Source organism: Archocentrus centrarchus, chromosome 16, assembly GCF_007364275.1.
Source record: "Archocentrus centrarchus isolate MPI-CPG fArcCen1 chromosome 16, fArcCen1, whole genome shotgun sequence".
Classification (NCBI taxonomy): domain Eukaryota; kingdom Metazoa; phylum Chordata; class Actinopteri; order Cichliformes; family Cichlidae; genus Archocentrus; species Archocentrus centrarchus.
The window spans coordinates 20,224,837-20,296,431 of record NC_044361.1 but is presented as its reverse complement, the minus strand read 5'-3'; the positions used below and the strand labels follow the sequence as shown (position 1 = coordinate 20,296,431).

At 41.1% G+C, this 71,595-nt stretch overlaps 5 protein-coding genes across 8 annotated transcripts; 2 read left to right on the top strand and 3 right to left on the bottom strand.

The window, feature by feature from the left end:
- Positions 1–4,356: 4,356 nt before the first annotated feature.
- On the bottom strand, positions 4,357–12,736 carry LOC115794349 (uncharacterized). Of its 4 annotated transcripts, XM_030749813.1 has the most exons (8): positions 12,577–12,732; positions 11,727–11,760; positions 10,294–10,370; positions 9,035–9,140; positions 7,943–8,926; positions 7,109–7,261; positions 6,227–6,319; positions 4,357–4,944 (listed from the first exon to the last, which is right to left on the bottom strand). In XM_030749813.1, the coding sequence occupies exons 5-8, from the start codon at positions 8,924–8,926 to the stop codon at positions 4,624–4,626; spliced, it is 1,551 nt and encodes a 516-aa protein (XP_030605673.1). In that variant the 5' UTR covers positions 9,035–9,140; positions 10,294–10,370; positions 11,727–11,760; positions 12,577–12,732; the 3' UTR covers positions 4,357–4,623. The 4 variants fall into 4 exon arrangements, with proteins under 4 accessions (XP_030605673.1, XP_030605670.1, XP_030605672.1 ...); XM_030749810.1 differs by lacking the exon at positions 9,035–9,140 and having other exon boundaries at positions 12,577–12,736; XM_030749812.1 differs by lacking the exons at positions 9,035–9,140; positions 12,577–12,732 and adding an exon at positions 12,256–12,555.
- Positions 12,737–20,784: 8,048 nt separating this feature from the next.
- LOC115794350 (chemokine-like receptor 1) lies at positions 20,785–27,073 on the bottom strand. Its single transcript, XM_030749814.1, has 2 exons — positions 27,001–27,073; positions 20,785–21,896 (listed from the first exon to the last, which is right to left on the bottom strand). Exon 2 carries the CDS (start codon positions 21,880–21,882, stop codon positions 20,785–20,787), a length of 1,098 nt encoding a protein of 365 aa, XP_030605674.1. The 5' UTR covers positions 21,883–21,896; positions 27,001–27,073.
- Positions 27,074–47,970: 20,897 nt separating this feature from the next.
- On the bottom strand, positions 47,971–51,292 carry LOC115794587 (chemokine-like receptor 1). The gene is made up of 2 exons (XM_030750175.1): positions 51,216–51,292; positions 47,971–50,571 (listed from the first exon to the last, which is right to left on the bottom strand). The coding sequence occupies exon 2, from the start codon at positions 50,558–50,560 to the stop codon at positions 49,424–49,426; it is 1,137 nt and encodes a 378-aa protein (XP_030606035.1). The 5' UTR covers positions 50,561–50,571; positions 51,216–51,292; the 3' UTR covers positions 47,971–49,423.
- A 6,114-nt stretch (positions 51,293–57,406) lies between these two features.
- Positions 57,407–58,738, top strand: LOC115794429 (trypsin-3-like). The gene is made up of 5 exons (XM_030749945.1): positions 57,407–57,469; positions 57,604–57,757; positions 57,904–58,166; positions 58,274–58,410; positions 58,489–58,738. Exons 1-5 carry the CDS (start codon positions 57,430–57,432, stop codon positions 58,636–58,638), a joined length of 744 nt encoding a protein of 247 aa, XP_030605805.1. The 5' UTR covers positions 57,407–57,429; the 3' UTR covers positions 58,639–58,738.
- A 3,291-nt stretch (positions 58,739–62,029) lies between these two features.
- has1 (hyaluronan synthase 1) lies at positions 62,030–64,291 on the top strand. Its single transcript, XM_030750471.1, has 4 exons — positions 62,030–62,725; positions 62,828–63,053; positions 63,159–63,291; positions 63,431–64,291. Exons 1-4 carry the CDS (start codon positions 62,030–62,032, stop codon positions 64,104–64,106), a joined length of 1,731 nt encoding a protein of 576 aa, XP_030606331.1. The 3' UTR covers positions 64,107–64,291.
- Positions 64,292–71,595: the final 7,304 nt, after the last annotated feature.

Below are 71,595 nucleotides of genomic sequence, written 5' to 3'. Positions count from 1 at the left end.
TGAGATGTTAAAAGCTTGGGAAATCTTTTTATAGCCTAAGCCTGCTTTAAACTTCTCCACAACCTTATTCCTGACCTGTCTGCTGTGTTCTTTGGACTTCATGATGCTGTTTACTCCCCAATATTCTCTTAACCAACCTCTGAGGCCGTCACGGAGCAGCTCTATTTTTACTGAGATTAGATTACACACAGGTGGACTCTTTTTAGTCATTAGCAGTCATCAGGCAACTTCTGAATGCAATTGGTTGCACTCAGAGAAAAGGGGGTGAATACTTTTGCACACCGCACTTTTCAGTTTTTTATTAGTAAAAAATGTTTTGGATCATGTATAATTTTCTTTCCACTTCACAATTGTATACCACTTTGTGTTGGTCTTTCACATTAAATTATGTTTGTGGTTGTAATGTGACAAAATATGGAAAAGTTCAAGGGGTATGAATACTTTTGCAAGCCACTGTACAGGACCCGCTGCACCAGGCAGGTCACAGCCATAATCAGGAACAACACACACCCCGGACACTGCCTCTTCACCCAACATCCAAATTCAGTAGAAGGCAATTCTTGTCATATTTATATATTTGCACAAAAGTTTGTGCTTTGAAATGAACTGGAGTTTTTGCTTGCTCATTCATTGCAATAATCGCACTGCATGTGATCACTGACTTCTCAGAAGTTATCTGTTCAAGTTAAACAAACGCACTTCCTTTCTCTTTTGCTGTGAAAAAAGTGTTTGAAAAAGTGTGATCTGTTTAAACTATATTTTTGCTGTGAACTATGCCACAGTCTTACAGTGACTTGCAAAAGTATGACTTAGGCCAATAATCGATGTTCTATAGTGAATTGTCATTGTTTTGGTATGCTTATGTCACCACTTCCAATCTAGTTTAACTTATATGCAAAAACAATAAAAATTGTATATGAATTTGATTTGACAGTGTTATCAATAGCATAAAAGCACATTTTTCTAATATTTTATTAAAGATTTGATACTTTATCAATATCATATGTCAGTCCTAATGCCAGAAGGATTTTTCACATGTCCTGCTTTATACAGAAGTTTATAATTTGGCCATGTATATTTGAACAGTAATAACTCAATAATAAAAGCATATAAACACTGTTATTATCCCAACATTCCCAACTATAATCACTTTATAAAACTGAATTTCTTTTCTCAAACATGCTGTTAATCACTGCTGCTGACCACATCTGAAAACAGTGGCAAAGCTGAGTTATTAAATTCAAACATGTGTATGTGCCTCACTCAGAGGAAGAGGACTCAAAGGACACACAGAGACGGGGTAAAAGTCAAAAACAGGCAGTGGTTACACACAGCGAGACAAGCAGTCCACAAAACAGTCTGCAAGGGTGACACAACACAGATCAAAATGAAACAGAAATTACATAAACAGAAATCAAAAACTTAAAGTCATATGGAACAAAGGGAAGCAGAAGAGGTTACACACTGAATCACAATCAGTTCCAAATCTCATACATCATACATGTACATAAACACGCTGTACAGGTACAATATGGTAAGTGTTAATATTCAAAGCTGGCTCTACTTGGACTACTTAAAGCTTTTATAAAGTCACTGAGTCATCAGTGATTAAAATTATTCTTTTCTTAATTGCAGTGAGTGTGGCCTGTAAAAATGAAATAATCTGAGTTGAATTTTGTTTTTAAAACAAGTGCAAAAGAGTCGTGGTCAGACTTTTACAGTCGTAGTTGCTCTCGCTGTCATCTTCATAATCGCTGTGATCGATACGTGACGTCAGTCCCTTCTCTCTGAAGACTCTGAGACGTCACCTTTGACCTTGAGGGGAATAAAGGAAGCAGAGGTTCAGGCCTGTTACCACATGGTTTCTAAAATGAGTGGCAGGCAGAAGCCAGGCAGTTAGAAAGTAGATGTTTTGAGTGACTGCTGCATGGATACTATGTTTAGGTTACTGTACTTATCAATACTACATTTATTAAAGCACACAGTCCGACAGAGAACATATGCTGATTGGTGCAGGAACACACTAACCTGTGGAGCCCACTGAAGCTGCTGATTTCTTTTGTTTTCTGTCTCAGTCTGCTGTTGAAGCTGGCACCTGTTTGGACATCTGATGCTGAGATCCTGCCCACCTGAGTCTGAAAACACACAGCAGTGATTAGTTTGTATTATGGTCAAAGTTGGATCTTCATTTTTGTCCTTCTTGTGAGGCTAAAATGGCTCAGACAGTCTCTCTCTAACAGGATCTCATTTGAAAGTGGTGACAGGGTTAACGAATGATCCACATCACTTTACCTGCATGTTTTCTTTGAAGCTGTAGGCAGACTGCCCTCTGCCTTGATTCACTTGTAACTCTGCAGACCAGCTGGCCTCTGAGGTCTCAGCATCTGTAGCAGGAAACAGGAAGTTCAGCTCAGATTCTTCCATCTTTTTCCTCCGTGTTTATAAGAATACTCCTTCTTAGTCTATTTATTACAAAAACAAAGCACCAATATTCAAAGATTCAGATGTTAGCAGCCTTTAAGTGCTGTGCTACACCTGCAGTGCAGAAGAACATCAGTCAGCAAGTCCAGACAGTGTGATGGACTCATCTCCTCTGTGACTCCTGCAGTTCTTCAGGAAGGACCACAGTCTCTCCATGCTTATGATTAAGAGAGATTAAGATAGTGTTTATTTGTAACATGCACAGTTATACACAGTACAATGCACAGTGAAATGTATTTTGTACCTGCAACCTTATATACACACACATATAAATAAGAAGAATAAAAATAAAGAAGTAATTCACACTATACACTATACTCTATATACTATACACTATACACACTTTTACGTGGAATTATAGATTATAAATTATAATATTTACATTGTGCAATAATGGTCCAGTTAGGGCTCAGAGTTGAGCAGACGGATGGCTTGTGGGTAAAAACTCTTCTTCAACCTTTCAGTTTAGCCCTCAGGCAGCGGTAACGCCGGCCTGATGGGAGCAGGGAGAAGAGAGAGTCCGGGGTGGCTGGGCTGTTTTAGGATCTTCATGGCCCTCAGCCTGCACTGCTTGGTGTAAATGTCCTGCAGGTTGGGGAGGGTGGTTCTGATGGTCCGTTCAGCTGAACGAACCACCCTTTTTAGGGCCATGAAGTCCTGCTTGGTGCTGTCACCATCTGTGGGCCCAAACCCCTCAAACTGTCTGCTGCTTCCTCTGCACTCTTAACCCAAATTAGTTGAGTTTACTAGAAAATCGCGTGGAAACTCGTTGCCTTAAACCATTCTAGTTTTTACACAAAGATGAAACTAAATATGTTTAGTAGTCTTTACTAAAATTGATTACCTCATATAAATTTCTTCCCATTTATGTGAGCTAATCAATTTTAGTAAATACTACTAAACATGTTTGATACATTGTACTAAGGTTCTAAGTTAACACAACTAAACATGTTTAGTAGTCTTAACTAAAATTGATTACCTCATATAAATTTCTTCCTATTTATGTGAGCTAATCAATTTTAGTAAATACTACTGAACATGTTTGATACATTGCACTAAGGTTCTAAGTTAACACAACTAAACATGTTTAGTTTCATCTTTGTGTAAAAACTAGAATGGTTTAAGGCAACGAGTTTCCACGCGATTTTCTAGTAAACTCAACTAATTTGGATTAAGAGTGAAAATTACTTTTAAGCTAAACTGTAAAGCAAATAAGCAATTTAACATTTAAAGCTATTTATATTTTGTTAATATAATTAATAACATTTCCTCTTACCCTCTTCCTATTACCCTTTTTATGTTCAAGTTGTATTGAATGTAACACTAAATTGTAAAGAGAATAAATCAAATACATTTCAACATTCCAATATTTTATTTTTTGCAGAATACTTACGCAAAAGACAATTTTAACTGTAGTTTGTCATGTTTTTCAGAAGTATAAAAAAGTATCAAAACAGTAGCCATTCAAAAAAAAGTTTGCCATACAAAAGGCAAGTAAAAATAGGCATATGTGCTTGAACTCAATTCTAACATGTTTAGAGAAGGAATACAAATGCAGCAGCATTCAACAAAAATATTTGCATCCTTTTGAAAAAACTGGACACCTTAAAATAGGACACAATCTCCAACTTGGAAAATGAACAGATCAACTATGTTTAAGGGAAGATTTTGCATGTTTTATGTAAATGTACAGTCTGTGTTGTTAGTAAATGTAATCAACTGAAGCAATAAATTCCTGTGCTGCTATTGACTGAAAAAACCTGTAAAATAAGCAGTAATGTTGCTGTTGAGGAAGAATTACATTATTTTGAATTTACTGCTTCAAATGACTACATTTACCATCAACACAAACTGGACGTTTACATGAAAGTGCTGAATTTTCCTTTAACTGTATCAACTAAATATTACTATGGAGCCCTGAGCATACACTTCTAAATCCTGTTTTTTAGAGTACAAGTGGCTGGACACTGATGTCTCTTATAACACTGTAAGCTGAACATTACAAACTTTCTTAAGAAATAAAAGTTGTGGCAGTACTGCTGCACTGAACTGCATTAGATAAGAGCAACTTTATCAACTCCATCTGCATTGAGTATATTTTCAACCCCCTGACTGTTCACTGACAACACACAAGACATTTCGTTACATCGCAAGCTGGTTTTTCAATGTTTGTAACTTTGGTTTTAGTTCAACGTGGCCCAGCTCAAGAAATACCTGTTGGATGAACTGGAACGTGAACTTCATAGAAATGGGGTAACTGAGATGCATTGCATATGCAAGTCCAAAGAGAAGACACATAGCTTTTGGCAGGTCTTGAATGTTGTCCATCACCACTTCTCCCTCAATGACAATTTTTAGTGAGGCTGGACTGAGATGCAGGGAGGATGAGGGCACAGCACCTTCAGGTTCAACAAGGAGGATCCCAATGTCAATGTTGCGGAAAGAGTCATCATCATCTGAGTCCTTTATAAATGACAAGAGCACAACAGTGATATTTCAGTGACCATCAATAATTGATAAAAAAAAATAACTTCCACAATCAAATTGAAATTTCTGTCATATCTGTTTTATCATGCTATGCAGCCCTAGTTTCCTAGTGTAAATGTTGAATGAGTTGGAGCTCCACAAAAGAACATCTATCCAGCATCTTCATGTGCTAGTGCTAAGTGGAACAATACCTTATCCTTTGAATTGTTTAAAACTATGCTCACAAGTTTTCTTCAATCACTGGAACTGCCATCTGTTTTCCCACGCCTGTCTGTCTATGCCCAAATCCTGACATGAACCCAACACAGCATAGCATAAGATATAAATTAAGATATATATATAAAAAAAAAAAAAAAAAAACTATCCCTTTAAAGTGGGTTGCATGAGGTGCTTACAGATGGTCAGCATACTTACCTACAGTAGATGGTGGTCAGCCTTTCCCCACTTTGGAGAAGCAGCAGGTGGATCAGTGTAGGTAGATAAGCAATGTACTGCTGCAACTTGTATTTTTAGATAAGTCAAAAAATTTATATCAGTTTTAGTGGACGCATACTATTTTCAGCATCTCAAACTGCTGTCCAACGGACCTATCTGACTAGAAAATTAAGTTACAGCACTCTCTTCATGCCAACCAAATGCCATAGGAAAAATTAGTAATTTTACCTCACAGAACACAAGAGTTGTTAGTCTAGCATGTCCTTGATCCTTAAATGTGTGCTACTGTGTGATTTTAGTGAATCCAAACCAATCAAATAATAACACAATCGAACAGACTGAGGCAGCAGTAGAAGAGCCGTTCCTCTGTTCAGCAAAGTAAACAGATTTTGTCTATGAAGTTTGGCAGGAGAAATCTATATACAACTTATATAAAAGTAATTTTATGTCAGAAGTCTGACTGACAGTAAGGTAATGCAGTGAAAATATTCTGTGTATAGTGTACATTTCACTGATCTAGATTTTTTAGGTGGCTAAAATAATGTTGTTATAAACACTGATCACAGCAGTATATTGCTTAGTTTCCTACACCAGTACCTCTGCTGCTTCTCCAAACCGGGGCCGTGTCAAATGGCACTTAATTCAAGTAATACACTGACTTTGGATAAATAGGTCATACAACACAGCTGCAAAACATTATTGCAAAGTAAATATTAAAGAATTTAAAGTATTTCAAAGACCCATGAGAACCGTGTATAAGAGTGAAAATTCAAGATTGAGTTGTTATTGTTCCTTTAGGTAGTCTTTAAGTAAAATTACTTACAAAGGCTGGTTTGTAGAAGTCTGTGGGGTTGTCACCAAGGATAACAGGAAGTCCTCTGAGCACCAGTGTTCGAATATCAGTTGGCTCTGCAGTCTTTTGGGCAGTAAAATGACAAAAATAAGCAAGTAACTAAGCACAATTGATTGTATCAAAAAATATAAAGTCCCCACATCTTCTTAAGCATCGTTATTACGAATGTACAATATATCGGCATTAACATCGGTATCAGCCAATATTAGTCATTTGTTAACATGTGAGTATTGGTCCGATAAACAAAACTGGGCCAATATTAACAACCCATATCTATTTCCATCTTCTTGTCATTTGATTCCGGACGGGCAGGGGAGGAGGTTGGTCATGTGGTATTTGTTTGGTCATGTGACAGCAATGCAGCGCAAGATTGTGAGGAGTTCATCTGAAGCAGAGAATCAATGTCAGCTGTGGGATTGTTTTGTTTTTTCCAAGGTGTCGAAAGGGTAGTGAAATATATATATTGTATACATTATCAGTTATCTGCCATAACAGCAATATTAATATCGGGTATCGATATCATCCCACATTTTAATATCAGTGCATCCCTAATGGTAATCAAGGACTTTTGAAGGCACATTCCCTAAAATTTAAGAAATACATGGCTCATGGTTAATTAACCCACTGAGACAGTAACACCCTTAACACTGAGAAGAACTAGCAGGTTTTACTGAAGTTCTCTGAAAGTTTAAGTGAAGTTCAGAAACTCAGCCTTGTTTTTCCATCCCTAAATTCAAAATCTTTTAATCATTTCAACAATCTATGTGAAGCATGAAAATAAATACAGTTGGACTTAAAGCCAAGTCATTACATGAGCTGTTGCACACAATGCAAGTGATTAATAGGACCAACCTTTGTTTGTTGGGAAAGCTGTGTCAACATTTGGCCAATGTTCCCTCTCTTGGATCGAAAAATCTCGATAAGACGAGGACTGTGCCGATCAATGCTCTCATAGAATTCCTGTTTGAGATTCTTGCCAACAATCCTGTTGAACTCCATGCATACCTGCAAAATACAGAAAATGCTCCAATATTACATCTTTACAGCTAATAACTGAAGGTGGAAGCACCAGAGTGAGGACAGCAATAAAAATTGCACAGGTGTGGACATGGTCAGCTGTAAAACACAAAGCCCCCTTCAACTCACTCACTTAACACTTTAAATTTGGGGATATTTCAGTTATTCTAGTCAAACTTCTTTAACAAAAACTTTGTACCGCACACAACACAGGAGTTGCTTTTCTACTGCCCTGATTGTTTGTAGTATTGTGTTACTTTTGTGTAGCAGACCATTGCTACATATAAACAGACTATTAATATTTTGTGTCAAATTATATATTTTTGTTGGCAAGTAACCTTTTAATAAGCAGGATAGCGTACCGTGAATAGGGAATTAATAGATGATAAACCTCTTCAGAATAATCTGAAATCAGAGTTCTGCATCAGGGTGTTGATTTCACAATAACGACCAACTCAATATACAATATTCCTTACCAAAAAAAGATAAAGGCAGCTGTAGATAGCAACTACCATGTCCTGCATGGTAAAATTACTTTTTTTTTTGCTGACAGTGGGAATGGCTAACAGATAAATATTTTTAGGTTTTATAAAGGCAGTTTCCTAAGAGAAACACAGACACATATTTAAAAAAAAAAGTTCTCATTATTTTATTCATGAATGAACTAACCTGATCTTCTGTGAAAAGAGCAGGCCAACGTTCCACCATCTCACATACGGCAGGTTCTGACTCCACCACCTCTTTTCTTCTCAATGCAAACGTCAGATCCATCTTCTCTTTTACAAGCTGTCCATTTGGTGTTCTCTTCTGCATTTCATTAACCAAGTCTTTGCGGGCACCCTCAAGGGCTACCTGATTAAATCCGTCTGGAAAGTTGGGTAAGAAGTTGATCTCGCCTTTCTTTGCCTTCTTGATGTTCTTGTTGGCTGGTTCTCCTTCAGTTGAATGCCCTCCTCGTTTCCCTGCATTTACTGCTACATCAAGGCACCCTGATCTTCTGCGCTTTGTTCTGTAATTAGCCATTTTAAATTTTAGACTATTTTTCCAGCCGCTACAGCGACTGGTTGAGCCTCGCTCCTGGAGAGAGGGGTGCTTGCTTATGAGGGCTTGTGCAACACTTTCGAACTGAGCATTATTTGGGTATGCTGTGTAACTATACATGCTCTCTGCCAATCTTTCAAGAATCTCATGTTTCAGCTCTTTTGTTACTTTCAGGTGCGTACCATCACGAAGAAACTGAAGATCTGCTTGCCTAAGTCTATATGCTACATCAACAGAAAAATCTGGGATATCAAAACAATCTGGCCACTGTTTCTGTCGCTCCTGCGAGGATGTAGAGAGGATCTCTGTATCTGCTACACTGGGTGTGCCACTCAAAATTTCTTCAGATGTTGAGACAGATACCAACTCAAGTAGAGGGATGACCTTGACTGTTGGTTTTTCAGGAAGATCTTCGATATCTGTCAGATTGCACACTTCATAATTGAATTCAGGATCTTGGTACTGGAGACTGAAGTTGAAATTAAGTCCCAGTGATTCTTTAAGCTTGCCTATCAAATCCTCCACTGTAGTAGGTCTTGTATTCAGAACAACCTTTCTTATATCTGTCTCTGTGAAAATTACTCTCAAGGTCATCTTCTGGTGTGCTGCCATCTTGGAAATAAAAAAAATAGCTTATTAGAAATATATACACAAAGACATAGATATTCAGTTTAACATATGGCTTATCAAAAAAGATACAAAATTACCAATTAGGCTTACATTTAGACTCTATCCAGAGCAATGCTAGTACTGACAACACTTGTGGTTTCTCAACACAGAATATAGCGAGTGAGTGTCACTGCTGAATTTTCTCCAAATCTGTATGCTGACAGAGGGAAAACATCATTCAGCTCTTTTAGTTCCACCACACACAAAGAGGGATTTGCGCTGCCACAGAGTTCAAATGATCTGAAATGTTCATGGTACCATGCCGTCATTGTATTGCACACAAACAAGATCTCTGTGTTTATTGCCACAATCTGCTTGATCTGTTTGAAATTTGGGAGGCCTGAACATGAACCGACAGAGAGTATCATATCAGCACAATATCTAATTCCATCTACAGAGACTGATGATGCAACCAGAACCTTTGTAAGCTGGGGTACTCTCTTGCAGAAAACTTGTTGGACATTCTCGGGGAAAGATGTGATCAGTGCTGTGGTAACTTTGTCCAGCTCAACTGAGGGCTTGAAAAACGAACTTGTGTCCAAACAGTAAGCCATCATTTTCTGATGCTTTACAGCCAGTGTAAGTGCCACATGTCTGAAGTTGTGTGCATTACGAATGACCCGCTTGAAGAATTTATGTTTTCCCTCGAAACGCATTGTCCAGACATCTGACAGTGGGCCAAATGCCTTAATCATCTCAGGATAATGCTCAATGAAGTGGTGTTTTGGACGCAATTTGAAATTTGGGAATGTAGTTTGCAACAGTTCTCTGTGTTCTGACACTTTGCAGTCAAAGAAATGTATAGACTCTTCAGTGTGCCTTGTTGCTACAGCCAATTCAACAATATCTTTAAGGAGCATCAGAACGTTCCAGGCATCGTCCCCTTCAGGCACTTTATGGCCAATGAGAAGTGGGAGCAACCTGATTAGAGCCCAGTTCTCATGGCCATTTCCACCTATGGTCCCTTTGGTAGAGAAGCCTTGGGCAATAGGCTGAGGCTGGTCAGTTTTGTCATGAAAAGCATATGCAAAAGATTTGATAGCATGGTTCAGTGTTTCTAATGTGAAATATTTCTTAGAAATCAGTTCTGAAATGCAGAGTGATAACTCAACAGGAACAACCCCTTCAAAAAGGTCGTGTAGGATGTCAGGGGGATAGCCACGAGCAACATGAAAGTGCTCCAGACTGTCAGTTAGTACACATCGTCCCTTTACACCATACTGTTTTGCCAAAGTGGGATCCTGCTGTACCTCCTGTACCTGTTTGTTGTGAATGTCTGCAGTTCGGGGTTCAAAAGAGCCCGAGCTTACCTCCTTGTCTTGGATCTCACTCCTCGTTGCCATGCAGAACCTGCAGAACTTGTCCACTCCAAAGCTCTCAAAGAATCCTGCAAAAGAATGAGCAGCCAAGTTATCAGCAGCCACATACAACACTGTGCCTTTGACACATGCTCCCAACTTCTCAACATATAGGCCATCTTGCTCCAAAGAAACCAGATCCTGGATCAGAGGATGAAGAAATTTAGCATAGCCATATTCTTTTACATCAGAGGCTTTACATAAAAGAGCAAGTTGAATGGACTGGAGTGTGGACCTATATTTTGATGGCACATTGGCAAGCACCCAATACACTGCACTCATTTTATGTTTCTTCTTAGATGTCCCTAATGGATTGGACACTTCAAAATCATCTGTGTAAAGTCCAACAGCGATTCTGAATTCCTCGCTGTTAAGGAGGCCATTTCCTTTACAGTACAAACCATCTCTGTATGTACTGTACTCATGTGGCACATGTTTTTGTACTGGAAGAGCTTTATCTAAAATGTCTGCCCTGTTCAACATTTTCTGTAACATGGCATTTATAGGAACATATACAGCACTAGATTTCTTTTCCCTGGCAATAAAGTACTCAACTGGCATAACCACATCAAAGTTTTTGTTTACATATGCTGCTCTCCTTTTAGAGGTTGATAAGGAGCCACCCTTGCCACAATACTTTAGTATGATATTGCTCTCTGAGGCAGCCCTGACTACCTGTTTCACAGTTGAATCATCTACATCTGTGTGTAGCTTCAAAATGTCCTTGACTGAATTGTGCAGCAGTGGTTGGGACAGTTCACTTAAATGTAGGAGCTGTTGTATAACTTCATCGATAGAACTTTGTGGAATGTGGAGGATGGTTTGCATCTTTAAAAAAAGAGCAGCTAGGTTGTGCTCCAACTGTTTCCCAAGATCATGATGCTCTTCATTGCTGGACTCTTCGCTGCCTTCTAAATCAACAGTGTTGTTTGGGGGCCCATGTTCCTCTTCTGCCACTTCATTGGTTTCACTACCAGACACTATTTCTGGTTTGAACATCTTCCAATTGCCTGTTCTGTGCTGTTTACTTCTGTGTGCATTGAATGTGGAGTACACAGTAGTATGAAAGTTACACCCATTATATGGACAGTGGACTCTGTGATTAACTTTTAAATGTGTACTCCGCAAGTGAGTGATAAAAACTGCCTCTGTGCAAGCAGCAGAAAAATCACAGGACTGACAGTGAAAGGTCAGTGTTTCACACAGTTGTGCATCTTGGTCTTTCTGGTGAATTTTGGATAAGTGGACCCTAAGTGCACTGATGGACTTAAATGTGCATAAACACTCTTGGTGTAAGCAAGGAAATGGTACAGTTCTGGTGTAGCTTCCATGTTTTAGCCTGTAATGTTTTAAGAGGTAACCCCTTTTCTCTGATGTAAACTCACAGTATTTGCACTTCCACTGCATCTTCACACGGACCTGTAAGAACAAAAAATAATAAAAATTTTAGCACACTTGTCCACAACCATGTCATCAGTGATCAAGGAAATATGGTACTTTGAAATACTGTCTCCCTTTGAAATTTCTGTTCTCAGCCTGAAAATTTTGTTTTCCCATTTCACATTAGAGTTAAAATATTGCCAAATGAGTTAGGCTTACCCTTCTGTCTGCAGACAATTGACAGGTTTAATAACGTTTCTAACTTGTTGTCAGTTCTGTATTTTAAGAGTCTGGAGATCAGAGGTGGAGAAGAAGAACTGGCGATAACCTCAGCTTCAGCTCTTTAGTCATACAAGATTTCAACCTTTGTGTCCGACCATTACATTTCAGTACATACGAAACCGTATAGAAAAAAAACGTGGACTAGGTTAACACAAGCACATGCTGTTACGAACGATGTGAAACGCTAAGCTAACGATAGCATTTAGCTGTCTTGACACTACTGGAGCGGCTTTTTCGATTAAAAAAAATTACCCTCAGAGACAGGATACACTCGGCTTAAACTTGGTGTAATAAAGGTTTATTTCAGCAAAGTACATCTCTCCTAAAGTAACTGTCCGTTATAAACTGAGACTCGTCAGTATGCTAACACTAAGCCAATGCTAACATTCGCGCTCGCCACTCCACTCGCGATATTTAACTTCGATTCCAAAACCCCTCACTTTACCAAAGTGTCGATAATGGTGGCGGTAGGCTGTAACTATAATTTTCAGTTATATCTGCACATGGAACTCAGCTATCTTTTAAGCAAAGAAATAGCTAGAATTATTTAAAATAGTTATTCTTCACACTTACCAGTCAGGAGTCGTTGAACTTGCCACGGTGCATGTTGCAGCAGGACTGAGTTTGAATATGCCCCGCCCCTTCACTTCAAAAACATAATATCTTTAGTAATCTCTGCTTAACAAGTTCATTACACTCTATATTTGTGTAGAAAAGTACAGTTAACTAATTTGATTTAGTAATGGGACAACATTTTTACCAAACACGAAAGAATAAGTAATGATTACTAAAACGTTTAATTACAATTAATATCTGGGTTAAGAGTGTACACTGTAAAAAATAAAATACGTATATAATATGATAATGAAGATGAGAGCATTGCACTTGGTGAATCAATTTTGGATATTGCACATTATTGGGGTGAGGACAGCCAACGATTCTTTGTGCTGTCTTAACGACCCTCTGAAGCCTCACCCTGTCTGCCTCAGTGCAGCTGCTGTACCATACTGTGATACAGTATGTCAGCTGGCTCTCAGTGGATGAGCCTTAGAAGGTCAGCAGCAGGTTTGTTATGCCCCAGCAATAAGTTGTTCAATCATTGTGATCAAATTGTTTCGTTACCATGACAATGAGGTAGAGATGCATTCTGGGTAATAGGATGTAGGCTTTCATTATGCAGATGTTACTGTCAGTCATGTGTTCATCCTGTCTGTAGCTGAAGCCTCTTCTCCCTCTTTGCTAAGGCATTGTCTGTAAGTACAATCTATACATTACTTGTATGCAGACCGGTTATATGTTATATTTTGCTAGCATCTTTATATTACTAGTTCAATCATGTTACCTTGTAAGCTACATAGCTAAGCTAGTTATGCTATGCTGTTTATCTATATGTCATGATTTCGACGTGTATGCTGATCTGAACGTTTCGTTGTAATTTTTACAGTTTCACAAGATTCTCACTAAACTTCATGGAAAAGAGCTACCCGTGTCCTGGAGTTTTTTGAGAGTGTTTAAACTGATTGGAATCCAGCCCATGACAGTGAAAAGACAGCAATACAGCTATGAGGGACGCGAGGATAGCCATAGCATCAGAGTCAGAATTAGCATCAGAGATACACAGCTAATCTTCAGCTTCCAGACAGCTCCGCATTAGCCTGCTCCTCTCAATAATGATTAGCGCAACGAATCAGAATGTCACAACGCAGCGGAAGTAACAGCCAAGATAGAGACGGTCGGTCTGAGTCAGCACGCTCAACGAGCAGCCGCCAGTCCACTAAGTCCTCCAGAACAACGGTTAGCATGGCTGTAGCAATGGCACAGGCCAAAGCCTAGGCAGCGCAGGCTAGAGCAGCCCACGCAGAAAAGGAAATCCAGCTTAAGGTGGAGCAAGCACGCATACAAGCTAACCTCGAAGCATTGAATGAGGAGAAAGAGAAAGATGCCGCTATAGCAGAAGCGAACACTTTGGTAGCTGGTTTGCAAGATATGGGGTTCGAAGTACGAAGCGAAACTAAAAACGCGGCCTTCCAAGCTGTTAAAGATCAACGCACTGCTGCATTTATAGCTGAACAAGCTAGCCCGCGTGGAAAAGATGCATTCGCAGCAGCAGAATGTGACGCCATTCCACCCTCTCCTCATTCCGCCTGCTAAAGAATAGCCAACGCTATACCTTCGCACGCGAGTGGAGCACCTCCACGGCAGAGTTCCAAACCATCTCTCTACCCTACTCCAGCGCCTCAGCTTCATGGAGCTTCTCCACAATGGTGTTTTGAGGAGGAGCCTTCAGTCCCATTCGATCCACTTGCGCAAAGGACGCATTATGGAGCTAGCCACGACCGTTCTACGACTACTGCAGACCTCATCAAGTATCTCGCCCGCAACTAGTTGGTGACTTCGGGTCTCACCATGTACGATGACCAGCCCGTGAACTACTGGGCCTGGAAGGCATCATTCCAAAACGCTATCAGTGATTTAGACCTGTGTGCTGCGGAAGAGCTCGACCTTCTGATTAAGCATCTAGGAAGGGAGTCAGCAGAACAGGTAAGGAGGATTAGGACTGTTAACATAGGAGTCCGCCGATTGACCTGCGTATGGCAGGGGAACGCCTAGATGAGATGTACAGTTCACCCAAAGCTGTCGAACAGGCTCTTTTCAACAAGTTGGAAAGCTTTCCAAAGGTCACAGTGAAGGATCTGCAGAAGCTTAGGGATTTAGCTGACCTTTTAGCAGAACTGCAAGCTGCCAAGGAGGATGGCTATTTAGCAGGTTTGCTTTACTTGGACACTTCGAGATGAATTAGACCTATTATAGAGAAACTCCCATACAACCTCCAAGAAAAATGGCTGTACTAAGGGACGAGATATAAACGCGAAAACATGGTCAGCTTCCCACCATTTTCTGCACTAGTGGACTTCATGACAAGGTTTGAGGCCAAGTTGTTCCAGAGCAGATGAGTTTGGGTCCATTGTGTCTCCCACACCACTCACTCACTCAAGCTCAGACTCTGTATATCTGGAGCTGATTCGGAGGGGTAAGATCTTGGAGATGTATGTATCTGTTTCTGCACGGCGAAGGAACGAACTAAGAAGATTCGGATGAATTGGATTTTTTCATCACAGAGAGGTGCCAGTAAGACTGAAGGCTGTCAACAAATTAATCAGTACATTCTGTACCAAAACAAGTCGTAGAATCAGGAATTTGGCTCCCTGGTGGCCTTGGACTGCTGCTTATCAAATTGTCTCTGGGATGTTTGTAAACAGATGCTCTACGACCCCGCTGTCCTGTCTTCTTGTGACCTGTGTTGGACTGATCTCCCTGACCTAGCTGCTGATGAACTCTACATCTTATCAGAACTGTTAGCTGAGGAGAGAGTTTGAGTCAGCCCCACAGTAGCCCTACCCCCCACCCCTCTCCTCCGCTGGCTCCCCTGTCCATCCCTCCCCACCCTAGTGCTCCCATGCTATATGTTTCTGCTCTGTCGCAGAGGTTTTCGTAAGCTTATACTGTGTATGTGCATATGTATACAAAGTATGAGATGATTTTTTTTCCTCACTCATCCCTATATGTTTTCACTATTGTTTCTGTCTTTTTAATGGCAGCGCCTCCAGAAGGGGGGCAGCATGGTCACAGTTCACCTATCTACCCATGTTTGTTCTGTTTGTCTTCTTGGATGGGTGTTCTGTTAACTGTAATTTCCCCATTGTGGGATCAATAAAGTATCATCATCATACCGTTTTAGTTCCACAATGGGGAAATTACAGTTCCAGAACACCCATCTAAGAAATACAAACACAGAAGCAAACGGGGGGGACAGGTGTCTGAGGTCATGCAGCCATTTTACTAGCGCTACCTTTAGCAGGATAACAGAAAGAGATACACTGGCATGGTTAGGTTAAAAAAAATCATCTCATACTATGTTCATTATGAACACCTTATGAGGTTCCAAAAAACACCTCAGCAAAGCAGCAGCACATTAACAGCCTGGAGAGCACTAGGGTGGGTACGGGAAGGGCTGCCAGGGAAGACAAGTAGCCAGGATACTAGGATGGCAAGCCAGCTTCCTCGACTAGCAGTTCATGATAAGGTCAGCTTTGGTTGCCGGGATACCAGTTCATACAGGTCACAACACGAGGTGGGGGCGAAGAGCATTTGTTTACATAACATCTCCACGAGACGATTTAGATACACAGCCATCCAAGGCCTACTATTGTTTTGGTTCAGGCCATCATAACTAATTTGCTGACAGACCTTACAGTTTTCTGGTTACCTCTCAGAAATCCAATCAGCTGAACTTTTTTGTTTCTACTCCAACATGCAGAAATAGACACTCCAACACTCCTCCAGATGTAATCCACTTTGATTCAGCTCTACTAAATTTGAGTTTGTACCGTTTCTGCATCCCTCATAGATGTTAGATTCAACTCATTGTCATTGTGCACACAAGGCACACAATGAAATGATCGTTCCAGATCACTAATCTAGAGACAAGGATCTGCAGTCATGCAGTCAGAGACAGGCGCTACCGTTAGGCAATGTGGTTTAAGTGTCTTGCCCAAGGCCACAATGCAGTGCAGAGACAGGGGCTTGAACCAGCAACCTTCCAGCGCCTACCCACTGCACCACTGCCACAAGTTAGTGATAGCAGCCTTACTAGGGCCTGAACAGCTGCTGAGAAACCAGATATCCCCAAATCCAATTCGTGAAAAATCCTGGTATCAATATACAGTGCCTTGCGAAAGTATTCGGCCCCCTTGAACTTTTCAACCTTTTGCCTCTTTTTAGGCTTCAAACATAAAGATATAAAATGAAAATTTTTTGTGAAGAATCAACAACAAGTGGGACACAATCGTGAAGTGAAATGAAATTTATTGGATGTGTCAAACTTTTTTAACAAATAAAAAAATGAAAAATGGGGCGTGCAATATTATTCGGCCCCTTAACTTTCAGTGCAGCAAACTCACTCCAGAAGTTCAGTGAGGATCTCTGAATGATCCAGTATTGTCCCAAATGACTGATAATGATAAATAGAATCCACCTGTGTGTAATCAAGTCTCCGTATAAATGCACCTGCTCTGTGATAGTCTCAGGGTTCTGTTCAAAGTGCAGAGAGCATCATGAAGACCAAGGAACAGACCAGGCAGGTCCAAGATACTGTTGTGGAGAAGTTCAAAGCAGGATTTGGATACAAAAAGATTTCCCAAGCTTTAAACACCTCAAGGAGCACTGTGCAAGCAATCATATTGAAATGGAAGGAGTATCAGACCACTGCAAATCTACCAAGACCCGGCCGTCCCTCTAAACTTTCATCTCAAACAAGGAGAAGACTGATCAGAGATGCAGCCAAGAGGCCCATGAGCACTCTGGATGAACTGCAGAGATCTACAGCTGAGGTGGGAGAGTCTGTCCATAGGACAACAATCAGTTCTACACTGCACAAATCTGGCCTTTATGGAAGAGTGGCAAGAAGTAAGCCATTTCTCAAAGATATCCATAAAAAGTCTCATTTAAAGTTTGCCACAAGCCACCTGGGAGACACACCAAACATGTGGAAGAAGGTGCTCTGGTCAGATGAAACCAAAATCGAACTGTTTGGCCACAATGCAAAACGATATGTTTGGCGTAAAAGCAACACAGCTCATCACCCTGAGCACACCATCCCCACTGTCAAACATGGTGGTGGCAGCATCATGGATTGGGCCTGCTTTTCGTCAGCAGGGACAGGGAAGATGGTCAAAATTGATGGGAAGATGGATGGGGCCAAATACAGGACCATTCTGGAAGAAAACCTGTTGGAGTCTGCAAGAGACCTGAGACTGGGACGGAGATTTATCTTCCAACAAGACAATGATCCAAAACATAAAGCCAAATCTGCAATGGAATGGTTCACAAATAAACGTATCCAGGTGTTGGAATGGCCAAGTCAAAGTCCAGACCTGAATCCAATCGAGAATCTGTGGAAAGAGCTGAAGACTGCTGTTCACAAACTCTCCATCCAACCTCACTGAGCTCGAGCTGTTTTGCAAGGAAGAATGGGCAAGAATTTCAGTCTTTCGATGTGCAAAACTGATAGAGACATACCCCAAGCAACTTGCAGCTGTAATTGCAGCAAAAGGTGGCGCTACAAAGTATTAACGCAAGGGGGCCGAATAATATTGCACGCCCCGCTTTTCAGTTTTTTATTTGTTAAAAAAGTTTGACACACCCAATAAATTTCATTCCACTTCACAATTGTGTCCCACTTGTTGTTGATTCTTCACAAAAAATTTAAATTTTATATCTTTATGTTTGAAGCCTGAAATGTGGCAAAATGTTGAAAACATTCGGGGGCCGAATACTTTCGCAAGGCACTGTAATACAGGAAGATTGACACATGAGGAAAGAACACTGAGGGAGAACTAAACTCTAAAGCAACCAGGAACTATGAACGCAACGGAATACACAAAGTAATTATACATGAAGCAAATATAAACATTAACCAACCAGGAATCAAACAGAACATTCAATGAACAAAATATAAAAGTCCAAAAATCTCAAAAACACTGGTTAAATTACAGATAACATATCATGATATCACTGGCTATATAGGGTTAACTTGGTATAGGGCAGTGCATGAGCAACATCTTTTTAAGCTGTAGATTTTATATTAAAAAATGGAAAATACATTTTTGGGTTAATTTACACTGTACTGAAGTGTATTGTACATATACGGTCTTTATTACTGTGTCATTTTTGGTGACATGTCATTTCTATTTATGAGCTTGTCTTATTTTCACCTTATTTTCTTTTCTGTCACAATAAGCCATAAAGTCAAGAAGAAATCAACATCTGCAGTGCAAATGAAAGATGTTTTCTTTATTAAACAGATTACCTTAATGTTATTTGAGTTTCGCAAATTCACCCACAATCGAAATACTTATTCCAAAACAATGGCCAGTTTCTCTTCTAACCCACTAGATTTGAAGAGTAAAACTAATAATCTACAGCAGCTACTACAGCTCAATGAATGTACATGAATACAGCTGTTCACACCTTTTCTTTCTTTTTTTCCAAGCTGCAGTGCACTGAGTGATAAAACAATATTTCAACTAGACACAGGCATAGAAGTCATATACATTTCACAACCAAAGACTTTAGAGAAATCGTAATTATGACAGGAACCTTTCCATGTTAAAAGTCAAAATCCTCTCAAAAAGAAAACAAAAAGCTTTCTTTTACGGTGAGTAGTATGTGATGGCCTTTGTCAAATAACATTTACTATACTATTTAGGGGATGTGCAATCATTTTTAATTACACAACAGTCAGGTTCATATGTAACTGGCAGTTGACATGCTGTTTGCTTTCTTTTCTGTCTTTCCTGTTATGAGGAGAAATCTGAACAACTTTGCCTTTTTGATTCTTGAGTTGTTTCGGTTTTATGAACAGTGAAGTAACAGTGTAGAAGCCTTTTACTGGTACGGTGTGTGATTTAAAAGGGGAATAATTTCTTGTCGTTTTTCTCCATGTTGTGCATTGAATTAAAACTGCTCTGAACAACACACTGTACAACAGCTCACACCCACTCCAGGACTGGAAGCTGCTTCAGGAAAGCACCTTCAGTCACAGACTGATACCACCTCCATGAGGTAGAGGTATTATCTAGTCATGAATTAAAAAGGACTTAAAATGATCTATTGGATCTCATCAGTTACAATCTAATTTTCGGACAGAAATCCAAAGATACTGGACATTATTTTAAAAATTGCGTTGTGTTTTTCACTTTGGGCTCACAAATTAGGTTCTCCTTGTCCTCCACTTTCTTTTGTTTTTCTGTTTTATTCTGTTTTTAGATTACCTCAGATGGTTTTTGTTTGTTTATTTTTTTCTTTTAAAAACCACCATAACTCCTATGGAAACACTTTAGTAAGCTGTCCCTTTTCTCTGACATTATTTGAGTTTCAGTTAATAATTGACTTTGTCTGAGGAAGTCTGGCAAAATTGGTGCTATGTGCAATTGTGTGGTGATGCATATTATAAGTGGAGAAACACTGAAATCCAAACACACACAGATAGCTCAGAATTATCGTCATCATTTATTGGTGCCAAAAGGAGCTCAGAAAAAGTGAAAGAAAGAGATTATTCATGGCATTGTTTATATTGAATCAAGCATGTATAAAGGAGTTACATTTTATTAAACTTTAGAAAATTGTTGTACATCGCAGCTACTACTTTAACCATAAAGACATCATAATTATCATGTATATTAACAAGGAATATGCCAGACTGTTGTTATGCTAATTAAGAAATAGCAGCTGTAAATGTTTATATGTTTGAGCTGAAAAGGAATCGGTGGTAGTCAGCTCATATTAAGAGACAAATGTTACATTTATCGAATGAAAATGAACAGACAGACCAAATGAGTTATACTTACAACACAGTTTAACAGCCCACTTTACTTTTACCTAAGATGGCTTTTGTTGTAACTGTCATTTATCCAAATATCAACCAAATCTTACTTGTTGGTTGTGTAACACAAAGTCAACCAATAACAAGCTTAATACTACTTTTGAAATCACTGACTGGTTCTTTTGTTCAAGGAGTGGAATTTTACATTTTCTTTTAGATCCAAAATGGAAGCAACTCAAATGCACTGGTGTAAGTAAAAGAGATGCCAAAAAGACAGCATAGATCTACTATATTGGTCATCCATCAGATTAATACTATAGCAACCAAAAAGCCAAAAAGTAATTTGATATTTTTGTTTCACAATTCTTTGCCATTTACAGTTTCAGTATTTGTTTTTTTTATACTTCAGTATTCAAAACTTGGCTCTGACTGGTGTCCACTGACTTCTTAAAAGTGTGAGCATCTGTCTCCACTTCCCGAAAGGCAATCTCCAATGCTTTCAGGATGGATTTGCGAACTTTATCCTTAAAATCTTGGCCAAGGAACACGTACAACAGTGGATTCATGCAGCTGTTGAGAAAGGCCAGACTGGTAGCCAGAGGGATCCCTATAGTCATGACATGTTCTAACATTTCACTTGATGTATCTGACGTGAAGTTCACTAGTTCAATTAGACTCATGATGTGGAAGGGAGCCCAGCACAAGAAAAAAGTGATGATAATGGCAGCAATAATTTTAAAGGGACGACTTGACTGGCTGGCCAGAGTGGGGTTTCTTCTGAGATGATGGATGATGACAGCATAACAGGAGGCAATGACAGTGAAGGGCGCTACAAATCCCAGGAGAAAGCGGGTGATGATAATGGCCTGATGACGAAATTTTCTTAACTGAATCACAGATCTTGTTGTGTTGTCATCAGAAAGAGCATAGTTGTTGAAACAGATGGTTTGGTCTTGAGAATTTTTCTCAGTGTCCCTGAAGATGAGGTATGGAGTGCAGAGAATCAAAGCCACCACCCAAACACCCAGACTCACACAGGATGCCTTGCGTACATTTCGGTGGTTCTGAGCCCAGACAGGCCACACCACAGACACATATCTGTCCACACTGATCACCACCAGAATGTAGACACTGGCAAACAAATTCAGATGGCTGATCGTGGTGTTCAACTTGCACATGAACTTGCCAAATGGCCAGTGGAAATCCATAGCTGTGTATGTCACAGTCAGTGGCAGAAATGCAGTGAAGAGGAAGTCAGCCACAGCAAGGTTGAGGTACCAAACTGTGTTAACTGTTTTCTTCATCTTGAACCCAGTCACCCAGATAACCATTCCATTCCCCAACACACCAAGGACAAAGACCAGGGAATAAAGAATGAGAGAGATGATGTGGACAGACTGTCTCAGTCCACCATACGTGTCAATATACACAGAGCCATTTTCATCAAGTGCAGCAGTTGTATTGATTTGATCAAAAGTGACAGTGGTCATTTCCATCGTTGTCTTGAGACCTGCATAAAGAAAATAATATGAATTCATGTAAAAGTCATCTTTGAAATTAATTCTAATCTGTCTTCAGTTTCAGTGTCTTCAGCACTGAGAGTCTCTAAAAATTAAAATTATTCTTAAACATTTAGAGCTCAAAGTGAACAGCCAATATAATGCATTTAGAAGTGAAGGTCGTGGCTTGCAGCTGAGAGCAATGTTTTCAACTCAGACGTGATCAAAGCTATAAAAGCAACAGATCAATTATAATCTATCCATCTAGTTGTTAAGGCCTGTATATATATATATATATATATATATATATATATATATATATATATATATATATATATATATATATATATATGTGTGTGTGTGTGTGTGTAAAACCCCTCTCGCTGGGATAAGTTGATCAGTTATGCAACAGTTGATGTATAACTGATCAGTTGATCTATCAGTTGATGTATAACATGCCAGCAGTGGGCCTTGAGATGCTTGGCTACAAGATGAACAGCAATAAGGAGTGGTACCCTCCATGGACTAGAGGCTAAGATCAGGCAGCATGGAGCGAAGTTAGCCAGCTTTCAGAGCTGCAGAAAGGTGTGATGAAGAAAGTGGTGCCTGACAAGTACAACAGGCTATCTATACCTGAGCAGCAGCAGGTTAACAATTTCTGAAGCGCTCAGACAACCATGCCACTTTCACTCAACCTTTATCCCTGATGCTCAATTTGAACTACTGCATTCTATCTTGACGTCCCTAAATGCTGACTAGATATTTTCATTAACGAGTAGTTAAACAGGTGTAACCAGTGAAGTGGCTGCTGAATGTCTGTATGCCCACATGTTTGCCTCCAAAGTCAATAAAGTTTTGAAACTAGTAAAAAATAATTTGATGTCTATGTCTTAAAATGGTGGTGAAAGGTTTTTATTCATTCAACAGAGAGTTGAAGTGATAGACTTCCTTTTCATGTTTTGACATATGTAAAAAAGATTTTGATTGTAGTAGTGTCTTTTGCACAGTTGATTCTGTGTTATGAAAAATTAACTGTGTTGAGAACTGCACTAAGAGACTGAGAATGACTTTTCTTCTGACAATTGCATCAAAGAAGAGAGAGAAGAAAAAACTGTTACAGGAAACTAAAGAGTGTCCAAATTAGCGACAGTGTTACGAGACCAGTATGTCACCATAATTTCTCAACAATTACACATGCATGAAAGGGGACAATGATTGGTGACTGAAGGTTTTGGAATAGTTAGATTACATTATCCTAAAATTTGTAACCCTCCACAAAACATATTTTTCTGAAATAAACTTTTTTGAATGATTCTTCTTCTTCTTCTTCTGTTCCTTTTAGGGCAGGGCTCTTCAACTCCAGGCCTCGAGAGCCCCTGTCCTGCAGCTTTTAGATGTGTCCCTGATCCAACACACCTAAATCAAATGGCTGAATTACCTCCTCAGTATGCAGTCAAGTTCTCCAGAGTCCTTTTAATGACTTCTATATTTGACTCAGGTGTGTTGAAGCAGAGACAGGGGCTCCAGAGGTCTGGAGTTGAAGAGCCCTGTTTTTGGGGTTGCCATAGTGAATCGTCTGTCTCAATCTGACCTTATGCTGAGCATCTTCTGCCATATCAACCCTGTGTATGTCCTCCTTCACTAAATCTATGAACCTTTTACTCTTTTTCTCCAGACTGCAGCTTCATTTTCAACATCCTTTGTCTAATATATCCACCATCCCTCCTTCACACACGTCAGAGCCATCTCAGCCTTGCCTCTCTAACTTTGTTTCCAAACTGCTCTACATGAACTGTCCCTCTGATATATTCCTTTCTAATCTGGTCAAAATTTTCAACTCTGCCACCTCCAGCTTGGCCTCTTGTTTTTTTTTTTTGTTAGTGCTACCGTCTCCAAACCATACATCGTATCAGGTCTCACTACCATGTTATAAACCTTCCCTTTCAGTCTTACTGCTATAATCCTGTCAAAAACCATCCACCACACACTGGCTGCACTCATGCCTGGATGGGTGACTTCGGGTATTGAAACTCGTCTACTATCTCTACTTCTTGCATGTTCACCTTTCACCTTTCCTCATTCACACATGTATTCTGTTTTGCTTCTACTGACATTCATTTCCCCTGCCTAGTGCATACCTCCACATCTTGTGGTCCTCTTCTAACCTGTTCCCTACTCTCACCACAGATTGCAATGTTGTCTCCGAACATCATAGTCCATGGAGACTCCTGCCTGACATTGTCTGTCAACATAACATTGCAAACAACAAGGAGCTCAGAGCAGATCCAGGATGTAATCCCACCCACACCTTGAACCCACGACATGAGAGAGCCCAGGTTGCTCTGATAGTGGTGTTCAGCTCTTCTGAATTGTTGGGTCTGGAGTATCGCATCTTCCTCTTCACAATACCCCATAGAAAATCTGTGGGGTTAAGGTCAGGCGGGCTTGCTAGCCAATTAAGAGCAGGGATACCACGGTCCTTAAAGCAGGTACTGGTAGCTTTGGCACTGTGTGCAGGTGTCAAGTCCTGTTGGAAAATGAAATCTGCATCTCCATAAAGTTGGTCAGCAGCAGGAAGCATGAAGTGCTCTAAAACTTCCTGCGTTGCTGCGTTGACCTTGGACCTCAGAAAACACAGTGGACCAACACCAGCAGATGACATGGCACCCCAAACCATCACTGACTGTGGAAACTTTACACTGGACCTCAAGCAACATGGATTCTGTGCCTCTCCTCTCTTTCTCTAGACTCTGGGACCTTGATTTCCAAAGGAAATGCAGAATTGACTTTGATCAGAGAACATAACTTTGGAGCACTCAGCAGCAGTCCAGTCCTTTTTGTCTTTAGCCCAGGTGAGACACTTCTGACGCTGTCTCTTGTTCAAGAGTGGTTTGACACAAGGAATGCAACAGCTGAAACCCATGTCTGCATACGTCTGTGCGTGGTGCTTCTTGAAGCACTGATTCCAGCTGCAGCCCACTCTTTGTGAGTCTCCCCCGCATTTTTGAATGGGTTTTGTTCCACAGTCCTCTCCAAGGTGCGGTTATCCCTATTGCTTGTACACTTTTTTCTACCACATCTTTTCCTTCCCTTTGCCTCTCTATTAATGTGCTTTGACACAGAGCTCTGTGAACAGCCAGCCTCTTTAGCAATGACCTTTTGTGTCTTGCCCTCCTTGTGCAAGGTGTCAAAGGTCGTCTTTTGGATGACTGTCAAGTCCGCAGTCTTCCCCATGATTGTGTAGCCTACAGAACTACACTGAGAGACCATTTAAAGGCCTTTGCAGGTGTTTTGAGTGAATTAGCTGATTAGAGTGTGGCACCAGGTGTCTTCAAAATTGAACCTTTTCAAAATATTCTAAATTTCTGAGATACTGAATTTGGGGTTTTCATTAGTTGTCAGTTATAATCATCAAAATGAAAAGAAATAAACATTTGAAATATATCAGTCTGTGTGTAATGAATAAATATAATACACAAGTTTCACTTTTTAATTGAAATTACTGACATAAATCAACTTTTTCATGATATTTTAATTTTATGACCAGCACCTGTACTTCTCCATCAACATTCAAAGCAAACATCACATCTGCAGTGCTCTTTCTCAGTGTGAAGCCATACTGCTGCTCACTGATCATCACCTCTCTTCTTCACCTAACTCCAGAGCTGCATAGGCCCCCTGACCACCAGGGGGGCCCCCCAAGCTCACCCACATTTGTCATGAAACTTTTTTGGTTTGTTTTAATTTTTTACAAATGCCAATTTCCTAAAAGAAAGAAGAGACTTTTCTAACTGTCCAGATTTGTACATTTGTAACAACACTAATTTAATGAGTAGGCTACACTCTAATTAGGGATCCTCAAATCCAGGCCTCGAGGTCTGGTGTCCTGCAGGTTTTAGATGTGTCTCTGCTTCAACACACCTGGGTCAAATATAGAAGTCATTAGCAGGACTCTGGAGAACTTGACTGCAGACTGAGGAAGTAATTCAGCCATTTGATTCAGGTGTGTTGGATCAGGGACACATCTAAAAGCTGCAGGACACGGACCTTGAGGCCTGGATTTGAGGATCCCTGCTCTAATTTTTCTGTCTCATACTGATGCTAAAAAGCTAATTCATGAATTTATTACTTTATTTATTTATTTATTTATTATTTATTATCAGGCTGTCCTAAAAGCTCCCTGAAAAGCCTTCAGCTGATCCAAAAATGCTGCAGCTAGAGTACTGACAGGGACTAGAGATAGCGCATATTTCTCACATATTGGCTTCTCTTCATTGGTTCATAGTACTGTATCACCTGAATAGAGCACTTTGCTCTCAGACTGCTGGCTTACTTGTGGTTCCTACTTAAGAGTAGAATAGGAGGCAGAGCCTTCAGCTTTCAGGCCCCTCTCCTGTGGAACCAGCTCCTAGCTTGGATTCAGAAGACAGACACTCTCTCTATTTTTAAGATTAGGATGACTGTTGGGTTTTCGATGTAATTGTTGTAGGGTCTTTACCTTACAGTATAAAGTACCTTGAGGCGACTATTGTGAGTTGGCACTGTATAAATAAAATGTAATTGAATTGAAAAATTGAGTTGAAAAGGCTGAAACAGTAATACATCCTAAAAAAAAAATGAATAATCAACTTTAACCCTCCAGTATTAATAACGATAAAGTTCAGGGGACAATGAAATGGTATGAAGGGGGCCCCAAAGAAAATCTTGCCCCTTCAAGGCTTGGGCTGGCTCTGCCTAGCTCCAACAACTCTTTCCCACATCTTCATGTAATGGCTCATCACCTTTATCCCCCTGTAGTTGCTACAGCTCTGCACATCACCCTTATTTTTTGAAAAGTGGTACAACTACTGTGAATAACTTCAAAAATCACTGTCCTCATGAAAGCAGTGTTCTCTCTTGAATTAAGCAGTTTAACTCAGTTTTGATAATTTAGCCAATTTTATTATTTAACATTATCTCTGCAAATGACAAAATATTCCAGCAATCAGTTTTTTTTTTACTTTATACAACAGTATGAACAAGTGAATTTCCTGCTATATTTGTATACATATACATATTCAAAGAACAAAAATATTTCTAGGGAATCACACAATTTGTGAATCATGAGATAGGTACCTTTTGTAAAGCTTTCTTGTTGGTTGTTGATGAATCCACTGCAGAAGAATGCCTTATCAAACTCAGAGCAGATTAAAATAGCTGAGACTAATCTGTGGGCTGTATGCAACCACCCATACCAATGCTATCAGCATCCTCTTTTGCAATTTCAATCTGTTTTCTTTTCCAACGTTGTTGCCTCATCCTTGTGGTTGGTCAACATTAAGTTGTGAAAACCAAGGTGTTTTAACAGTAGCATGTAATAGAGCACATGAAGTAAAACATACATCTTTTAGCTCATTGCCCCTCTGTTCCTGATATTTTCTTTTCTTTTTGCTTTGATTCAGTGGAAGAAGAGCATCCACATCAAATTTTAACCAACCAAAACACTCTAGCTGCCGCTTAGAGCTGACTCAAAAATTGTATTATTATGATATCTTGAAGCTACTAGGTAGTTAAATTTATGCCATGCCAGTTTACAGACGAGCTTTAACATTTACAGTCCCAGAGTAATGATAAGTTATTACTATGTCACTGCCCTCACAAAAGCAGTGCCCTCCAATGGTTTATTTTAAATACTTCAAGTTTTGTAAATTATTCTATTTTATTATTTAAATCACAAGTTTGGTCTATTACTCAATAGAAAATACCTGATGATTTTGCAATTCTACAAGGGCAATTATAAATCAACTTGTTTTGTAATCTTTTTTTTTTATGTTTGCTTGTGTTAAGTGTGACTATTTTATTTTGGTAGCGCCCTTGCTCATTAGATGGGAAATGTTGGTTGACGCTTCACGGTACGTCGGAGTGTGACGTCATTACGTTTATGTGTTTGCTCTCCCCATGGTAACCGTCAACAAAGAGGATCGGACGGAGAAACCTGTGCTGTATATATGTTGTTTGAGAGGCTGTACAAACCGAGCCTGTTCTGTTTAATAAATATGCCTAAAGGCTAAAAGGAAATGGAGTCACGTCTCGCTTGTCCGTCCACACGCAAGAAAGAAGGCTGCGCAACCAAGCTCAACAGGTTATGGGCCCAGTAACGGTTGGACACAAGACAGCTCAGCTTTCCAAGAAGTAAAGCGCGATGTATTACGCGGGAATTTTGCTTTGTGCTGAGTGAATCGCTCAGGAGATAAGTGAGTACGCACATTGTCAGAAGAAGTTTTTGACGCGACATATAACGCGGGGACTGATGAAAATAAAAGGGACGACTCAGCACAGAGACTACAGCAAGAAAGGCACACGGGCAGAATGGCAAGCAGAGCGATAGGGATCCAAGCACCGCAACTTCTGTTCGACGGATCCGATAAGTATGACCTATGGGAAACCAGATTCCTAGGCTACTTACATACTCTGAAGCTGAAAGAGACTATTCTAAAGCAGCCCGTTAGTAATGACGCGGGAGAATTAGCCAAAGACAGAATAATGCCGACTGGTATGCTGAACTGATAAGACTGATAGATGATAAAAGCCTATCGCTGATAAGACATGAAGCTGCTGATGATGGCAGAAAGGCTCTAAAAATCCTGAAAGAACATTACGCAGGAAAGAGCAAGCCTCGAATAATAAATCTGTACACAACACTGACCAAACTACGGAAGAAGGACAATGAGAGTGTCACAGATTATTTGATAAGGGCAGAGAACACCATTGCAGTGTTGAGAGACGCAGGTGAAACCATGAGTGATGGACTGATTATAGCCATGATCCTAGGTGGGCTACCAGACTCGTTCAAGCCACTTGCTGTCCATGTAACACAGAATGAAGATAATGTTACATTTGCCGACTTTAAAAGAAGACTGAGAATATATGAAGAGGCAGAGGAAATGAATAAAAGAATCTGCAGACAACATGATGAAAACATTTGTGGTACAAGGTCGTGGCTCCACCAAAACACGTGCCACCAGCAGAAAAGATGAGGACATTGATGTGACATGTTATAAGTGTGGGATAAAAGGACACAAAGCAAGAAAATGTTATCGAAAAGTGTGGTGCAATTACTGCAAAAGTAGCACACATCAGGAATCCCTGTGTAAGAAAAAGGGGAAGCAAGATGAAGTTAGAAAAGTGACAGAAGAACAAAACCCTGACCAAGACCACTTCTATAGGGCAAAACACACTAAGTACAAGGTGCCACCAAACAACGTGAAAATGAAAGGCATCATGGTCGACGCAGGAGCAACATCCCACATCGTGAATGACATTAAGAACTTTAAAGACTTTGATGATTCATTCCAGCCGGAGTCCCACTCAGTGGAGTTAGCAGACAGGACCAAGTGCAGCAGAATAGCACAGCGGAGAGGAACAGCGCTGATAGGTCTGCTAGACAACGCTGGACGACAACACAGAGCACACCTACGGGAGGCACGGTATGTGCCGTCATACCCACATGACATCTTCTCAGTGGCCAGAGCAGCAAACGGAGGCGCAACGATCACCTTCAAGAAAGAGGACAGCTGCATGGTTACCAAAGATGGTAGCAGGTTTGATATTCATGAAAGTGGAAATTTGTGTTACTTACCTGTTGTTGAAGAGGATGTTAACAAATGTAAGGGGTTTCATGACATTCAAACCTGGCATGAAATTTTAGGTCATTGCAATTATGACGATGTTCAAAAGTTACAAGGTGTTGTAAAGGGTATGGAGATAAAAGGAAGTGCAGACAAACCAACTCAGTCATGTAAAGTGTGTATACAAGGAAAGTTCACCCAGACAAGAAGTAGGGAGCCAGACAGGAGAGCCAAAGGGCCGCTGCAGCTAGTGCACACAGACTTAGCTGGCCCCATGCAAACTCCAACTATAGAAGGATACAGATATGCACAGTCTTTCACTGATGATTACTCTGGTACCATTTTTGTGTACTTTCTAAAAGCAAAAAGTGATGCAGTACAAGCCACCGAAAGGTTTTTGGCCGACACAGAGCCTTATGGACAAATAAACTGTATCCGTTCAGACAACGGCACTGAATTTACAAACAGAGACTTTCAAACACTGTTAACCAAGAATGGGATTAGGCATGAGAAATCTGCACCCTATTCACCCCATCAAAACGGCACAGCAGAGAGAGGTTGGCGAACCCTGTATGATGTGAGTAGATGCTTACTACTAGAGAGCGGGTTACCAGACAAACTATGGAACTACGCCATGCAGACAGCTGCTTACGTGAGAAACAGGTGCTACAGTAGACGCACAAAAAGAACACCGTACGAGCTATTCACTGGAAAAGAACCAAACATATCCAAACTGCAGAAATTTGGAACAACATGTTTTGTTTACAAACAAGAGAAAGGGAAGCTTGAATCCAAGTGTGAAGAAGGCATCTTCATTGGGTATGATAAAAACAGCCTAGCCTACCTGGTATATTATCCAGATGCAGATAAGGTTCAAAAACACAGGTTAGTGAAATTTACAACCAAGACAGCGAGGGACAAAGAAACACAAAAGCTTGAACCATACATAGAATGTGGTGATAGGGAAGAATATCCCCAGGAAAGTGATGACAACGAAAATGTTAATGAGGATGTGAAAAATGTACCAGATGAAGGTGAGGAATGTAATGTCACAGAGACTTTACCTGAACAGACTGAAAGGACACAACCAAGTAAAGGTACTGAGACAATGCAGAGAAGAAATCCACCTCGGATAAAAAGAAGGCCACTTTACCTACAAGAGTTTGAGACTGAGGACAAACTACAAATATGTGTGGATTCTTGTTATAGAGCAGTATGTGACATTCCTCAAACTTACCAAGAAGCTATGATGTCATCTCATTCAAGGCAGTGGAAAGATGCCATGAATGAGGAAATGCAATCACTGGAGGAAAATGAGACCTTCGTTCTCACCCAACTGCCCCCAGGCAGAAAGACAGTGGGGAGTAAATGGGTCTATACCCTGAAAAGTGACACTAATGGGTCAAATACACTGATAAAAATGGTTCTGCGGTGAAGTAAATTTAACATAAGTGAATCTGTGAAATCAACAATAAAAAATCAAGTTAGTATTTTTACACAAATATACATAGTAATGAGGGCAAAAACATTTGTTCAAGATACAAGACATTATAAGTTTTTTCAGAAAATGAATTGTTCAAGTACTAGGAGCCAATCTTTTTAAGTTCATCCACACAACAAAAAATAATCTTATCTTTACTGCGTTTCATCTGCGTTGTTCATTTGGTATAGATCCTTTTCACATGACGTTACACAACTTCCGTTTGGCTCGATTCTGGAGATCTTTACTTCCGGTGAATGGAGTTTACAGAGTCTAATACATTTGCCACAAATATGGTTTTAGGATATACTATGACATGCAGACAACACGTTCAAAACTGGACAAAGGCTACAAATTATTCATTGAATGTCATGGAGGTACGTGGTTTTGTCTTTTTCTACCTGTTAATTAATATGCTAGGATAGCATTAGTCAATTTGTTAGCTAGCTAACATTACGTGACCTTTCTGCTTTGCAAAAGGTCACATTTTATATATATATATATATATATATATATATATATATATATATATATATATATATATACATGAGAGCCCCCAGCTATTTAAAGATGGTAATGCATTTCTAAGATAAACACAAGTGTGAATAGTAGGTATTGCTTTCCTTATATGCCTTGTATATTATCTTTGCCAATTTATAATAAAATTTCACCATTAAATTTTGCAGGAGCTTAAACTAACTATTAAAAGAGTTACAAACATGTACAGGGAGGTGATTAGTGTGACTGTCATAGTATGAAAGGTCACATGACATAATTAAATCTATGTTGAAATTGACATATCTCACTTTGCAGGTCCTCTTCCAGATCCTCACATCATGGCCAGAGAAACATGTCCACTACCGGGGATTTGCGAGAATGCTGCATGGACTTGAAGGGGATGAGGAGCTTATCCTCTCAGTGAGACAGAGGCTCGATCATTTCTATCATGACATCTACATGGATGTCTTCTTAAGTTGTAAACCCTGAGGAATGTAGGTTAATATTGCAATGGAACTGATATGCCTTTCGTAAATACATTTTCTCTGCCAATGCAAAATGGACTTAAATTGTGTATGTACTTCACACACACACACACACACACACACACACACACACACACACACACACATAGTTTTTTCTTTTTTTTAACAATCATTGCTCCATGTACAATGTTTAATAAAATTATTAAATGTTTCCAATAAACTGCGACAGACCTTGTTTCTGCTCACAGTTGTTTTTGAGCCTGATTGGTTGTATTTTGTTTCCTCTGTTCTACCTGTGGAAACCACTTTAATCTCAGTGCTTTTATTTAGCTTGTATTTTGTATAAAAGTTTGAGCTAGCTGCTTGATTCATGGAACTCATGAAGCCGGGGAGCAGAACTGAACACGAGTCAACAGTTCTTTACTCTCTTGCCTCTTGTTTTACTTGTCAAATGTTTCTAGAAGATTCAAATGATTTGTGTTCCTTTGATAGGAGAAAGTTTGGGAAAAAAAGCATCTTTTTTTTATCTACGTGCTGTTTTGATTTGCTGCAGTATGTGTTTCTAATCTGATACAGAAAAAAGATCCCGATGGCTTGGAAGTCTTTCCTCTTTTTGTTTGTTAACCCGCTTTTTGCTTTCATACTACACATCTTTGTCAATCGGTCTGGCACTTCTAGGGGAGACAAACTTTCTGGTTTTTTGGTGTGTTGTTCACATATTTGCATATTCAAAATAAAACAAGTGGCACAAAAAAGTGATCATTTCTGACATGAGAAATGCTTTTTGCCCCCAATATCACTCCTTTGCTTATGAAGTTTTTGTCATTATCAGGCATGCAATTCAGATAAGATTGAATACATGTTCAATATGAAATGCTACTTTAAAATAACTCTCAATACAGATTCTATTGAATAGAATCTGTATTTGTGCTCAGGAGGTACAGCAGGTCACCTACTGATTGGAAGGTCAGCGGTTCGATTCCTGGCCGCTCCAGGCTGCATGCCAAAGTATCCTTGGGCAAGATACTGAACCCCAAGTTGCTCTCCGACGCAAGCATTGGAGCATGAATGTGTGTGAATGTTAGACAATAACTCATGGAAGTGCTTGTGTGAATTGGTAAATGTAAAAGTGTTGTATGAGTGCTCAGACAGAGTAGAAAAGTGCAATATAAGAACTAGTCCATTTACCAAATAGCTTTGCTTTACATGTACATGCAAAAATCAAGTTAATTCTACTTAAGAAAAATCAAAAATCAAATACATTAAATACAAAATTAAGTAATTTATACAAACGTTTGTTTGATCTACATAATGAAATAAAGTTGCTTTTACTTGCTAATTTAATTTACTACATTGAAAAATTTGAGTGATTTATACAAAGTTAGTTTTGCTTGATCTACTTGACAAAATTAAGTTCACTTTACTTGGATTTTATATTTCATGTAAAAAAATAAGTAAGTACTTTAAACACAGAACAGTCTTGCTTGATCAACATAAGTAAATTATGCAAATAGTTGCCTTAATTTTATTATGTAGATAGGGCAGGATATTTTTATCAGTGTAGATACAAAGCAAGGTTTGTAGCAAAGGGCTACAACCAGAAATTAGGAGTTGATTTTGAAGAGACTTTCTCACCCACAGCTGATATGACAAGTGTGAGAGTGATCATGCAGAAAGCAGCACAAGAAGGCTTAGTCTTACACCAAATGGATGTTAAGACAGCTTACTTGCATGCACCAATAGACTGTGAACTGTATGTAGAGCAACCAGAAGGTTATGAGAAAAGGTCAAAACACACCTGTCCTGATGAGCTTTATCCATCCATCCATCCATCCATTTTCTTCCGCTTATCCGGGGCCGGGTCGCGGGGGCAGAAGCCTAAGCAGAGAAGCCCAAGCTTCCCTCTCCCCAGCCACCTCCTCCAGCTCATCCGGAGGGACCCCAAGGCGTTCCCAGGCCAGCCGAGATACATAATCTCTCCAGCGTGTCCTGGGTCTACCACGGGGCCTCTTCCCGGTGGGACATGCCCGGAACACCTCACCCAGGAGGCGGCCAGGAGGCATCCTAATCAGATGCCCGAGCCACCTCAACTGGCTCCTTTCGATGTGGAGGAGCAGCGGCTCTACTCTGAGCCCCTCCCAGATGGCCGCACTCCTCACCTTATCTCTAAGGGAGAGGCCAGCCACCCTTCGAAGGAAACTCATTTCTGCCGCTTGTATTCGCGATCTTATTCTTTCGGTCACTACCCAAAGCTCGTGACCATAGGTGAGGGTAGGAACGTAGATCGACCGGTAAATCGAGAGCTTCGCTTTTACGCTAAGCTCCCTCTTCACCACGACGGACCGGTGCAGCGTCCGCATCACTGCAGAAGCAGCCCCGATCCGCCTGTCGATCTCCCGTTCCCTTCGCCCATCACTCGTGAACAAGACCCCAAGATACTTAAACTCCTCCACTTGAGGCAAGAACTCGTTCCTGAGCCGGAGATGGCACTCCACCCTTTTCCGGCTGAGGACCATGGCCTCAGACTTAGAGGTGCTGATTCTCATGCCAGCCGCTTCACACTCGGCTGCGAACCGTTCCACTGCGAGCTGGAGGCCCCCCCCTGATGAAGCCAACAGAACCGCATCATCTGCAAAAAGCAGAGATGAGACTCTGAAGCCACCAAGGAAGAAGCCTTCCGCCACCTGGCTACGCCTAGAAATTCTGTCCATAAAAATTATGAACAGAATCGGTGACAAAGGGCAGCCCTGACGGAGTCCAACACCCACAGGAAACAAATCCGACTTATTACCGGCTATACGGACCAAGCTCTCACTGTGGTTGTACAAGGACTGAATGGCCCGCAACAATGGGCCAGACACCCCATACTCCTGCAGAACTTCCCAAAGAACACCCCGAGGAACACGGTCGAATGCCTTCTCCAAGTCCACAAAGCACATGTAGACTGGTTGGGCAAACTCCCACGCACACTCGAATATCCTTGAGAGGTTAAAGAGCTGGTCCAGCGTTCCACGACCAGGACGAAAACCGCATTGTTCCTCCTGAATCCGAGGTTCGACTAACGGATGCACCCTCCTTTCCAGCACCCTGGCATAGACCTTACCGGGGAGGCTGAGGAGTGTGATCCCCCGAAAGTTGGAGCACACCCTCCGGTCTCCCTTCTTAAAGATGGGGACCACCACCCCGGTCTGCCAATCCAATGGCACTGCCCCAGATCTCCACGCGATGTTGCAGAGGCGTGTCAACCAAGACAGCCCTACAACATCCAGAGCCTTCAGGAACTCAGGGCGAATCTCGTCCACCCCAGGGGCTCTGCCACCAAGGAGTTGTTTAACTACCTCAGTGACCTCACCCCCAGTGATGGTCAAGTCATCCCCCTCATCCCCAGACTCTGCTTCCACTACAGAAGGCGTGTCAGTGGGATTCAGAAGGTCCTCGAAGTATTCCTTCCACCGTCCGACTATAGCCTCAGTTGAAGTCAGCAGCACCCCCCCCGCACTATAAACAGTGTGAGTGAAGCACTGCTTTCCCCTCCTGAGTCGCCTGACGGTTTGCCAGAATCGCTTCGATGCCATCCGAAAGTCTTTTTCCATAGCCTCACCGAACTCCTCCCACACCCGAGTTTTTGCTTTGGCCACTACCCGAGCTGCATTCCGCTTGGCCTGTCGATACCTGTCAGCTGCCTCCGGAGTCCCACAGGCTAACCAAGCCCGATAGGACTCTTTCTTCAGCTTGATGGCTCCCTTCACCTCTGGTGACCACCATCTGGTTCGGGGGTTACCACCACGACAGGCACCAACCACCTTGCAGCCACAGCTCTGAGCAGCAGCCTCAACAATGGAGGTGCGGAACATGGTCCATTCGGACTCAATGTCCTCAGCCTCCCTCGGAATGCTGTCGAAGTTCTGCCGGAGGTGGGAGTTGAAGATCTCCCGGACTGGGGCTTCTGCCAGGCGTTCCCAGCACACCCTCACAATACGTTTAGGTGTGCCAGGTCTGTCCAGCATCTTCCCCCGCCACCTGATCCAACTCACCACCAGGTGGTGATCAGTTGACAGCTCAGCTCCTCTCTTCACCCGAGTGTCCAGAACATACGGCCGCAGATCTGATGATACGATTACAAAATCGATCATCGACCTGCGACCTACAGTTTATTCCATAACAAACACCGTGTTCGAACACAAGGATGTCCATAAGTGCACATGGCACCAGGACTGATGAGCTTTAATAAAATGTAAATTAATTCAAATGATACTTTGACCTTAGTCACCACTTTTATAATGAAGTCATGGTATATGTTTTTGTAATATGGGACAAATAAACTGAAATATAATCAAACTTTTATTTCTTAACTTGAAATATACACTGTACAGACAACAAACACAAATGACTGAAAATCATCATCATTAACTTTAAATCGTTTTTACTCAACAAAAAACTAAAAGTACATGGACCTTTCACCATGAAATCAAATGTATATCTCTTTCTTCTTGCCTGGATTCTTCAACAGTTCCTATAAACAGCTAGACACAGCAAAATGAGTATAGGTGGCTTTCATGTGAGCCGAACTTTGACACCAGCCTCAAACATGGTGTTAGCAGTAGTGAAACCTACAATCAATGTACGAGCATATTAGAAATGAAAGAAAATCCTTATGAAATGCAACAGAACATAACATTACACGATCTGAAAATAAAACCGATGACTGATCACTATATAGCAGAATGCATTCAACATTTCAATAACAAATTTAGAAAACAGTGAAATCAAGGGTAAACATATTTGTAATCAATTACAGCTGTAATTATTAATCCAGAAAAAAGACTTCCAGCAAGTTCAAATGATGTCCATTTCCAAGTAATTGCTGGAAAGGATGTTGTCAATCTCCATGCGAAAATCAGGATAGCAAGTGTAAGTGCACGGTACTTCAAGAGTAGCTCCACAGGTATGAGCAACAGGCCTTCTGTTCAGCCCTGTTTCAGCATTGAAGCACACCAGAATTTTGTCAACACAGATGACAGAAGACTCTGTGCAGAAACGCAGGATTTTCTCAGCTTTGCTTTCATCAGCATTTTTGACATATCGCTGAAGATGGTTAAAGGTTGTTTGTTCTATTTGAGACAGCATCACCTTTGTTGTTTGAAATAGTTGTGATACTCTTTTGCCTGTGGCCTCCTTTGTCTCATACAGAGACACCACACTTTCCCTGTTTGACAGTTTCAGTTGTACACATGCCATGGCTGTGGAGAAGCAATCAACTACATACTTTGGCTCTTGGAGAATCGCCTTATGAGCCATTGCCTCATTGGCAGGCTGTATGTTGTTCTGAGGAGGTAGGGAGTGGGAACCCATCCTTGTAAAAAGGTCAAGCAGGTCCTCTTCATCACTTTCATCCATTGTGCCATTGAGAGCCTTCTCAACAGCTGATCTCTCAACAGGAGGGAGGTAGTTTAAAAACGATGACATCAGGATGTCTGCATCAACTGAGTTGATTCCATGAATGCATGCTAAAATAAAAGCCTTTGATAGTCTCACTGGAATGACACCATAATCCAGCAATCCTTTCACCCAAATGTGTCCAACTGCTTGCCACTCTGCCTCACCAAAGTCTGGCCTCAGCCTTGGAACTCGTTCTGTTTCACCTTCACACTGTTCCAAAAATTGCTCCCAAAAGGCAGTGTAGACCTCCCTTGACACCCCAGCATCATCAACAGCTTTTTCATTTACAAAGTCCATCTTTAAAGCCCTACTAAAATACTACAGTTGGATTGTCAGCGAGCATAACATATGTCAGAGTGAGGATAAATTAACATAGTAACATTAAGCAATAACAATAACATAAAATGAAAATGAAAGGGGGGGGGCAGTATCCCTTTAAGTCTATTCATGTGTTCAACCATACTGTGGGTCCCACACTCTCCCCTCCAACATGAATGTCGTCCCGACATTACAGATTTCCCAGTGTACACACGTCTTTTACAGAAAGGTTACAGCAGTAGCTTATTGGGGAGTTACAGCAGTAGCTTATTGGGAGAAAGCAGTAGCTTTCTGTACAGCAACAGTCTTTGGCATGACATACATCTCCTGCTTTATGTTGCATGCCCGTAACAGACATTACTGGCCAGGCAATGTCTGTAAAGTCACTTCGCCCTTTGTGCATGTTCTGTATCAGACTGAAGGTTTTGACCTATTCTCTACCCCATAACCTAATACACAGATACACATCTGCTACTGTATGTCTTACGTACATCCCGGTGTCTTTGTGTTCTGGTATTCACTCTTTGATTAACATGAACCATTGCACTTAAATGCTGCATGTATTTAATAATCAGTCAACTTTTTGCTCTTAACTTTTGCGAATATCAACACTATAAACTGTCACAACCATGAACTTAACATGTGACGGTGAACTTGTCTTTTGCTCTTAGCTGTGGACATTATTTGTTTCTTTGTATGACTGATGGCTGACCTAAGGTGATATATGTAAGTGTCTTTGGTGGGTTTCTGCATCGAAAAGGATACTTTCTTGTGAGAGCTGGTGGTGGTTCAGGAGCTCTCTCATCTGCTTCATCAGATGAGGATGCATATTCTTGATTTCCTTCATTTGCTTCCTCAGATGACTCACTTTGCCTCACTTCAGTGATGTCTTCCAGCGCTGTACCTGGTTCTTGTCTGACTTCATCGCCCTCCTCTGGCCATTCACTGCTTACAATAGCATGTGACAGCTTTCCGTTAGCTGACTTTGGCTGGAACTCCTCCGCCTCCGCTATTAGCTGGCTTCCCACCTGATTGGGTGATTTTGCAGGTTGCGTGGTGATGAATCTCCAGTCTCCCTCATCCTCTGAACTGCTATTGTAGTCACTCTCCTTCTGTTTTCCTTGGTTCTTTCCTTTCCTTTGTTGCTTCATGTTCTTTTTCCCACTCTTTTTTTTCTCCAACTTCTCTTCCTTGATGGGCAGAAAGTCACAGGGCAGTAAGAGGTTCCTGTGCAAAACCCTCACCTTCCCTGGTCCTCTCTTTGGCTCTACTGAATAGACAGGACTGTCCTAGTGCTTTCTTTCTATGACCACATAGACTTGTTCTTCCCAGTAAGACCTGAGCTTCCCAGGTCCCCCTTTGTCTCTGAAGTTCCGCACTAACACTCTACATCCAGGCTGCAGTTCCACTCCGTGAGTTTTCCGGTCATAGTGTCTCTTTGCTCTGTTTCTCTCTTTCTGAGCTGTTTCTGATGCCAGTCTGTATGCCTCCTGCATCCTACTTCTCCACTTATTGGCATACTCACTGTGCAATGTACTCTGGTCACTTGGAGTCAGACCAAACATGATATCCACTGGTAAACGCGGGTTTCTGCCAAAGAGGAGGAAATATGAGGCATATACTGTTGCTTCACTGTGGGTACAGTTATATGTGTGCACAACCTTGGCTAATGAGCTTTTCCAGCCTGACTTGGCTTCTTCTACTAGGCTCCTCAGCATGGAAAGGAGGGTCCGATTAAATCTCTCTACTTGACCATTCCCAGCTGCATGATAAGGTGTCGTGCATGAACCTTGGGTGCCACAGTACTGTTCCAGTGCAGCAAAGAGCTGGTTCTCAAACTCCTTTCCCTGATCATGATGTAACCAAGCAGGGAATCCAAATTTGAGCACAAAGTCCCCAAAGATCTTTTCAGCTGCCGTTTTTGCTGACTTGTTGGTGCAAGCATATGCCTGTGCAAACTGGGTGAAATGATCCATCACAACTAAAATGTACTCATATCCCCCTTTACAACTCTCCAGGTGCAGGAAGTCTATTGACACCATCTCGAAAGGGTATGTGGTTACTATATTGACTAAAGGCGCTCTGGTTGGTTTGCTTGGACGTTTCCGTTTCAGGCAACTGCACACCTTGGTCACATAATGTTCCACATCTCTTTGCATATCTGGCCAGCAGAATCGGTCACGGATCAAGTTGAGCGTTCGTTCCACTCCGAGATGTCCGATTTCTTAATGGAGCTCCTTGTAGATCAGTTGATGAAATGTTGTGGGTAGCACTAGCTGAGCTCGAGTAGCTGACTTCCTGTACAGGATACGATCCTGATCAATGTGCAGCTTGTTCCTCTCCCTTTTCAGCACCAGACTGTCATCATATTTGTCTCTCCCTTTCAGAGAAGGCCACCGTCCTGTCACAACATATTCTCGCACCCTGCCAATGACAGGATCATCTTACTGTGCTTTCTTTAGTCTCTCTGTGGAGATCTGTGTCACTGGGGCTGTTACCTGTTCCTTCTCCACGTTAGCACACACTGTGGTTATGGTAGCTGGACACATCCAGGGTTCATGTACATGAGTTTCCAGTTGGAGTGCCTGCGTGACAGATGTTATTACCTCCGGTGTCATTTCCTGTGAGCATGTGCTCATGTACTGCTCCATGTCCAGTGGCATCCGTGACAGACCATCGGCATCTCTGTTGACTTTTCCCGGTCGATACTTAATTGAGAAGTTAAAGTACGCTAACTCAGCGATCCACCGGTGGGTTGTGGCGTTTAACTTTGCTGTGGTCAGGACATAGGTTAGTGGATTGTTATCTGTATACACTGTGAAGGACGGTGCGTAATACAGATACTCTCTAAATCTTTCACAGATCGCCCACTTCATTGCTAGAAACTCTAGCTTTCCAGAATGGAGATGGTAATTCGTTTCTGGAGCAGTTAGTGTTCTCGACCCATAACCAATAATGACCAGTTTGCCTTGCTGTCTCTGGTACAGTACTGCACCCAGCCCTTCCTGAGAGTGCAACACAAATGGTTTTTCAAAGTCTGGGAAGCCTAAAAGTGGTGGGCTCAGCAGATGTTCTATAAGTTGGCGTAGCACCCCCTGGTGTTGTTCTGTCCATGTGATTAGCTGGCTTGAGGAGAGCTGATCTGATTTCTTTGGTTTTCCCTTGTGCGTGCTTACGCTCGACCCTCTATCTTGAGTGTTTGTGGTACATAAAAGATTGTAAAGTGGCCTTGCAGTGCATGAGAAGTTTGGAATATAAGGGCGGTAGTATGACAGGAAACCTAGCATTTTCCTCAGATCTCCCACAGTCTCAGGTTTGTGATTTTTCAGCGCTTGAACTGGTGCTAATTCAGTGGGATCCATGCAGTAGTCATCTTTAGATACAATCGTTCCCAAAAATTTCACCTTGTCCTTAAAGATCTCACATTTTTTTGGAGTCAGCTTCACACCATGTTTTTGATAACGACACAGGACCTCCCTTATAGCATGCAGATGGTCCTCAAATGATTTGCTGTGAACTAGGTTGTCATCCAGATATGGCTGAGAGGTTTCATCTCGCAAACCTGCAAGGCATTCTTCCATACTGCGCTGGAACTCTGCTGGAGCTGAGGACAAACCAAAGGGAATCCTTACCCACTCGTATAAGCCCCAAGGTGTGATGAAGGCTGTGAGTGGTCTGCTACTCTCGTCCAGGAAGCCTTGATGATACGCCTTGCCCTGGTCCAACACTGAAAACCATGCACTCCCACTCAAGCTGTTCAACATATCTTGCACACGAGGGATAGGATGCCGATCAGGAATGGATTTCCGGTTCAGCTCACGGTAATCCACACAGAGATGCAAACTTCCATCCTTCTTACACACACAGACTATGGGTGATGAGTATGGGGATCGGGATTTCTGTATCCATCCTCTGTTCAACAGGTCCTCCAAATACTCTTTTACCTCCTTGTGGAGCGGCTTGGGTACTGAGAGGTATGTGCATCTTACTGGCGTTGTGTCACTCAGTCTGATTTTCAACTTCAGAGAGGGGATACATCCCACGTCATTCTCTTCTTTTGAAAATGCAGCACACTTTTCACGTAGCATCTTTCTCATCTGCTCCTGCTGACCTGGGGTCAGATGATCAACAGACACAGGTGGGTCCCATAAATCATGGCTGCATTTGTCCACCTCCCCACCTCCCTGTTATGATGGTCAGGGACTCTGCCTGTGCCTGCTGTGTTTTCACCAGCACTTGCTGGTCTTACATCCACCGGGTAAATAGCTTTAACTTGCTGTAGCTGCCCCAGCACTGTGTGAGGGATGAGAGTGATGTCACGGCTACTGCCATTAGTGACTGGAATACCCACCCTGGACCAGTTTCTCCTCTGCAGGCAGATGACTGTTTCATTCAGGTTAACCCCCTGTGGTAATTTTGCAATGTCCTCCGGTTCAAAAAGAACCTCCTGCTTCATTGGGAGGGGACCTATTCGCACACTGCACTTGACCCTTTTCTGTCCAGGTGGAATCACCATCTTTTGTCTCCCAGTTTTCACCACACCCTCCCCATCATTCTCATCAGAGTGCTGCACTATGTGGATCAGCACATCTGCTTTCTTACAGTCAATAGAGAAGGCTTCTCTTACGACAGCAGGTGTAACTTTGGGGTGCTTGTTCCATCCCATCCCATCAATCACATATAGCCGATAATCGGTTGCTCTGCTACTCCTGGCTCCTTAGAGACGAGCACGGGTAGAAGCAACTCTGGCCGTGGGTCTCTATTTGATCCCAGCCTGAAATTGAGCTCAATCCAATCGGCAAAGGGTATGGGCGTCTGATTTGCTGCTTTGCCAACAAGAGCCCCATCCTCACCTAGGAGTTCACTAGTGCCTCTCAACTGGATATGGGGAAAGCAACCCTTTCTCCAGTTCTCATTAATAATTGTGACCTGTGAGCCTGTATCCCACAATGCTTGTGTTGGTACCCCCTCAAAGAAAAAATCCACCATACACTTCTTTCCAATCAGGGCCTTTAGCTTAGCTTGACGACATAGTGAGAGATGGCTGGCATATGTGGCACCCACAGTCTCTTTAGCCTTGCCACTTTGCTCTAATTATGCCTCCAACTGTTTTATTCGATTCCAAAGCAGTTCATTCAACTGGTCATCTGCTTCAGCATGGATCGGAATTAACGATTTGGGGGGTGTGAAAGTCTGGATTGCCGCTTTTGTGCCCTCTGCTTTTTCTATTGGCCTCCTTTGCCCCCTACAGCCTCTGGAGAAGTGTCCTGGCTGGCCACACTTAAAGCAGTGGTCACACTGGTCACCGGTCCCCTGTTCCTGGCATGCTTTACATCCCCTCCTTGCTCTGGTTCTCATTTAACGAGTGGGTCCTTGGGGGGTGGCCATGCTTTTTCTTAATTCGGCCATCTCCTCTCTCAGCAGCCTGACCGTTTCATACAGTTCTGAGTCTCTAAGAGAAGCCACAACAGGTTTTTTGTTGCTCTTGGGTTTCACAACTTCCGCTGATTGCTCTTGAATCCCCACCCTGGTTTCAGCTACACCACGACCCAGCTGGTTGCTTTGCATTTCTGTCTGTAGTTCATTTACTTTTACTGGTTTGCTGCCTGTATTTTTCTTTTGCTTAGATTGTCTCTCTAATTCAACGCTAGCTGCTTCATTCATCTTATCAATGAGTGTTTCATCTGTCACGTGAAGGTCATCAAGATATGGCTTAAGTTGAAACTTGATGTGGTCACTTAAAAGCCCAGTACTGACAGATCTCAAGAATTTCTTCTGGATGAGCTCAGAGCTGTACTGTTCATCTGACCCTGTGTCTCCTGATGCAATTATCAGCCTCTCCTTTAACTCAGTTGCTCTAAAGAGGAAGTTTTGAGGGGATTCACGGCTGTCTTGTGTGATGTTCACTAGTCTGTGATACAAATCTGGGGTACTGTCCTCTTTGAAATGTCCCTTTAATATTGTCTTTAACTGGGGGAGGGTGAGGTCATGTTTAATCTCAAGCATGTCTCTAAGACTCAACCCTGGGCTGACTGACTTGACCACCGCTTCTATGACTTCAGCTTCACTGTGTCCTTTATTTAAGCCTCTGTCAATCTGATGCATCAGGTTTGTGTATGAGAGTCTGTCCTTTTGGCCCCTCTCCCCAGTCTGACCACAAATCTTGAATTCCCTCCTTATTGTAACTTCTGGAAGCCGGTTTGCTACAGGTGACACATTTTGTGAGACTGTCGGCTGGCTCGGTGGTGTTCGGTCCAGTCTCTCACTCAATCTCCTAATTTCATCCTGCAGAGCTTCACTGTTTTGCTGGAGCAGTGAGCATCTCTCAGCAAAACCCATTTCTTCCATTGTTTTCTGACTCTCTTGTGTTATGCTTTTTGTATTCTCTCCTCTTTCTGTGTTTTCAACACTCCCCAAATTTGGGTCAACCCTTTTTAACATTGTCCTTAAATAGTACATTGCAACATCCTGTTCTTCATCATTAATAACCTTGTCCATGGATTCTGTAATTAATCTGATTAACGCTCGTCTTGTTGTAGCATTTCCACTTGGTATTTTGGCTTCCACGCACACCTCTTTGAGTTGGTTGAGCTCTAAGTTCCAGAGTAATTGGGACACAGTCTCTGCCAGCTCCTCCAGGTCCATTGCGCCGGCTGTAGCCACGCCCATCAGCGCGCTCTTGTTCGCATCCATCAAACTCCCTCTGTCTGTATCTCTGCCACACTGCACACGACGTTAATCATCCCAGCGGTGCCTCCAATATTTGTTGCACACTTGGACAAAAGACACTTCCAGGCGTGCATGAGTTTATAACAGTTCCACTTTACTGGTCATTTGCTCTGTGAATACAGAAACACAAGCACTTCAGTTCCGTGAGAAGCTGCGCTCTACAGGACATTTGTGCACTAAACGACACCAGACCCCTGCGACTTACTGTATTCATAACTGGTGTTAACAAAACATTCATTATTTATCTCTCTGCTCACACTGGCAATATTATACACATTCACTTGACTCATCATTTAACAGGATGCTGGTGATCACCATTACGATCCCCTTGATCATGCTAGGTGTTTCCCACACAGACTTTATGTACAGTACGTCATTTAACTGTTCAGTTGTGTTAACATTAATGACAGTACCCTTCTCTGAAACATTTCTTGTACTCCTACGTCGCTTAGCATATACAACATTACAACACTTTTGCTCACCTGTGAACACAGAAACACAAGCACTTCAGTTCCATGAGAAGCTGCGCTCTACAGGCCATCCGTGCACTAAACGACACCAGACCCCTGCGACTTACTTGAGGGACCCCTGAGCTGGCCCACCCAGTGCCTGTGTGTTTCAGTCTTTGGAATCGTACTTACCCTACTAAAATACTACAGTTGGATTGTCAGCAGGGCTGGACTGGTAATCGGGCGTACCGGGCATTTGCCCGGTGGGCCGACCGTCCTCAGGGCCAATGCTGTTGGATGTTTTTTTTTTTTTTTTTTTTCAGAGACCGGCCCACAATTCAGAGAGGGCGGCCCATTGGCCCATTTTCAATATAGACAGTGGATGGAACCAATCAGGATATAGGATGAAAGCAGCACCACCCTTTCTCTGCCTGGTGTCCTGTAACTCCCGCTAGTAGTTTCAGTGTTGAGCGTTGCTAAAGGAGAGGCAACATGGAGAAACAAAGCAGCAGAAAGCAGGTGTGGAGAAGTTATGTGAGAAGAAATAGAAGAGTGTCACTGTAGATGCTACAAAATGTGTAAAGATCACAGACATGTTCGCTGCTGTAGCCTCCACATCCTCTGTAACAGCAATGCTCCAGCATCAGCAGCCTGTAGGCAGAGTCGGTCAGAGACATAGGCGACATATGCGGCTGACCACCAGGGGGCCCCCAAGCTCATCCACATTTGTCATGAAACTCTTGGTTTTTAAAATTTTTTACAAATGCCAATTTCCTAAAAGAAAGAAGAGACTATTCTAACTGTGCAGATTTGTCTACTTGTAACAACACTAATTTAATGAGTAGGCTACACTCTAATATTTCTGTCTCAGGCTGATACTGAAAAGCTAATTCATGCATGTACTACTTCTAAGTTGGACTATTGTAATTCATTATTATCAGGCGGTCCTAAAAGGTCTCTGAAAAACCTTCAGCTGATCCAAAATGCTGCAGCTAGAGTACTGACAGGGACTATAAAGAGAGAGCAGATTTCTCCCATATTGGCTTCTCTTCATTGGCTCATAGTACCGCATCACCCCAATAGAGCACTTCACTCTCAGACTGCTGGCTTCCTTGTGGTTCCTAGTTTACTTAAGAGTAGAATAGGAGGCAGAGCCTTCAGCTTTCAGGCCCCTCTTCTGTGGAACCAGCTCCCAGCTTGCATTCAGGAAACAGACACCCTCTCTATTCTTAAGATTAGGATGACTGTTGGGTTTTCTCTGTAATTATTGTAGGGTCTTTACCTTGCTTAGGGCCCCTTCGAGGCTTGGGCCAGCTCTGCTGTAGGTGAAGACAGCAGCAGCAGACAGAGGAGCAGCCAGAGATGCAGGCTTTGGAAACCGAGGGACAAAGTGAGCGGGAAAGTGTAGTACGTAAGCAGGTAGTAACATTAGGATAATACAGGGACTTTGAGATGATGGAGGTAATGTTAGCTCTATTACATAAGAATGATGAGCAATGGCAATTGATCAGTATAAATATTATTGGTATTTGCATACTTCCCAAAATCTGGCAGCCACGGCACCTTAATCTGATAAAATAGCAAACGCTCAAGGCTGAGAAGTGTTGGACGAGCAGCAAGTGTCCACTTTAGGCTACATCACAGCATTTTAGATATTTAAGTTTAAGGTGTGTTGAAAGGCTGCACAGTAGTTTGAAATTGAAGCCTCTATGCTGGTTAAACATGTGTTAAAAACCACTCAAACAGGTGAAATAAGAGATTTTAAAAAAGCTAAATGATGAGTAAAAGCTTTGCAATTTAAGCATTAATAAAGTAAGTGTAAAAAAGTATAAAAGTATTATTAGCAAAGGGGATGCTCACATTGAATAAGAGTAAGACCGTGAGAAATGCTTTTAAGACATAGTTGCGGGCTGGTCTAAGTCAAAAATGCCAGGGCCGATTTTTTGTCCCAGTCCAGCCCTGATTGTCAGCGAGCATAACATATGTCAGAGTGAGGATAAATGAACATAGTAACAATAAGCAATGACAATAACATAAAATGAAAATGAAGGATGGGGGGGGGGGGGGGGGGGGGGGGTATCCCTTTAAGTCTAAGTGATGACCTGCCCTGTTTTGTTCTTCTAATTGCACTGAGGGATGAACAATTCGTATATGCGTGTGCAGGTTGTTTGTGGAGCCTGCTCGATATTAAATTTAAAATTTGCAGTCTACATCCTGTTTGTCTATCACATTAATCCTTTAACGTCAGGCGATCGCTGCTGAATCTGGTTTCCTGACCTTACTATCCGCGAACAGCTGATTAAGACGTGGCATCTCACCGCAGAGTCAGCTGGTCAAAGGAACTTGATCAGCTGGCTTTTTACCGTAACTCCGCAACCATTCGTGCTATTGAAAAAACTCAAATGGCTCCTGAAAGCTCAGAAACTGCACTTCACAGTCATCTAGTGGTATTACGGTATTTGTTGCCAGAAGTCCGCAAACGCCGGCACTTTAGAAGTACGCTGTATCTCCTTTGACATGTTTGAAGGTATAAGGTTAAAATGTGTCCAGTCATTACGTTTTCCGTCACTCATTTTCCTCACTGTTCCGCATGTGGCCTCTATGTAACGCACAACTTCCTTTAGCTCTTTCCTGTCTCTGAGCGAATTTTCATACTGAATGATTTGGAATGGATTTGTGCAGACAAGTTTATTGCAATAATCACTCAATTAAAAGATGGAAATCAGCCAGTATGCAGTCGTTTTTCTTTCAACACTGGTGCCCTTTAACTCTGCAGCTTGCATGTAAAATAATACACCCTACTCATGAAAGGTATAGCAAAATAATGTGTTTTATTTTAACAACTATCATGTTTGTCATCAGATACATTGTGTATTTAGTTATTAGCTACAGAAATTATCCTCTAATTATTCAGCACAGGAAAAGATGTTTTTTCAGCTTTCATGTTTTGATAATGAAGTGAGATGTAGGTCTAAATTAGGAGTGGGAAAGCAGTTAAGCCAAAAATGTTTTATTAATGCAAATAACAAAGACAGAAAGGTTCACAATAACAATAATTACTATTAACATTTAATGACTGTAAGTAGATTTGTCCACTGGGGACAAGAAACAAAATCTTTTTTTTTGAACATTTGAACCAAAATTTTTATAAAGACATTTATGTTATACGATAAAATACCACATATCCCAAATAATCATACAATGTTGATTGATTGATCATGAACTGGAAACAAGGCTAACTGCTCCTTCTACTTTAGTTTTTGAGGCAAACTTACAGAAGTTTCCCTGATCAGTTCACTGAAATTTAAATTAAAAAAAATAATGAGATTTATGAGTCTTTTTTTTATTCTAATCAGAATTACTGAATATCTGAAAAATCATAACAATACTTGTGGAGGCCACAGACATCACATCCCATCACACCTCTAGTGGGGGGTTGAAATATAACAATGAAGCTATAGTTCATAGTCACTATGTATTCATTAGGTCTGTTCTCCTAATATTATCATAGCATGCAGTAGACGTGTAGCAAAAAAATAGTTGAATCAATTACTTTGGTGGCAGATAGTACTGATGAAAACTGTTCAGTTCACTAAAATAAATAGATATTAGAATTGATTTCTGTCATGAAATCACTGGGTTACTGTAACAGCCCATTTTACTTTAATTTACATACCATTCAAAAGCTGGGATGGGTGAGTGTGTCCACTTTGCCCACTTTCCAACTTTTGACTGGTACTGTATGCATCTAAGGGTTGCTTGCAATATTGTGAGCCAATTTTGTCATTTACAATCATTATGATAGCAAACATGTAATACAGAGTTAACTTGGTACAAGACTTTCTTTAAACTCTAATTTTATAGGTTAATTTACAGAGTGCTGTATTGTATAGCAGGAAGCAGAGTCTTTATTCCTACGTCAGTTATCTGTAAAACCAGCAGTTATGGCCCATTCTTAACTATTACTGTGCCTGTGATTAGTTGTCTCGTCTGTTTCATACAGGCAGGGAGAAGCAACATCTGGAGTGTTTCCTTTATCTACAGATGATATGTTGATGTTACTTCTGTTGCATAAATTCACCTGCAAACAACTTACCAATTCTGAAACTATGACTGGTATCTCTTCTCAAAAAAATGGCAGATTATTTACCAACTAAGTCTAAGAAAGCAACGACAACACTAATGAAGCACAAGGTACTAGAGATGGATAAATATTACTCAGTTTGGGCGTGTAAACACCTTAGACGTAACATGCATCTGATTTTGAGTGTTCCTACAAATACTAAATAACTGCCACAGAAACATTTTAGCCACCCAAAATGCTTTTTAACCCACAGATGAATTTCAAGCTTATTGTACAATATCACAATAACAAACTGTAGCTCAGAGAGAAAAAGCTCTTTTAGACCTGACAGAGAGATAACAGATTAACTCTTTCTTTTGTGTCAGAGAACATTTGAATAAAAATGCTTAAAGTGATTTTGTTATACAGTTGTGTTTGCTATATACAGTTGATTCATCTCTTTGACAGCCTTATAACTCAACATCAGAAAATGACTTCTCTTTGCTCCGAGTGGTGACCATTGAGTTTGTATATGTATATGAGCGAGAAACCTCTTCCTGGAAGGCAGTCTCCAGCACATTCAGGATGGATTTGCGGACTTTGTCCTTAAAATCTTGCCCCATGAATACATACAACAGTGGATTCAGGCAGCTGTTGAGAAAGGCTAGACTGGTGGCTATTGGTACCCCAATTATGATGACATCATACAGTGTTTCACTTGAATATTCTGGCATGTGATTCGTCATCTCAATTAGACCCATAATATGAAAGGGAGCCCAGCAGAGAAAGAAAGTGATGATAATGGCAGCGATGATCTTAAAGGGCCGACTTGACTGGCTGGCCAAGGTGCGGTTTCTTCTGAGACGATGGATGATGACAGCATAACAGGAAACAATGACAGTGAATGGGACTACAAATCCCAGGAGGAAGCGGGTGAGGGTCATGGCCAGATGACGAAACAGCTCAGTCTGATCAAAGGTGTCACTGTCATCAGAAAGAGCAAAGTTGTTGAAGCAGTTGATGATGTCCTCATTGCGGTACGATGGCCCGATGTCCCTGAAGATGAAGTATGGAGCGCTGAGAATCAAAGCCACAACCCAAACACCCAGACTCACATAGGATGCCTTTCGTACATTTCGGTGGTTCTGAGCCCAGACTGGCCACACCACAGACACACATCTGTCCACACTGATCACAACCAGGATGTAGACACTGGCAAACATGTTCAGAAAGCTGATCGTGGTGTTCAACTTACACATGAACTTGCCAAAAGGCCAGTGGAAATCCATGGCTGTGTAAGTCACACTCAGCGGCAGAAACGCAGTGAAGAGGAAGTCAGCCACAGCAAGGTTGAGGAACCAAACTGTGTTAACTGTTTTCTTCATCTTGAACCCGGTCACCCAGATAACCACTCCATTCCCGAGCACACCAAGGACAAAGGCCAGGGAGTAAACCACGACAGACATAGTGTTAAGCGAATGTCTCAAATCAGCATGCTCATCCCCGTAGTCATACTCTGAACTTTCATCATAAACAGAGCCATTTTTTCCAATGTCATCTGTTCCATTGATGTGATAGAAGGGGGTAGTAGTCATTAGCTCCATCATTGTCTTTGAACCTGCAACATAAACAAACATGAATATTAACCTTTTTAGATTAATAATACCTGACAAAGCAAAACACTTTTAATTGAAACATAGAACACAGTTAAATAAAAAGAGAGAATTGCCTTGTTTATTTCAGTCCCCCAAAAGCTCATATTGAACTCATATGTTAGCACCAACATGACTCAAACAGGGCGACTTCATTATACAACCTTTCAGTGCACCCTAAAAGGCATTTTGATAAAGTTTACTCCTTCATGCTTATTTTGAGTTCAATAAAAAGGCTGCAAAATCCTTAAATTCCTCCAGAGTCGTGTACACCATGCACACGCAACTTGCCCACTGTGTTAAAATCACATGAAAGCAAGTGAAAAAAGGGGTTTAACCACAGTAAACCCAATGTAATGCATACAAGAAACAGTTCCCACGAATGAAAATATGGAAGTACTTAATCATTTATGATACTTTGTTAATTGCATAGCGCATATATGGTTTATACCTTTCAACTTCAAAAACAAAGCTCCACCATTCTAATGTGAGATGCTCCCCAGAAACAGTACACCTAACTTACATTTTATTCGCTTCTGGTGCCTTTTTCCCCCTGACAGCTTCATCTGAATCACAAAGCTTGAAAAACGAAAAAGACGCACAATCCTACCTCTCTCAGCGATCCGCTCTGATGTCGAATACCTTCCGATTCCCTCAAACTCCTCTTTGGAAATTCTGCAGCGCAAATCCCAGACTCTTTAAATATGTGACGTCACCGTCACGTCGGGGCGGGACCTCCAGCACCCCCCACCCCCTCCCACCGTCACCTCCGACGTACTTCTTGAACTTTTGATATTCATGCATCGCATCAAGGAATTTTTATACATCTTCATAAACAAGCAGCCTATCAGCGAATGCTATGCACACAGAGTGAAGATGCTGTTTAAGTGTGCTGCCTGCAAACATTCAGTATTCCCCATTTTCAGTGAAAATAATGCTCTAATCTGCGAGAACTGTTCTTCTGTTTCACTGCAGGCTGATGCAGAAACTCCTGCCTAGGCAAGATTTTCTTCAAATGCTCTATGATAAAACCTTAGTCCTTCGGGAAACTCCAAAAGTGAAAACCCCGAGTAACCAAACAGCAAAATGCATAAATTGCGGGTTGTTGAAATAACTACCTGAGAAGGAGTGGAGCCTTGACTTCTCATACACCCACCTTAGGCTCCTGCTGCGTAATGTATTTTTCTCTGCGTGGGTTGAGCTCATGTTTGCTTGAGGTTAAGTGTAATTGCGCTGTGTTGTTGACTGATTCGACATCTGTAGGTATGCTTTCGATCTCCAGCCTACACTGCATGTCACAGCAGCGTCCGTCAGTAACTGTGGTGCTGGTGTAGATTACAACCCGCAAACAAAACAGATCTGGAGGAAGTTTAAATTTGAGGTAATAATGGGGCATTTTACAGATCTTAGTTGTAAACCTGTCATCATCAAACAAGCTGGAAATCTGACATATTTATTGAATAGACTGCAGTTTGTTGTAACTGTACATTTTGCATGGACTCCAAAGTGGGAAATGATGGTCACTCATCACAGTAATCCAGGCATTTCTGAGACACTGTACACTTACTGTATATGCCAAGAATGGGGCGAGCAACCAGTTAGAGATCTGATCACAGGTCTCTCTAACTTAAAGAGCAATTTAAATAACTACCCCAGTGCAAACCTAAACTGGAATGCCTGGCAATTTCATCTATTACGTCTACCTGGCGCATTCCTTCTTCTCTGCACTTCACTTGTTTTCTTTTGCTTTGTGAGCTTCCCAGTCAAGAATGGATAGTTCCTCAAATATCCGTTTTTGATTGTTTCAGTCAGTTTAATCTATTTTTTTGCTTACATCAACCACATTTGAAGCATCAAACTATATGATACTTAATCAAGTTTCAGGAAGAACAATAATAGACAGAACAGCCAAAATATAATAAGTTAAAGATGATGGATATAGGGGATTTTTAGCCACAGACAATGCAAATCAGTCTCACATCCCCTGAGTAAAGCCCTACCTTTCACTGCGGGGAAAAAATGCATCATCTGAGTTTAACTTCAAGCTCACATTTCCTCCCACTTGGCCTTCCTCTTCTTTTGGCTTTGCTACCCCACTATCCACACATTTGTAAAGCCATGTTTCCTGGTTAGGAGTTTAATGTACACCATATGGGCATTAATACTTTTTCTTTGATCCGTGTCTCTTCACCTTTTACATGGAGTAACATTAAAGTTGCAGCACTCTGAACACAGCTGGTTTGAGACTCCCATATAAATGCATGTAAATGGCTATACTGCTTTCTAAATTAGCTGCCAGATGATTTAAATCCTCTCAATCAGTCTAGAATATTCTGCCAAAGTTATTAATTGCAAAAAGAAGTATTTGCAATGTTAGAAGAAGAGATAAGCCAATGATGAATGATAAGAATTCAGAAAAGCATCAATATAGATGGTGATGGCTATGATAATCAAACTTTTTCTCACAGTAAAGCACAATGAAGCTTAAATCTTGAACTGATCAGATTCACACAGTTCAAGCTTCTGCAAGAACCTGCCCAACCCAGAAACTGGGTCCCCCACTAATGTACACACATCACACAGGAACTGGGTCCTGCCAGTGGTCCAGATGTGAGGGGGAGGAAGAAATAAAACACAGTTGTGGGAGGAACAGAGGGAGAAAGAAATACTACATGCCTGTATATGTGACCGTGCATGTGCTCTCAGTCTCTGCGTGTGTTCAGAACAACACCCTGATTTGAGTGCGTAGGAGGACTCATAACTCTGTTTTCTCTTCTTTTCGGCTTTTTTTGGAGAGCACATAAATATTTAGCATGTGAAAAATTTCCCCAGTGAGCGATATCTGACACTCAGACCAAAAACATTTCATCAGCTACAGGAAACTGTTTAAAATACACCGACCTAATCATCTTTTTCATCTCTCTTAAGAACTACATTGCACTGTTCAGCTCCAAACTAAATTGTATGCCTGTTTTAGCAAAAGTCTAGACAGTGTTTAATTTTGTCGTGGTTCTCTTGAGCAATACAACCACTATTTTTCTGCTAAAATGTGTGTTTTTCATTTTTCTGCTGTGCTGTGCCGTTACAGAACTTAAAGGCAAAGCATTTTGCTAGAGTCTGTAGGGGATATTAATAGCTATCTCAAGGCTATAGTTTGAGGGAAGCTTTCAGAGCCCAAGGCTTGATTTACCAACCAAACCTGTAATTATGTGTGTGCCACATAAATACCAATTTGGGTGTGTAAAACAACCAGTGGAGGTTTAAAGAGAATTTTGATTTAGCAGAGTGTGATATGCACTGTTGAAGTTTGGGGGTTATTATTTAATACAGGAGCTGGGAGCAACCTGGAAGGCACAACAAACATACAGTACATGTGCATTTATGCATGCATGTTTCCCTGTCTCTGTATGTGTGTGTCTTTGTGTGTGGGATAGTGAAGTACTAATGACATACTGCAACTTCCAGCATCACTGTAATACACCCAGTATTTTGCTTTTGAGTGCAAAACAGTGTGACCTTGCAGCATTTTCTAAACTCCAAAAATGAATGTGTAAATCCCCAACTCCTTTCACGGGGGAACATATGTGTTGAAACTTCCGCACTCCTGTTAGAATGCCATAAAGTCACAAACGGTGGGAATCTGCTGTATCCTGCAACCTCAAAGGTTTGTTGATCTTGTTGCGGTGCTGACTGGAAATCAAACCCTAGTCTCACTGGTGTGGAGAGGTTAGGAATTTTGTTTTTCAAGTCAAAACCCATGCCAACAGTTTTTGCTCATAAGGGTAGGAAATTTTTTTTTTTTTTTTTTTTTCCATCAACAAACCACACACAGGGAAAAAAGCTGCACCTCAATAACCTAAACCGCTTCCTTACATTCAGCCCTACTTTAAACCTCAGTGCCTGGTCCCCCTTAGCAGACCAAGTGAATATGAATAATCAACCTCAGCTCTATCTGACAGGAAACAAGCTCTGCACTGCATATGTCGTACAGATCTGACACAGTGCTCTCTCTTGTCCGTCTGAGAGTATTTTGAGGTAAAGTGGAATGGGATTAGGGGAACCGGAAGTGGTTATGCAGGCAGTGCCAGATGGTGAAATAAATGGATGTTTTTATGCTTTCCATATAATCTAAGCAAGAGTTAGGGTAGCAAATGTGGAAAAACAGATGCTGTGGTGTTGGAAATAACTGGAGGTCAATGACAGTCGCAGGCTGCAGAGAGAACAGCAGTGAACTTTCATCCAGCTGATCGCATCTTGAATGCTGTTTTGCAGATGTGCAACTAAACAGACATCTGGGTGTCATATGTGAGACTGTCACAGGGCTTTCCACTTTTGCAGCAGTTAAATTCGTGACATTTGTTAAACTTAGATTTGTCTAAGAAATACCACTCGGGTTGCTGTAAGATTCTGCAGTTTTGTATCTTCTTTTGATATTGTAATGAAATTTGTCAGTAGGTCTTGTGAAATCTAGACCTAGAAGAGGTAAACAGCTGCTCATATCAAGGCACACATAAGCAGCCTGAGATATTTTTAACTTTGGAGAGTAACTCTACCAGCAGAACCAAGCAGCTGTTTGCAGTCAGAGAAAGAAGAAAGGAAGGTACAGGTTGGAGGAAGAGTGAAGCAGACTATATGTGAGTGCCTCATACCAATGACAGGGTGGATAACTTGCCTGTGCTGGATGGGAATGCATTATATTTTAACCTTAAGTGTATAATCACAGGGTTTGGGTAAATGAACCCTAACATTTAAGTGTTTTCATGTCTGGTGCTGATAAACACCTATGCTCATACATGAGTAACAGCGCCTCGTATCTCTCAGTGTATCTCTGTTGTGAAATAATGACTCAGCAATAATTTTGCAATCTTGGTTTAATTTGTTTTTAATATTTTAAATCAGACAGATCCAAATGATACACTGGTTTCCCAAGGTACTGATCAAACTGATTTTCAAGAGATTGGAGCTCCGGCGGCACATGTAGTTGTGTCTCCGTGTGCCTTGGAAGAAGGTGAAGTTGGGCTAGAAACATATACTCTGTACAGACTGAGTTTCAAGACAGGATTACTTTCAGGTAATTTTAGACATGTATTTCTTTAATTGGCTGTGTTATGTCCATTACTAAAAGAACTAATGTAAGAAACACTTTCAGTACCAAAAGGTGAAATTTAGGTCCTTCTTCTTCTGGCTACTCCCTACCCCAGCCCCTAACATCCTCCTCTGTCAACCAGACCTCTGCAAGTCCTCCTTCACTATCAGTGTTGGGCTAATTTCTTAATAAAAGTAATGTATTACACATTATTTGTTGCTTTTCTGAAGTATGTTGCTTAAATACTCCCCAGAGAAAGTAACTTGTCACACTATTTGTTACATTACTTTCACATTGCTCTGTAACGTGACCTGAAATCTATTGTCACACCGTTACTAATTAAAAATATAAGCCAGCTACAATCTCACATGCCAAAACAAATCCCTTTCCTAAGGAGGAGAAGCATTCGCTCTTTCTTTCAGTGTCCATGTAGGAATACAAGGCCAGCAACAAAAAACAAAGTTGAAAACCACCCCAAAGAGACTTCACTGTGGAAACATGTACAGAAGGCTATAATGCTGCAAGCCTGACTGCTCATCACTACCTTTGTTACCCACTGAAGATCAGACTCTGGTCTGGGGTCAGCAGCTTTAATGTCACTCTAGGTTCTTTGCTAGTTTCGTGTTAGCTCTGCCACTTCCAGCTTGGCCTCTTTTTGTTAGTGCCAAGCCATACATTATAGAAGGTCTCACTGCTATCTTGTAAAGCTTCCCTTTCACTTTTGCAGTCATGCTTCTATCACAAATCACCCGTGACACTCGTCTCCACCCACTCCACCCTCCACCCACACTCTCTTCTTTACCTCTCTTGTGCACTGTGCATTGCTTTGCACAGTGCACCAGGTATTCAAACTCATCTACATTCACTACATTTACTCCTTGCATCTTCAGTGACATTTCAGTTCTAACATACAAAAAAATAAAAGATAAAAATATGCAGATGTTTTGTCACACTTTCTTTGATCTGGTTAGATTTGTATGTCAGAAACTAACCAGGCAGCAACTTTCTGAAGCTGAAGTTCTGCCTTAAATGAAAAAGCATCACATTTTAAGGGTAAATATTGTTACATTACTTTTTTTTAAAGTATTTTTTTTTTTTTTTTGGCTGTCTTTGTGTTAAAAAGTGGTACTTGAGTGTCTGTAACCACATGAGTTTCACCCACATGTGGAATCATAACTTCCAGAGGCACTGACGTCACTCTGTGGCAGTGATGTGTACCAATGGCATTACACATCATTTAAAGTATTTAATGGCATAATAAGCCTGTTATAAAAAGAAGAAAAAAAGACTGACTAAAGAAAATGTATTGAAGCAAAAGTGAACTTTTATTCAGAACACACAATGTAACATGAAGGAAAGAAAAACAAATATGCTGACCATAAACACGCCGCTCAAATTGTTTCCTAATCCAAGCTACTTTCTAACACACACACACACACACACACACGCACACACACACGCACACACACACACACACACACACACACACACACACACACACACACACACACACACACACACACACACACACACACACACACACACACAGTACTAAACTGATGTTTTTCTGTCCTATGTAGTGGACATTAAAGACAGTATCACTGGGGAAATGTAACACATGTTTAGTGTGTGAGGTGTGCTTAGGGTGGCCTTGAGAAAAGGGCGATAAGAGGGACTAAAATACCTGAAACTAAGAGAATTAAGATACACTGGTCTGCCAGCAAGGGAAACAGAAGGCATGAAGCTTTTCCTTCTCCTGATTCTCTCTGGAGGGACTGGTAAAAAAAACAATTAATTCATAGATGCAGATGATTGGGGCTCAAGTGGCACCAGTGATTTAGGATAGATGCCAATTCATTGATAAAATACTTTTCTGATTTTGCCACATTCATTTATACTTTTTACACTGCAGTTGCCCTGGAAGGAGATGACAAGATTGTTGGAGGGTATGAGTGCCCAAAGAACTCTGTGCCCTACCAAGTGTCACTCTTCACTGGCTACAACTTCTGTGGGGGGATTCTTCTGTCTGATAAGTGGGTGCTCTCTGCTGCACACTGCAAACCAAAGTAAGGCACATGATCACCAGCAAGCTTAAATGCGAGCACATGGATGGCAATCATGGATTTAAAATTTTAAAATCAAGTTTTTTTTTTTATTACTTTATGGAAAGAAATATAGGAACCAACTTTCAAGGTGGGCTTCATTTTTTCAGGTCAAATCTAGAAGTTCGTCTGGGAGAACATGACATCTGGGAACCTGATGGGACTGAACAGCACATTATGTCTGCTGAGTTTATTCGCCACCCTGACTATGATTCCAGCACACAGGACAGTGATATCATGCTGATCAAACTTAGTCACCCTGCCACTCTGAACAGCTACGTACATCCTGCTGTGCTTCCTTCAAAGTGTGCCAGTGATGGGATGATATGCCAGGTCTCAGGATGGGGGAATCTTCGTCCCAGCGATGAGGGCTGTGAGTTATACTGTCTTATACAGTCTGTCTGTGTGAGATTGCTTGAATACCATTTTTAAGTCAACTCAGGTTTGTTTAAAGATGTTGATCTTTTGGGGTCTTTGCAGCAAGATACCCAGATAAGTTGCAGTGCTTGGAGGTCCCCCTCCTGAGTGATGACACCTGCTTCAATGCCTATCCTTTCCAAATCACTGAAAACATGGTGTGTGCTGGATATCTGGAGGGAGGGAAGGACTCCTGCCAGGTAAGATCAAAACAGTAAATGTTTATGCACCATGATAAAAGGGATGAACCACTGAAAAATCATCTATTTTGACTCCAGGGTGACTCCGGGGGGCCACTGGTGTGTGACGGAGCGCTCCAGGGAGTTGTGTCGTGGGGGCACGGCTGTGCTCAGAGGAACAAGCCTGGGGTTTACACAAAAGTTTGCAATTATGTTTCCTGGATCAAGAACACAATGGCGTCTGGATGAAAATTCATGTCAAGTGATAACATCAGTGAAGTCATCTACATGATGTGTGGTGTGTACGTACAGGTCTATTTGTGTCTTATTTGAAGTTTTTAAAAACTGAACATGCATCTGCCTTGTGGTTCATATTTTCTCACACACATGAGTTCGCTTTTAGACTTTACCTTGCAGTAAACTGACGAGCAAGCATTTAAAACAAGTGTGTCAAAAGTATTTGGCTTTGAAAAGTCACTTCTGTGTAATTCAAACTTGAGCAAGTAAGACTGTAAATCAAGATGGCAAGCAGGAGTGTTATATAGCAGCCTGCTGTGCTGTCACAGCATTTGCAGTTACAAGCTCTGACTCAAAATGGCTTTACAATGAATAGGCAGACAAATTTCATGCTCACGGATGCCTTAGTAGTTAAGGAGCAAACCAAGCACTTAAAGTCAGGCAACAGTAAATCACAAAGGGCAAAACATGCTGCCACACTCCTCTCTGTGGGTTGAAACTGTAAAGCATGTTGCACACTCTGGCAACTCTGTATAATCACTGATTAGAGCAGAATGCTGCTACAAATATGTAACAGTCAGTTTCAGGATGTACTGGTTTACTGTTAATGTTAAGCTATCAACTAAAGACATAAGCATCTGTCACAGCAACACAGCACCAGGTGCACACATGGGAATACTCGATCAGAAAATCCTGAAATGATTTAAGTGGATTTCGGTTTCCTGGGTGTGGCACGGAGCAGCTGAGTGAGTCACCATGCACTTGCTTGACCACCACATAAAGACTGGGACCTAATGAGGTTTCTGAGGGCTCCTCACAGCCTCCCTGCAAAAAATAGCTCTCAGTGCTGCAGAACATGTGGGGGGCTGCCATGTTTTTTAGAAAACATGATGCTGGGTAAGATGTTTATTCTGGCAACACACATGTCTGTGTTTTGAATCCATCTGGAATTCCACAAACCATGTTTATGAGCTACTTAGAGGTTGTGGCAGGTTGGTGAAGGCACCTTCATCCTTCTGAAGTGTGCTTTAGAGGACATGTTCTTGATGTGGCCACATACTAATGCAGTTTAACCATCAGTAACTGTAAGGGTTAGTCAGGCATATGATAGAAGAAACCATCAGTTTAGCCACGATCTTTTAATATAAATTGAGTTATAAAAGGGATAGGAAGCAAAGGAAAAAAATTATGAGCTGAATGGAATAAAAGTAATATGTGAAAAGCTTTAGTGAAATACTAAACATGTGGACATCTCTATATTTAATAGCAAAAACATTTCATAGAGATCATAAATTGTATTGACAAAACCATGACAAAGCAGCTTAATCTTTATAGCGATATTATGATTCAGTACCATATGAAATATTGGTGCACAGTAGGACTTTAGTAAAAGCTTAAATTAACAATCGTGGGGTGCAATTCAGGAGCGTCACGCAAAGAAGTTTCTGTTGATCAAAGAAATCTGCAGCACAGTATCCCACATTCAAAAACGTGTCCAGTAAATCAAGCCTGTTCACCACCCCTAAGCACGCATGCCCTCCCTACATGACATCAACTTCCTGGTGGCTTCTATTTGGGCATGTTGATGGCTACAGCCAGCTAAAAGGGTGTGGACCATCATGAGTGGTCAACAGAGTTCCCTTAAAGAAACTCTCCAGGGATGTGATCATGGTTAAATCAAGAGTTGGTGGCAGCTGTGGACTAAATCATCTGGGAGAGCTTTCTTCCTCTGAGAAGTTAGTAGTAGAAAGCAGACAAGGGGGAATCGAGGCAGGCAATCAAGTAGGCATTTACCAGACAGATCATTTAACGTATAATCACACTCTCTTCTCTTTTTTTATTTTGACTTGACTTGACTTGACAAGTGCAGTTCCAGAAAAGACCCACAAGAGGGCAACGTCTAACTGTGAATGAGCCCCAACGCGAGTGAATATACAGCGGAGATGGCTGCAGCAGCTTCTGCGAAACACAAGAACTTCAGGATTTTCAACTTCAGTAGTTGAGTTTATTCGGTTCATCAGCAAAAAACATACTACAGCGCTGCATAAGAAACCTGGGTTGCACACAAAAAAAGTGTAAAGACTTATTTCCACTGTGGTCCCAAAAAACAACAGACAACAGCAATGAAGAAACACATAAAAACAAATTCGGACAGCCCACTGCTGTTTTCACAATATGTCCGGACAGAAAACTTATATCTAAAACTGCAGGCCATTGAAAGATGTCACTGAAGTTAAGTTCGGTCTAAGCTTAGATAGATAATATTCGTCAGTTGATGGTCACTGACAATAAATCTGGGGGTTCCTGACATAAAGTTGAAAATGCCACATTCACTACAAGTTAAAAAGACATTTAATTATTTATTTTACTCGGGACTCCGAAAGACAACCCTTTAACCATGTCAGCTGATTGCTCTTCACAGAATCTATGCAGGGCGCCAACAATGAAAAACTTGGGAACTCCCTTCTTTACAGCAAAAGAAAGATTGGTCGGAGGTCACAGACTTAACATCTCCATGGTAAAGGGAGAAAACAAAGCAGCCGTATGCCCCGTACAGTCATATGCTTAAGTCAGATGGACCACCCTTACTCCTGACGCACGACTGAGTCAACGACCCCCGCCCCCCACCTAGGACACTTTAAAACTCAAACCAAGTTCAAACCAAGTTCTAAGACCAGAGAAACACCACGTGGATGCCACATAATTCTAAAGGCCGTGAGTGTTAACATCAGGTAGGGTTAAAACTTTATGCTTTTGTGTTTGTTTGTTTGTTTGTATTTGCTGCTTTGCTAAGTTGTTTTAGCCTACTCATATTTATGCTATAAATCTACACGATTATAATCATTAGTTTATTTATAGGCATGTTATAAACAAACAAAACACATCACTTTCTTCTTCTTCTTCTTATAATTATTATTTCAGTATATTTTAATATTAATATATTTTTTCATCTGTTGCATCATTTAATATAGTTCCCATGATAAGTGATAACATAGTCTTGGATTATCAGCCATGATCAGTGATTAATATAGTGGAATTATAAAACATTTTTTCAATCTGTAGCTTGATAATATGTCTCACAGACATTTCACATAAAACAACTAATTTCTCTTAACTCCTTTCCTCCCAGTCCTGAGTGTCTGCATATGTTTTAATGACTACATTTATAGGCATGAAAAAGATCTGCCCATGAAATGCAGTTTAACAGATCAGCCTTTCTGTCTTTAGCAGATTTTTGTCATGCGATGTTAAATAGAAAACAGCAATCACTGCAGTGTGTAGATCTTTTGTTTGACTGCCTACTTTGCACCTTTAAGATTTCTAGATGGTTATGCCCTGTACCCTGTATGCACAAGTTTTACTAATATGTGGTATCTGTATCTCTTTAGGCGAAAAAAAAAAAATGGAGCTAAAACCTTTATTGAAGAAGCTGGGTTCAATAGTCCGTGCCACACTCACTTTCCTTTTTGCTTTGGTGGTCCTGGGTGTGATGGTGTGGGCCTATGTTGAGGGCTTTCAGCTGGTGTGGTCCATGTATGGAATCATCTCCTTTGGCATTTATGGGCTCCTGCTCTTACTCCATGTGTTGGTCCAGAGCATCTTTGCCTTCTTTGAGCACCGGCGAATGAAATCTCGTACAGAACCATGCTCCTATACCAAAACAATTGGGTTCACTATATCAGCTTATCAGGAGGACCCTGTTTATCTCAGAGAGTGCTTGAACTCAGTCAGGGCCCTCAAGTATCCCCCTGAGCTGCTGCGCATCATCATGGTGATAGATGGGAATTCAGATGATGACTTATATATGATGGACATGTTCAAAGAGGTCTTTGCAGACCAGGATCCTGGCTGTTATGTATGGAATAATAACTACCATACCTGGGATCCCACCCAGGTCCAACATGATGAAGAAATAGGTTCAGTAATGAGCCCTGGAGGGGATCCTGATTATATAGTAGGAGAGGATCCACAGAGAAAAGAAGTAGAGCACCTGATCCAGACCAAGAGATGTGTTTGCATCATGCAGAAGTGGGGAGGCAAGCGGGAGGTGATGTACACAGCATTTAAAGCACTCGGGTCATCAGTTGACTACATACAGGTACCTACTTTTCTTATCTAAGTGCTTTCTTTCTTATTATTTTATGAAAACAAAAATGAAGTGTTTTCTCTTTTTTCAGTGACATGATTTCTCCTTTCTCAGGTGTGCGATTCTGATACGAAGCTGGACCCTTCGGCCACTGTGGAACTGTGCAAGGTACTGGAGAGTAACCCCAAGTATGGGGCAGTAGGAGGGGATGTAATGATCCTCAACCTCAAAGACTCTTACATCAGTTTCATGAGTAGTCTCAGGTACTGGATGGCTTTTAACATCGAAAGGTCCTGCCAGTCCTTCTTCAACTGTGTGTCCTGCATCAGTGGCCCTTTAGGTAAGGGAAAATGATTTATTTTCTTGTGAGGCAGTAGTACATTAAACACTTAAAAGCATAACGGACAACTTGTTAATTTGTCATTTCTTGTACTTCTCAATGTAGGCCTGTACAGGAATGATATCCTTCAGCAGTTTCTGGAGTCATGGTATAATCAGATGTTTTTGGGAACCCATTGCACATTTGGAGATGATAGGCATCTCACCAACCGTATGCTGAGCATGGGCTATGCCACAAAGTATGTATATTCTATATTTTCTTCATTTTATTATGCACAGAAATTACACAGGGCTCAATAAACCTCAGTAGCTACAATGATGGTTCTACAATATTAAATGTACAGGTTCTAAAAGTCTATTTTTTACCCTTTCCTTTAGATACACAGCTCGCTCAAAATGCTACACAGAAACACCTGCTCAGTTCCTTCGCTGGCTCAACCAACAGACTCGCTGGACGAAATCTTACTTCCGGGAGTGGCTCTACAATGCAATGTGGTGGCACAAGCACCATCTCTGGATGACCTATGAATCCATCGTGTCGGGTATTTTCCCCTTCTTTGTCACGGCCACCATCATCCAGCTGTTTTGGACAGGCTCGCTGTGGGACATCCTTTGGGTTCTGTGCTGCATCCAGCTTATTGGGCTGGTGAAAGCAGCCTATGCCTGCATCCTGCGGGGAAACATGGTGATGGTGTTTATGTCACTCTACTCAGCTCTGTACATGACCAGCTTGCTGCCTGCTAAGTATTTTGCCATTCTCACAATGAATAAAAGCAGCTGGGGAACATCAGGCAGACGTAAGATGGTTGGTAACTACATTCCACTACTTCCCCTGTCGGTGTGGGCTACCATTTTATTAGGTGGACTTGGTTACACCATCTACAGGGAGAGCCAACAGGACTGGTCAACTGACGCTAAAAAAGTGGAAACTATATTTCTTATCTTTGGCTGTGTAGCCTACATATGCTACTGGCTTATTATGATATTCCTCTATTTTGTGTGGTTCCACAGAGCATGTAGAAAGCGCTCTGGAAGTTACACAGTGAGTGTATAGGTCTGAAAAGTGAAGGTAATTTATTTGAATTTAAACATTACTGTTGAGTTTAGTTGATTACATTTATTTATTTTGTCTCACATTACTGAGGGACAGAGATGTTCCATACCGCTGCTAAAGAAACAAAGAAAATGAAAAAGGAATAGATCTGGTCAAAAATGATTCAGTGAAAAGCATGCAAATTAGAGTGATAATTATAATAACATATGAAAAATTAATATATAAAAAACTATTTATTTATATGGAGATGTTGTTGCGCATTTTATTGAAACTGTATTGAGAGATTTTGGTGCCCAAGTACTTGTCAAGTTACTCTTTGTCAGATGTTGACGGTGGAGATGGGTTTCCATAATATTTATTTCTGATATCTATGTATACAGTACCAGGCAAAAGTTTGGACACACATATGAATGGGTAAATGTGTCCAAATTTTTGACTGGTGCTGTAGAAACAGAATGTTTCTATGTGTCCATGTATGTGTATGAAGATAATTTTAACCACAACAACAAGTTCTACGATGGTAGGATTACTTTACCATTGTTGGTGTCATTGCACTGGATCCTGGACAGCACTTTCTGCAGCTCTGAAGACTTACTTGAAAAGAAATGTTCTAGTGGGAAACTAAAACAAGCAGAAAACTGAATTAAAACATGGAGGTCCTTACTGCAACATGAAACAATAAGGGCTCTTTCATTTGAAATTGTATATCACATGGTTGCTGTATATTGAGATAGGTGAAGTGTGGATGCACTTCAGTATGACAAAATATATTTTTATGAATTATCTTAGCAGTTGATGTAATGGCTGTACTTACATCAACTATATCTTTTTCATTTTTTTTGAAAATGTGAAAAAGAAATGATGGTTTGGGGAGCTTCTGAAGAAATAAAATATATTTTTTAACATGAAAACTTTTGTCTTGGATCAAGTTATGTTATCTATAGAAAACTATTAAAATCAAATTAAATCAAAGAAAAGCAGACACAAAGTTTTATAACACAAGAACATTTGTAATATATATCAATGCCGTCATAATTCACAAAGCACCAAAATGTTCAAAAGACTGTCCTTATAAAAAAAAAAACTGGCATGAATACAGGGTGTGGCTATGGAGCAAAAATCTGTGCAAAGTACATTTAGGATTATAACAGTCAAGACTTTTTTCCACCTATGACCAGGTAGTATATAAATACAGTTACAGATTAACATATGATCAAAAAAATTGCTATTCCTGGAATGGAAATTGGATCCTCAATTTACAGTACTGCACAAAAGTCTTGAGCCACCCATCAGTCCTGTATATTTTGCTTCCAAGGAGTCAAGCAAGTAGTCTTGAGCAATAGTTTTCCAAGTTTTGTGATCGTCTTTCCACATTTTTCTTTGGACAATGGCTGCTTTTTCATTCATTTTTAGTCCAGTCCTTGTACCTGACCATTTTAAGAGGAATGTTTGCTTGTTTGTTAAGCCACTTGAAACTGACCTAATAAATCGGAGTTTCAAATTACTGTCAGTGTGTACGGAGAATCTCAGGAGAGAAATACAAGTGTCTACAGCCATTTGTAAAACACGGTGGAGGCTCTGTCTTGGTTTGGGACAGCATTCAAGTCAGCAGTCTTGGAAACCTTTTCCAAACTGATGAAATTATGAATACAGAACGGCACTGCAAGATTTTGATCCATCATGCAGTACCATCTACATCCCCCAGCCATGTTAGGGCCACACACTAGTGTGCTCATAGTGCTGGTCCCAAGCCCGGACAAACAGGGAGGGTTGCATTAGCAAGGCCATCTAGCATAAAATCCTTTCTGGGTGGGTGGAAATGAGTGTCGGTTGTCAGGAGCTGAATGTGATTTGTGACAGAAGGATAGCAGCAAGAACAAAAGGAAAGATTTACAAGATAGTAATGAGACCGACTATGATGCAGGAGGCCAAGCTGGAGATGGTAGAGTTGAAGATGCTAAGAGTTTCGTTGTGAGTGACCAGGATGGACAGGGTTAGAAATGAGTATATCAGGAGGACAACTCAGGTTGAGTGGTTTGGAAACAAAGTTAGAGATGCAACATCATTTGGAGCTGTGCAGAGAAGGAAGAGTGAATATACTGGACAAAGAATGCTGAATGTGGAGCCGCAAGGCAGGAAGAAAAGAGGAAGACCACAGATGTGATTTGTGGATGAAATGAACGAGGACGTGCAGTTGATGTGACAGAAAAGGATGCTAGGGATAGGGTGAGATGGGAGGCAGATGATCTGCTGCGGTGACCCCTAAAGGGAGAAGCCCAAAAATGAAGAAGAGCAACAGTTTCATTTTTTTAGCATGACAATGATCCCAAACACACTGCCAATGCAGTAAAAGCATACCTCGATAGAAAAAAACATGCAGTGGAATACGAACAGTCACGGATTGGCCTCCCCAGAGCCCAGACCTCAACATATTTGAAGCAGTGTGGGATCATCTTGTCAGAAAACAGAACAAAAAGCGGCCAACACCCAAAGAGCTTTGAATATCCTCAAGAAGCCTGGAGAGCTATTCCTGAAGATGACTTAAAGAAATTACAAGAAATCTTGGCTAAGAGAGTTCAGCCTCTGTTGAAGAATAGAGGTGGCCAAGCTGATGCAAACACAAACTCAGAGTTCAAAATTGTTAAAAAGGAATTGAATGAAAAGTCTGCAGCTGTAATAAAATAGCTATTTGTGGGTTGTGTCACACTTTCAGGTAACAGGTTTTATTATTAGAAAACAGCCTTAAGGAAGGAAGGGAAGGTTTAGGTGTACAAAACTGCATGAAAATTGTAGTAGTTGTAAATTGTTGTGGTACGGTAACTCCCCACCCCATACAAACTTATATCAGAAGACACGTTTGATGAAAATGCATTTATCATGCTTCATATGCTAAAGAAAATAAATATTAAAAAAAAAATTAAAAACACATTTTTTGAATAATTTGTAATAGACTGGCAAAATGTCAGAGTATAACCTGCCCCACACTCTATGATAGCTGGGATAGGCTCCAGTGCCCCTTGGAGCTTGAACTTGGGAAGTGGAAGTGGATGGATGGATAATTTGTAGTGAACATTTGTGTATTATGTTTGCTCTATTACTGTGCAGAAATTTCCCTGACAGTTTCATTAGCTGATAAATAACTGATAAATTGAGCTGACTTTTTTTTTTTTCCATAACATTTGGGGTGGGGCAACTGTTTATCCTTTTTAGAGGGTATGTGCTTATTATGAATCTGTTACTTAGTCAAATGGAGGAACTACACTGGGACATACCTACCAACAATCAATACTCAGGATGAAGTCAACTTGTAATTATTTGTGTTAAGTACTGGAATAATGTTACAAATTAGGTGTTTCTCCTTGTACAAACATGAAAATGTCTGTTGACAGATCAACACCCAAAGAGCATTATTGCAACTGACAAATGCACCTTTATCAATGTGTACATTCTGATGGTGGGTGTGGATGAGTGGGATTCTCTTTCTGCATGCACTCCTGTACACACTGACACACACAAAACTTCTGCTTATTCTTTTTATTTAATACAAAATGTTGCATTTCATTTGACCAAAACCCAGGTGACTTTTCTATTATTACTAAAATTTAGCTACATGAACATGTGTTTCATGTTAAATATAATATAAAAATACTGTACCACAACAATATGGGCCAAATGTAACAGAACCCCAGAGAGAACCTAAAATATATTATATACATTACATCGTTTCCTTTTAGACTGATTAAAAGAAGGTGTTTACCAAAAAGGAACTGACAAATTCCTGTCACAAGGACACTATCTGAGAGGTAGGAAGAAAAATAGTCATAGACTCATTGCCTCTGTGGGTAATTATAATGGGAACCTTATGATAAGAAATGCACTGGGTAATGTGGGAGGAGGCATGTAGTTTCAAGTACAGCTGAGATATTATTTTCTCAGTTGTATCTCCACAAACTGAACATTTGGACATTTATCTTTACAAAAAGATGGTGTCCTATGTTGCAAACTTAAAGACTTCACAGATTTCATATTTAAATTTTTTTTTTTTTTTTTTTTTGGGGGGGGGGGGGGGTAATTTCAGGGTAATTTTATCATTATGTCATGAGATCTTTTGGAAACACTGACAATGTTTCGCTAATCTACAACATACTGTATCTAACAAGATCACAATAATTGTCATGGTCCCTGGCAGTCCTGGGGTTGTTCTGCTGGGGTCTCTCTCTCTCTCTGTGGCATTTGTCTTCTGGGCTGGGCTAGCCTGGGTCTCTGCCTACTGAACCAGCTGCTGCAGGAGGCTGACTCACACACCTGTTGCTGATGTGGCCATCATGACTCCTATTTAAGCTGACAAGCAGCATCTAGTCTTCGCTGGATCGTTAACTAGGAAACAGTCAGTCTGTCTCACATTTCTTACCTGCAAGTCCTTCCGTGTTGCCTGACTTTTTGCTAACCTGTTTTTGTCCTGTGCCCCAGACTACTGCGAGTGGAGGGAGAGACAAGATCCCCTTGAGAGGAAAACAGACCTGAGGAGTAAACCAGAAATGAAACAGGAAGCCCCACAACCACCTAGCCCAAGACGACCTTGCATTATCCCCTGAGTTGCTTCACTTGTAAATAAACCTCCCTAAACTTTCCCCAGGAGTCTGCCTCTTGAGTTCACCCACCATTGATCCATGACAATAATAATGAGGGGACTTAGGAAACTTAAAACTAAATAAAGGATTTTTCCTTTTGATGGACTGCTCAATAATATCCCTAATCCTCTGAGAAGTTCCTCATGCTTCAAGAGGACCGCCATCATCCCTGTCCCGAAGAACCCAAACGTAAGCTGCCGTAATGACTATCACTGAGTAGCACTCACTTCCATTGCTATGAAGTGCTTTGAGTGGATCGTCAAAGATCACATCACATTTTCCCACACCCCAGCTCAGGAGGTTTGGTGTGGACTCCTGAATTCTCAGCAACTTATATCAATGCACCATCGAGACTATTCTGTCATCACCACCTTGTACTGCAGTTGTAGTGCTCTGGATTGCAAAGCAGAGGGTTGTCACATAGGCACAACTTATTATCAGGTCTGAACTGCCAGCCACTGTAGGAAGAAGTAGTAGAAGTAGATCCTCTCTGATCCCAGCCATTCACGCTTCACGTTCTGCCATCAGGCAGGTGGTACAGGAGCATCCAGGCCTGCGCCAGCAGATTCAGGGACAGTTTCTACGTGCAAGCCATCAGGCTACTGAACTGCTGAAATACTGGACAGTTTGCACAGAATAGTTTATACTGTATATACATGATATTTTGAACAATCATTGTACACATTGCACATGTACACACCATCACCTTGTCCTGCAACTGCCAGTACCTTATTTTATCAGTATCTTATTTTATGTGTGTGTAAACACACAGTATATATTGATTGGTACTGTGTGTGTGTTTATGTATGTATGTATAGCGTTGGTGGTCATATATTAGCATTTTGGTGGTCTCGGTCTGGTCATGGACACGGACATTGTGGACTTGGGATTTTATTTCAAGACCAGTCAAGACCACAACTGTGGAAATATCACTAAAGTGTCAGAATATTGTAAAATTTATTTGTTAACATCTTTGCTTTTATTGGAGGCAAAATGTACTGACTCAAAGCCAAAAAAGTCCAAAAAAGCTCCTCTGCCTTCTCCCGGGAGCGCACCCAGCAGACTCTGCCCCAACTAGGTTGCTGCTATTATTGCCGTTTGCACCTGTATCATTTCACTGCAATTTGCAATGTACCACAGAGCAGGGGTAGTTTCATTCACAATGTGCACGTTTCGTGGGCTACAAAAATTGAAATGACAACCAGCATGAAGCGAGGAGAAGAAAGAAGAAAAATGAAGATCAAATGAAAATTTCAGGCTTCCAATTCAATATATATATATATATATATATATATATATATATATATATATATATATATATATATATATATATATATATATATATATATATATAATATTCTATAAAACCCTGAATAACTTTTGATGCCCTACTTGTGTAGATGATGCTGAGCGATTTTGATGTCTGTAGGTGTAACGCCCTAGGAGGAGATGATTCGAATACGAGGTGTGGAAAATCGCTGACTTGGCAAAGGGCAAAGTTCAGGCCAAGATGGCCGACTTCCTGTTTGTTGTGTGGGGGTGGTCCAAGAGGATTTTTTGCTTGTCTTGACATGATCTCTGTGTGACGTGAATTTCGTGGCTGCACAACAAAGTTGATCTTTGCCTCTCCCATAGGAGGCTGAAAAATTGACTTTTCTTGGGGGCACCGTGGAGCCCCCTTTTAGAGTTTGTTCTTAGCGACATTAAAAAATGAAATTTTTCACCAGACCTGAGCTCTGTGGAAGAATTGGTGAGTTCCCGTATATGTTCAGGGGGTGAAATTTGCGATCGATTCCAATTAGGCGCTTTTCTAGTAACCCACATATATATGTTTTCGGAAACATCTTGACCTGATGCACATCCCCATGAGGTCCAGCGACACTTGTGATTGCGTCCCGTGCGACCGTGCCCATTTTTGCGCCCATGCCCCTTACGATTACAATAGGCTCCTCGTTGGCTCGGGCCTAATAAAACTAATCTAGAAGAGCTGATTTTGTGAAAGACACAATATGTTAGATTTTTAGTTGAAAACATTAAAAAATGAACTCAATCAGAAGGTCTAGTAATGGGTGTATAACAGCAGTCATGTCGGATATCTCTGTATTGTTTTGTTGAAATATTTAACAAAGTTAGCATGCTAATCACCTAGAAAAGCCTGTCCATATTGTAATACCGCTTTGTACCTCAAGAGGCGATAATAAGTTAAGGTAGCATCCAGCTTGCTCTTGATTCCAGCATGAATGAAGAAGACAAATTACAGAAATCTGTTACAGTGTACCACTGCCTAGAGATAGTTAGTTTCTTTTATACATCTACGGCATGTTAAAGAGCAGGCAGGCAATGAATTGAACAGTAACGGCTGAAACCCTTGGTAAGCAGCCAGGGAGAACTGGTAAGCCAAGGTTTGTTTTTATCTTAGCGTGATCCCAGCCTTTTGCCTCTTAACAGTTCAGCATTGTTTTTCATTTGTTTAGCACAAAGGGAGGTGGTGAGGCTAGAGAGACACTATAACAAGCAAGCTGTGTATAGCCCAGTAGCCATGGTGCTACTTGTAGCACCGTGGCTGATTCAATTCAGTTAAATACAATCCATCCATCCATCCATCCATCCATTCGCTTCCGCTTATCCTGTTCAGGGTCGCGGGGGGGCTGGAGCCTATCCCAGCTGTCATAGGGCGAGAGGCAGGGTACACCCTGAACAGGTCGCCAGCCTGTCACAGGGCCAACACAGAACAACCTTTCACACTCACTTTCACACTGTCATTCACACCTATGGGCAATTTAGATTAGCCAATTAACCTAACCCCAGTAAGTGCATGTCTTTGGAATGTGGGAGGAAACCGGAGTACCCGGAGGAAA

Excerpts from the sequence above, each read along its gene's own strand:
- LOC115794349 (XM_030749810.1), bottom strand. The coding sequence starts at position 10,326 with ATGGCAACGAGGAGTGAGATCCAAGACAAGGAG. Across the intron at positions 8,927-10,293 it reads GTGAGATCCAAGACAAGGAG|ATGGCAGCACACCAGAAGAT; the intron begins GTAAGCTCGGGC and ends TTTATTTCCAAG. Across the intron at positions 4,945-6,226 it reads ACTTCTACAAACCAGCCTTT|GACTCAGATGATGATGACTC; the intron begins GTAAGTAATTTT and ends TCATTTATAAAG.
- LOC115794350 (XM_030749814.1), bottom strand. The coding sequence starts at position 21,882 with ATGGAAATGACCACTGTCACTTTTGATCAAATCAATACAACTGCTGCA.
- LOC115794587 (XM_030750175.1), bottom strand. The coding sequence starts at position 50,560 with ATGATGGAGCTAATGACTACTACCCCCTTCTATCACATCAATGGAACA.
- LOC115794429 (XM_030749945.1), top strand. The coding sequence starts at position 57,430 with ATGAAGCTTTTCCTTCTCCTGATTCTCTCTGGAGGGACTG. Across the intron at positions 57,470-57,603 it reads GATTCTCTCTGGAGGGACTG|TTGCCCTGGAAGGAGATGAC; the intron begins GTAAAAAAAACA and ends TTTACACTGCAG. Across the intron at positions 57,758-57,903 it reads GCTGCACACTGCAAACCAAA|GTCAAATCTAGAAGTTCGTC; the intron begins GTAAGGCACATG and ends TCATTTTTTCAG.
- has1 (XM_030750471.1), top strand. The coding sequence starts at position 62,030 with ATGGAGCTAAAACCTTTATTGAAGAAGCTGGGTTCAATAGTCCGTGCC. Across the intron at positions 62,726-62,827 it reads CATCAGTTGACTACATACAG|GTGTGCGATTCTGATACGAA; the intron begins GTACCTACTTTT and ends CTCCTTTCTCAG. Across the intron at positions 63,292-63,430 it reads AGCATGGGCTATGCCACAAA|ATACACAGCTCGCTCAAAAT; the intron begins GTATGTATATTC and ends CCTTTCCTTTAG.